Source organism: Lolium rigidum, chromosome 3, assembly GCF_022539505.1.
Source record: "Lolium rigidum isolate FL_2022 chromosome 3, APGP_CSIRO_Lrig_0.1, whole genome shotgun sequence".
NCBI classification, from domain to species: Eukaryota; Viridiplantae; Streptophyta; class Magnoliopsida; order Poales; family Poaceae; genus Lolium; species Lolium rigidum.
In genome coordinates, this window is record NC_061510.1 from 354,089,544 (window position 1) to 354,161,632 (window position 72,089).

The window sequence follows — 72,089 nt, forward strand, 5'->3', positions numbered from 1 at the left end:
TAGTTATGTTTTACTAATAGAATATGGCTCTCACCTTCAAGATTAAAGGTTGATTTGAACAAGTAGGATTTAATACTACTCTAGTATTCTCTAGGATAGACATGGATATGATTAGCATCTATAATATCTCTCACTTCTAAATGACTTTGAAAAATCCTAAGGTCCTACTCAAGAGATGATGATATGATCCTCTAAATATATGGTTTGCCTAGGAATTCTACCTTGGTATCTTATGTAGCTTGTTCTTCCGGAAATCTGATAAACCCGCATCTTGTGGTATGCCTCCACCTCCTAGCTTCTTCATCTTGATCCTAGCTAATTCATATGGAGTGGTCTCAAGGTGTTTGGTTTCCTTGTATCATGGTGCTAGATGATCAAATGGATGAAGGGTGTGGCTCCTTTTATAGGCTTGGGCAAGCTCTAGTGTCATGACACATAGGTGGGTGACTCTTGTGTTGGTTTGATGAGTAAGGTGCTTGGGTGTCATGCCCTCATCCATAGCAATCCTTTGAGCATGAGGTGGCATAGTCTTGGAATGAAAGTCATGGAGATATTTTCATCCTATGTGGCATGATCCTTATCCTCTCATATGATTTATCTTTAGATAGCCAAGTGGCATTTGTTACTAAATATCTTGTGGATAGTTTTATTATTGTGGATGAGTCACTATATCATATTTGATTGGATTTATATTATAATATTGGTCAAAAAGTCAAGGTTGAAGGTTATTCCTCAATTTTGAATAGTTGGTGTTTGATTGCACCAAGGCATGATCATATGAGTTTCAAAATACTCATGAGTAGTTTTATTCAAATAGTTTGAACTATAATTTGTAATGTAAATGGATTCAGTTTTATGATATTCCATATATTTAATAAGTTATGATTTAAATAAGAATGTGTGGCCTTTATGCACTTTAGACCCTGTGATATACCTTATTTATTAATAAGTTTAGAATTGAATTATATTACACACAAAGGTAGTTGCTAACTTTTAAGTGTTAATAAGTTAGGGTTTAATTCTTAAAGAATGTGTTGTTGTAAGGAATGTCATGTTGAGATCTTTTATAAGATCTTATAGTTGACCCTTACTTAAGATGTTATTTGTTGTAAAACTAATTCTATTTGATCTAGCCCATAGATCTAAATCATCTCTACCCAAAACAGGGTTTTAGCAAAGATCACAATGAAGTTTATAGCGCTTGACTTGATGATCTACTTCAATTCCAGCAAGTCAAGTGAAACTTCGATTCATCGTGGTAAGTTTTATTTGGAAGCGCGAAAATTCCCCGGATTTTCTATGCATGAATGCAATGCACACTTTGGTGTTCTCTCATTTTATAGCCTCTAAACCTGGGATATTACAGCCTCTCCCTCTTAAACTGAACTTCGTCCCGAAGTTCGAACGCTCTCATGTTTCGGAATGTGGAACTGACTTGAACAGATCACAATCCTTTCAAACGCCATGGTGATCTCATTAGATATAATTGGATATATCCCTTGTCCAGATCCTTCCTGAAGTCTTCTGATGTCTGGCACTGATACTTTCTTCAATTCCATGATTTCTTCCAACACTCTAAGCTTATAGGCTTACTCTCCAAAGATTCTTGGATTAGGACATCTTCTTATGCTAATGGACTTTACTAATGGTTGTGGTGACATCTTCCTATTTGGGTACTCAAAGCTTGGTTCTACCAGCTGCGGTAATCCAGCTGCGGTGCCCAAACCTTAAGTCTAAAGGATTGGTTTAAAGTAAGGTATTGTTTTTCCCTTACTACCATAACGAATGTAATGGTACTTCGTAAGGTATTTATAATAGGCATGGTCCTGGTTGTTTAGTCCTACGAATGGATTAGACTCATTTAGTCCATCCAATCATGGCTTCTAGTTCATACTAGTTATCTTCCTTTTGGTTTCTTTAGGTTCCATGAAAGGAATCTTTCTAGTAATCATTAGTTTTGGTATGGTCAAACCCTTCGGTCTTTTGTTTTCTTAGACTTTGATTGTCCTCCGACATCTTCTTCATCCAACTTCATTAGCTTAGACTTACTTGAGCTCTTCTGCTTCTGAGTAATTATCAATTACCCACTCAAGTTAAGGTCTAACCCTTACTTCCTCGAGATATGAACCTCGGCTTCTGGTCTGACAACCTCCTGAGAGTACTATTATATGGATACTTCCCAACAACCTTATACAAATAAGATTGAACTTCCTCTCAGTTCAGACTTTCTTCTTCATCTTTCATACTCAAAATCATATCATAATACTTCTCCTTCAGCCTTCCTCTCCCCCTTGGAGTTTACTAATGATCTTTAAGCTCCTATTCTTCTAATCATTAAACTCCAAGGTAGAAGATTGGTTTAAGTCTGGTTTATATTTTGTACTTTTTTCAAGAGTCTCACGAAGAATTCTTTACGGTGTATCCACACAGTTGTGGGTATCCGATGTGAATCCTCCGACTAAATATTTATTAGCTACGGAATACCAGCTACGGAATCCCTCTTTCCTTTAGAGTGAAAGAACGATTGAGCTGTGGACTATTGGTTACCAGCTGCAGACTATCTAACACAAGATGTGGCTTATTGGATACCAGCTGTGGCTATGTTATGGTTCTAGTCAACATCTACCTACCAGTTGTGGCTACTTTTATAGTTTTAGTTAAGATATACCTCACTTCACATACTTTCTCTTTATGATTATCCTATATCAGCTGCGGTCTTATTATACCAGCTGCGACTTCACTTGTCTATTTTCCTTTTTCCAGGGTTTGTTTTGCAACAAAACCACTTGTTGACACTATGAAAATAGTATCTTAAGTGACTTCATAGCATTCCCTTCTTCCATAATGAATATGGCTCCACTTCTACTGCTCCATATTCACTATTTTTCTCACTTCCATAGTACTTCCATGTTGAAGTACTCCTCAATTGAGGATAAAAGTGAGTTTTGTTTAGTCCTTCCTTCAGAGTATTGTGGTTACTTCCCACAATTTTACTTCCTTCATCTAGTGAACCTTCATCTTGTCTTCAAAATCTTCAGAATTCGTCACTTCCTTACACGAATACCTTTACCCTCTAGACCTATAACATCAAGTAAGAGCTTGATATTGCAACATGCATTTGCATATCAAAGTCAAACTTCATGTATGGATCTAGTCAAACAATAAAAATCCAATAATATCCAAGAAAATCCAGCTTTGTGCTTATAATACACACCCTTATATGCCCGAATATAAAAATTTGGTAAGACATCCCTAAACATCAGGCTCAGATGTGTAGTATATAACACCACATAAGATAGGTTTAGGTTGTGATACTTAGCACATATATATGGATTTCTACTATTTGTCTCAATATTTACCTCGATTGCTCACTTGCAATCAAATAAAATTGAGCAAATTGGTCCAGAATAGTTGTGGTTGACCTAATTTCCTTGGAAAGTGCTAACTTACCTTCTATTTAATTGAAAACTAACCTCACATGATATCTCGAGGCTATTATACTACCTATGACTCCAGGATTTCTCTATGTGGTATGCTCTAAATAAGCCTTCTTTAAACTAAGGACTATGGTTCTAGCATACTTAGTACCGTTATTAGGATTTTAAGGCCTAAGCTTTCGAACTATTCCTTAAATCCTACTCCTTATCATACTTCTGTTATCGTATTTATGATGTTCTACTCCATCACATCATGACTCTCAAGTGAATCATATATGATTACCAACTCTACCATGAAAAGTAGACTTGTATAACTCCTATCACTCTTCCTTACCTCCTATGATTGACTCATCATAGGTATATACTACCTCATATTACTTATCTACATTACTTAACACCAGTCATTTAACATTTAAATGACTCCTACTGAACCATAACTTGCATTGGTATACTTCTTCCAATAGGATATCTTCCTTGTGGTTGTATCCTCTCTTTGGACTACCATGTATTGTATACCAACTGTGGTCTACTACCACCCAATTATCTTAAGCTCCAGTGGTGTTCTAGTTAGTTGGGAATGAAGCAAGATAACTCACTAACTCTACTTAAGAAATATAGATAAGAAAGATTGACTCAAGTGTGTCAGGATTATTCTCAAGTGAATACCCATCTCAAGTCAAAAGAATAGTTGGCTTAGCATAGTTGACTTAGCTAAGGCTACTTCCTATAGACACTACCAAACCTATAGGTCTCCTTTAAAGGGTTTTAATCCTAGGGTCAAAGCATTTGCTCTGATACCAGCTGTGGTGACCCAGCGTACCACTGCATGGTGTAGTACACAAGTCGTTGACATAACATAAGTGAAACACCGTTCCACTCATATTACATCCCTCAGAGTGGTACAACAGAAACATATGCGAGTCCAAGGTATGTCTATAGAAGGATACACAAGCTGTTTACAGAAGATCAACACAGCCTCCTACTTTACAGTGAGGTAAAACTTCAAATAAAGCTCTAAAAGAACGACTCGTAGTCTAACTTATTGTTATCACTATCTCCAGAGATACTAGGCTTGCTATAGAATTCTAACTACTTAGGTGCTAAGATTAGGGAAAGGCTCCCTTCTATTACTAGTCTAAGTTTCCACTTAAGTTGCCGCAGCAGTTGACTTCATTGACTTCTTTGCTTGGATTCTCCATCTTGTTGCAGTTGACTCCTTTGTCTTCGAGTTCCACGGTAGTTCATCCTCCGGTGCCTCCATAGCTAAGCGGGGATTTAAGAGTGGGATGAGTACGAGCGTACTCGAGCAAGTTCATATTAGGGAAATAGGTGTATCATGCACTAGCTACAGCCACGGACCGGAAAGTCATAGGCAATGCAAGTTTTCATAAACATTTCTTCAAAAGGTTTATTTTATTCGAAAACTATGCCCGTCGGTCTTCACGGAGTTGACTAGAACTTCATGGAGTTCCTTTCTCGCCGCGTTCGCAGTTCCCTTCCCGGAACAGGGAGTGACAGTCACAATTCTTGATACCCTCTGCAGAGGTGCGTTACTTTTCCCATAAGAGAACTTATCCTTGTTGCCAACCAGGTGTGCACTTTCCCGTCCACACTTCCTTGGTGTGAGGCCAGGTGTAAGATCCAAGCCAATCACTGCCTTCTCCGCGACCCCGCAGACCCACCCTTTTGTAAGTCTGTCCTCTCCTATATCTATGGGTAGACTAACACGGGCACTTGTTCTCTCCTATATCTAATGGTAGACGTGCGGGACCACATGTCCCCACCTTTACCAAAGATAGACCGATCCGAACAACTTATGTGCCCTGTTCTATACACCATAGATAGACCGATCCGGACAACCCTTACAATCCTTCATAGACCGATAATAAGTCTACCCTCTCCTATATCTAATGGTAGACTGTGCGGGACCACATGTCCCCACCTTTACCAAAGATAGACCGATACGGGCAACCCTTATTACCGGTCCGTTGGCATGCGAGAGGGAAAGATACAGCTGACTTCCCCAGAGCCATTATAGATCTTATGGTTAACGCGATATGTACGGCGCTAGAATCATCTGGACGGCATTGGTACTTAATCCTAGATGAATAGTACCCGTGCAATGGAACCTCCACCAATCAACACATACCATGGTTCCATTGCCCACCACATAGTCATATTCATAATTGTAAAATATTATTTGTCTTTCAATGCAAGAGTGATAAGTATAGTACTTTGCATATAATTTGATAAAAATAATCAAATGACATGAGCAAGCGATGAACTTGCCTTTCTTGACTGCAAGATTATGCGAGGCAAAAGCTTCGATACGTGAGAACTCCAAATTCTGAAATACCATCATTGTCCGGTAAGGACAATGTTTAAAGAATTGGCAAAGATGCTATAATGCATAATATGAGATGCAATCGTCCCAAGTGTAACCTAACCTCGATGATTTAGGATGGATGAGTTATAAAGATTTCTTTAGGGTGTGTTGCACTTTTAGGATGGTTCTCAAGCAAGGTTCTTATTAGGGTTGGTGATATTAATAGCATAAACAAGTTATATAATGCATCATAACAATCATACACATAAAGAATAGTGGTGGAACAATATGTAAAGAACAGTTGTCAATTTTAAGTTTTACGGGACATGGTTGATGATTACTTCTACTATACTTCAAAAGAATAACTTTTGAAGAACATGTTGTTTAAGAAATATTTAGTATTTCAAAGAAGGATTAGGGCTTCTAAGATTTGATTGACATCCGTACTTCAAAAGAATAACTTTTGAAGAACGAGGTTAAATAAGGATATGAACTACTATACATAAGAGCTCAGTAACTCTAGGGTTTACTATTGGGTTCATTCAATTTCACTAATAGGAACTAGTTGGTTCTTAACTTGGATGGATCTATATACAACAAGTATGGGTAGATTTGTTACTAAGATTGATCATAGGTATTATATCAAAGGAATGATGGTCAAGGTGTTGCTATGAGTTCGGGTTTACTATTGGCTTCACACTTGCTTCACTAAGTAATCACTAATGGTTTCTAAGCTAGATGGTTTATTATTTCTAGCTAAGGTTTAGTTGAATAGGAGCATGTGTTGTGAATTGTTACACAAGGTTGGTACCAGAGTTTATCTTATGGTTCTACTAGGGTTTGATGGTTGAGGTTGATCCTAATGGTGTGGTATTCAGGAGTGGTGATCAATGGTACTAATCCAATTGACAAGTTAGGGTTTGCTCCTAAGTGACACTAGGGAATCATATAGGTTTTAATTAAGAATAGGGACATGAAATGATAATCTCATGTGACTTGGTTTTATGATAGTGGATCATAAGCATGCATTCATTTGTTTCTTACTAGGGTTTTATAGGTATAGGTGAAGCTTATATAATCACATGGGCTAAACCCCTAGGGTTTTTAGGATTAGAACTAGTTTAGGGTGAACATATAAAATAATGGGGTCAAGGTCTGTACTTATACTAGAACTAGGTTTTTTGGATGATGATACAACGCATAACTAATAATTGAAACTAAAGGTGTGGTCACTAATTACTTTGAAACAAAATTGATAATGGTTTTAACATTTTATTAACTTTCCCAAGAGTTAATAATTAGGGTAACTCCCATTTAGGTTTAATTCAGAAATAGGGTTTAATAATTGTTCTTAGGTTTTAAAATAATTAAATTGTTAACTAAAGATGTTTAAGTAAACAGGTTTTTGAGTTACCAAAATAATATTAGCCATTAGTATTTTCTTGATTTATTATCATTTAAAGAAATAGTAAATGGGAATTTGCACGTTAGGGTTTATGAATTACCACTAATATTTAAGTTAATGCAAATATGGTAAATAAAATTAATCTTAACATTTTACTTAGTTACTAAATAGTTAAAATTTAAGTTTGGAACTTAATTATTTATTGAATTCAATTTGCATTTTAAATAAATGAAAAGGCATAATTAATAGAAGTTAAAAATAAATGAATTTTTATTTTGACACACATTTTTGTTTTATATTTTATTTGAATAGAGTTTATTTTTGTGAACATTTTGATATATTATTCATAATTTTCTGAGTTGATATGAATTTTCTAGAATTTTGCCAAGTCTCGGCAATTTCTTGGATTTAAAATTAAATCGAAAACACTAAAGCTACCTGGTCCGGTGCTACCCTAGTGACCGACGAGTGGGGTCAAAGCCATGTCGAGCTGCCACGTTGGCGAGTTGATCAGTCAAGATCGAGACGTGGCAACGGAGCTCACTCGCCGGCGGGAAATCGACGACGGCGCCGGCGACTCGGGCCCTCCCGGACGATTGGGGACTACCGGTTGGCTTCGGCCACACGATAAGGAAGCGATTGATACTAGCGCCGCTACCTAAAGGTCATCGGAGCATGGTCGACGGCGAGGTGAAGCGGCGGTGCTCACGGGCTCACGGTGCGGCGATGATCCGGGATGCAATTGAGGCTGGCCGAGGACACTAGGTGGAAGAGAAGCTCACCCCGAGCACGGAGCGCTTGACGGCGTAGCTCGAGGTGGTCGCAATTGCCGGCGACGACGGTGGCCGGTGTCGGAGAAGAGGGCTCGGTGAAGACGCTCCAGAGATCTTCGGATCGATTCCTCGCGCGAGCTGAGCAAGTAGATGTCGGGGAAGACAATGGCGTCCACGGCGTGGCTCGGGAGTGCCTCCATCGACGGCGAGATGAGTTGGCCGGCGAGCTAGGGTTTCGGTCTGAGAAGCAAATCGGAGACGAAAGGAAGAAATGGGGAACTAGGGTTCGTCCTGGGGTATTTATAGGCTTCAGGAATGCGCCTCGTCACACGGCCGATCAAGGAGGGATCGACAGCAGCGAGGAGAAGGAGCTCACGGCGTCGTGCTGTCGAGCGCGTGTGAGAAGAAGAGGATGAGGACGAGCTCCTCGTTGATCTTTTCGGATGAAAGGGGTAAGTTGGGCTGGGCTACTGGTGGGCTTCATCGTTGGGCTCAGATGCTGGCTTCGGGCTGGTTTGGTGGGCTGCTTTGGTCCACCAGGTAAGCTAGGTAAGCCTCCTCTCTTTTTCTCTCTTTTCTATTTTCTGTTTTATTTCCTGATTTGAATTTACTATTTGAATTCAAATTTGAATTCTGTTTTGTTTTGCAGGTTCTAAATTATTTGAAAATCAATACAATTTGATAGTGATGCTCACTGCACAGTTTTGTTGTTTTAAACAAATAGTTAGTTTAGGATTTAATTGATATCTTATGAGGCTTGAGTAAAATAGAAATTGTTTAGGTATTTATTTAAATTCCCTTTTTAATTTAGGAACCAAATCTATTTAAATGGTTTGAAATTTAGAACATGTGCATAGTGAAAATATTATTAGGTTTAACTAGTGTGCTTAACAAAATATTGATTGTTCATATCTATTTTAATTATGGCTAGAGTTTTAAATTAAATGGTAATGAGAATGGGATGGATTCATCATTTTATGTGAAGGATTATTTCTTAGGGTTTAAGAAAATGGTTGGATTCACTCTATGTTAAATAATCTTGCTTAGCAACTTCTAGCTTAAATTATCAGAGATAGATCCTATGCTCATCATGGTTAACTCAACCACTTATATGATGATTATATTTTATAAAATACTATTTTATTTTGTTCACTAAGAAATTTCTTTGGGAGCAAAAATAGAATTGGATAATGGTTCATTCTACTCACCAAATGGTATTTAGTCCTAAGTATCTATGGCTTGGTTTATACTTGTGATCCATGATACACAAGTCAGGACATAATATTTTATGTGGGGTGAATTCTACTTGAAAGGTTTAGGGTTTTGCATACTCTTCACTAAATTGAATGTAAATAGGCAGGAGGCATGGCAGGGTTCTACTTATAATTGAAAGTAATCCATGGATTGGAATTCAGATGTGGTCTAGGGTTTTAGTTATGTTTTACTAATAGAATATGGCTCTCACCTTCAAGATTAAAGGTTGATTTGAACAAGTAGGATTTAATACTACTCTAGTATTCTCTAGGATAGACATGGATATGATTAGCATCTATAATATCTCTCACTTCTAAATGACTTTGAAAAATCCTAAGGTCTTACTCAAGAGATGATGATATGCTCCTCTAAATATATGGTTTGCCTAGGAATTCTACCTTGGTATCTTATGTAGCTTGTTCTTCTGGAAATCTGATAAACCTGCATCTTGTGGTATGCCTCCACCTCCTAGCTTCTTCATCTTGATCCTAGCTAATGTATGGGTGGTCTCAAGGTTTTGGTTTCCTTGTATCATGGTGCTAGATGATCAAATGGATGAAGGGTGTGGCTCCTTTTATAGGCTTGGGCAAGCTCTAGTGTCATGACACATAGGTGGGTGACTCTTGTTTTGGTTTGATGAGTAAGGTGCTTGGTTGTCATGCCCTCATCCATAGCAATCCTTTGAGCATGAGGTGGCAAGTCTTGGAATGAAAGTCATGGAGATATTTTCATCCCATGTGGCATGATCCTTATCCTCTCATATGATTTATCTTTGGATAGCCAAGTGGCATTTGTTACTAAATATCTTGTGGATAGTTTTATTATTATGGATGAGTCACTATATCATATTTGATTGGATTTACATTATAATATTGGTCAAAAAGTCAAGGTTGAAGGTTATTCCTCAATTTTGAATAGTTGGTGTTTGATTGCACCAAGGCATGATCATATGAGTTTCAAAATACTCATGAGTAGTTTTATTCAAATAGTTTGAACTATAATTTGTAATGTAAATGGATTCAGTTTTATGATATTCCATATATTTAATAAGTTATGATTTAAATAAGAATGTGTGGCCTTTATGCACTTTAGACCCTGTGATATACCTTATTTATTAATAAGTTTAGAATTGAATTATATTACACACAAAGGTAGTTGCTAACTTTTAAGTGTTAATAAGTTAGGGTTTAATTCTTAAAGAATGTGTTGTTGTAAGGAATGTCATGTTGAGATCTTTTATAAGATCTTATAGTTGACCCTTACTTAAGATGTTATTTGTTGTAAAACTAATTATATTTGATCTAGCCCATAGATCTAATCATCTCTACCCAAAATAGGGTTTTAGCAAAGATCACAATGAAGTTTATAGCGCTTGACTTGATGATCTACTTCAATTCCAGCAAGTCAAGTGAAACTTCAGTTACTGTGGTAAGTTTTATTTGGAAGCGCAAAAATTCCCCGGATTTTCTATGCATGAATGCAATGCACACTTTGGTGTTCTCTCATTTTATAGCCTCTAAACCTGGGATATTACAAGGAGGCGTGGTCTTCCTGGTCCCATTCTTCTGGGGCGCGGATGTCCTCCGGCGTCTCGCGGGAGGAGGAAGACCCGTAGGAAAGATCGGAGGAGGAGGAGGAAGAAGACATGGTGGCGCAGGAGGGTTTTTTGGGTGCTAATGCGAGGAGGATGAAGGAGGAGCAAACTGTTTAGAACGGTTAAATAAAAGGGATATGAGGGAGATTCAGTGCCACAGCAGTTTCCGAGGAGATGATGCCCAACAGAAAAATTTCGCAGGCCACGTGGAGAAGTGGAAAGGGCAAGACATCATGATGAAGGATTCTGCGGCGGGTTCTGCTTCTGCCACGACATGACCCGACGAAAGAAAGCGTAATGATTTTGGAAATGTCATTTCCAAAACCAGGGGGGCATGTGTTATCACCAGAATTTGACCGGATCAGAGGTGGGCCGCGATCAAGATGGGCTTGAAGAATATATATAGGAGAAATACGTGAATCGGCCTTACATGCAAAGTTTGGGCTAGTTTGCCCGTGTATCTGTACCATAGTAGGATACGTGTCGGTTAGGAATTAGAGTTTTACCCGTGCACGGTTAGGTGCACGCTTGAATTAGAAAGTCCCCTGGACTATAAATATGTATCTAGGGTTTATGGAATAAACAACAACCAACGTTCAACACAATCAATCTCGGCGCATCGCCAACTCCTTCGTCTCGAGGGTTTCTCCTGGTAAGCACCATGCTGCCTATCTAGGCAGCACAAGCTTATTACGTTGTTCATGCGTTGCTTGTACTGAAGCCTTTTTGATGGCGAGCAACGTAGTTATCTTAGATGTGTTAGGGTTAGCATTGCTCTTCGTATCATATGCTGTCGTAGTGCAACCCTTATACATCTAGCCGCCCTTACACCTATCTTAGGTGTAGGGGCGGCACCCCGCTTGATCATTGTTTAGTAGATCCGATCCGTTACGGTTGCTCCTTGATTCTTCAAGGATTAGTTTAATATCCGCAATAGTTAGGCCTTACAAAGGGTTGGAGGATCCAGCGGCGTGTAGGGTGTAGTTTGCTAGCCCTAGACGAGGATGTTCGGGGATCAACCTCGTGTTGGTTTTTAGGCCCTGTCTAGGATCGGCTTACGATCACCGTACGCGAGCGCGAGGCCCAATCGTGAGTAGGATGATCCGATTATGCGGTGAAAACCCTAAATCGTCGTAGATCGCTTTAGCTTTATCTTGATCAAGCAGGACCACCATATATTCGTACACCTCGTACGAATCATGGGTGGATCGGCTCTTTGAGCCGATTCACGAGACAACCTCGAGAGCCGATCGAGGCTCGTATTTAACGTTTACGTGTATGCCGAGCAGGAAACTAAGCGAGGCATCATCCAACACCTTCCCGACCAGGTATAGGTCAGGTGGCACGCCCTTGCGACAGCATCGGACGTGTGACCAGAAGGCTTTGCGGGCCGTCGCTCTGAGGGTCTGGGGCCAGCCACAGCCCTAGTTGTTCCCGGCTCTACGGTGTTGCCAGTCGCTGCCCACCGGTGGGTTTCTGACCGCAACACATACCTTGAGCCAGGTTTACTATGGAGAAGAATTGGTGGGCGCGAGGCTCCCGAACTGTTCATGAGCAAGAGCATCTCTAGTCGCGTCCCTCAAAAAATATCTGGCGCGACGATTTGGGACGCCTTTTGGAGAGAGCGCCAGATAAAAAGAAACAAAAAAATCTGGACAAAAAAGAAGGCAGAAGTGTCATCGCAGCAAAGGTTCAACCCAAGCTTGCCAATGCCCAGAAGAAGGCGCACATGAAGGGGATCATGAAATGGCTCTCTTACATGTCCACCTTCTTTGTGAACAAGAAGTGTGAGATCGTCAAAAACAGAGTGCACACTGAGAAGGGTTTCAAAGTGATCCACCTCAATGTATGCGCCAAGGCCTTGTTCGAGCATTGCGGCGCCGAGGTATTTGGAACTCAGGTGTACAACCACTTGAGAAAATGGAGGGTGCGTTCGATCAACATTAGCAAGATGAGATACCTAAGTGGTTACCAATGGGATGACGAAACCTACACGATCGTCCTGTCCCAAGAGCACTACCAAGGCCATGTCGCGGTTAGCTCCGTGCCTACATAATCTCACTTGATCAAAAGTAATTGTGCCTTCAAGTCTAACACACTCTCTATTGCAATCGTAGGCACACCGAAAGGACGCTGAATTCCTGAACAAACCCATCAACAACTATGTGCAGATGCATACCATCTTCTCGTATGGTCTTGTCACCGGTAGGTATGCCATGGGGTCAGGTGATCCCCTTGGTACTCCTGTTGCACCTGAGGATGCTGATACCCAAGACTCGAAGACCATCGTCCTTGATGGTCGCGACAAGCACCCTAATGGTCCTCCGCCGCCACACGGTGCCAATGGCAAGAGGAAGAGGGGCGCCCTCTTGCCGACGACGAGTTCCAGGACTTCACCAGCATGACCAACGCCATCAAGGACGTCGCTCATGCCATTAGGGAGAACAAGCACATTGACATGCACCCCGACCTATACATGGCTGTGATGGACCTTGTTGGTTTCACATAGGTGGACCTCATGGAGGCGCTGAGCCACCTCGTCGACCACAAGGCTCAAGGCACGAGTTTTGTGGGCATGAGGGAGCCTCACATGATCCTCTTGCTGAGGACCTTCCTCTGCAAGTACCACAACTAGGCTGGCTTCGGCCATGGGGTTCGGGAGGAATGCATGGGGGTGAAGTTGATGTTGATCGATGATGATGATGACTTGATGTATGTTTTGGTGGTAGCTAGGGCTTACAAACTTCTAATGAACGGTACTATATATGATGAGGTGGTATATACTAACCCCTCATGTGACGGTGAACTGGCGGTGTTAGGACGACACCCACTTTTGTTGTCGTGCTAGGTTGACACCATAGTAGTGTAGGATGAACCCGTGATTCACTTCTGGCAATGATAATGCATGCTCTTGTTAGTTTTACGATCTTGTGTAGTAGTGAACTTGTGATGCTTACTTGTTTCATGGTTTTGATAACGTACCTTACTTGTTTCTATCGAGCAGTGTTTGGGTGGACACTACCCAACTGGACCAAGATTTTGCTGCGGGCTAGCAGACGCGTGATAGAATGCAGTTTCGCTGCGCGATTTCTCCGGGTCGCTCAAGCTATGAAGGGTTTGCTCCTTCGTCACAGTACAAAGTACGTGTGGCCGAATGATATGTGCTCGTGATACAGAAGCATGCCGCTTGACCGGCGAAATCCAATTGTGAGCGCGTGTCAGGCCAATAATTTGGCCAAGGACAGAACGCCTCGTCAGGCTCAGCTAGTCGCGGGCCTCACATGGAACCGCCAATGCCATGGCGCCACGCCACCCCCTACTCTGCTCCCTACTCTGCAACGGCCAGCTCCTACCCCCTCTACTCTATCGCCATCGCCGGGCTGTCACGACAGTGTCACCGCAGAAATACTTTTACCACGACCTCCACTGTCCACGCCCCACCAGTCAGCCGGCCTCACGTGTAACTGTAGTACCCGTGCGGGCCCGGCATGTCATCGAGACTGGGTACGTTCAGCCGGTACACAAATTACCCACGGTCAAAACGAACGTGTCGGGAATGTCACGGTCTCGCAGATCGTGTGGCTGGAAACCTGCCACCAGCAGGGGCCCCACCCGTCAGCGCACCGCTCACGGCATTTTTCTGGAACTCCGGGCACCACAAAATTACGGGAACGCCCCTGCCGCCGAGGAGCAGCCACCCCAAACCCCCAAAACCCTGAAGCAGAGAGAGAGAGAGAGACCAGACCAGCAAGCAGAGGGCAATGCCGTCCATCCGCGCGCTCAAGCGGCTCGCCGACTCGCGCCCGCCGCCGGCGCCGGCGGCGGAGGAGGAGGAGAGCCCGCCGCAGCACTCCTTCTCCTCCTGCTCCTCCTCCTCGCCGCCGTGGCCCGCCCCGTCGCCGGCCTACCCGCTGCGGGACTTCCCCGGGAGGGAGGCCGCCGCGCTCTGCGGCGCGTTCCGGGACAACGTCCGCTGGCTGCTCACCCGGTGGGGCCCCGTCCCCGCCCCCGCCCCCGATGCCGCCGCCGCCGCCCCGGCGCGGCGGGCCTTCCTCGCCGACGACCGCGCCCGCGCCGTCGTCCCCATCGTCGCCGTCGAGGTGCTCGCCGCCTCCTCGCCCGCCCCGCTCTGCGAGCTCTGCCGCTGCGCCGGTGAGTCCCGCGCGCCTCGCTCGCCCCCAATTTCTGCTAGCTACCTCCTCGCGTGTTTGGCTCGCGCCGCCGAGGGCGATGGCCGGATTAGGTTCTTAGCCCCCATGGTTTCTTGGTCGCGGTTGATTCGGGCCTGCGAATCATTTCCCCCCTTCGTGAATCGTGGTCTGACGAAGAAGCGCGGTTCTGATTGAGGAGGATTTTGTGTGTGAATCATTTCAACTTTCTTGCAATTTGTTAATTTCCGCATTCCAGGCAGTTCGAAGCCGCGTCCCTAATTTGGGGAATGGATCATAGCATCTGCATCTGCTTCATGTTCTTGCATTCACACTTGCAGTACCTGGACCGGATTCCACGGGCTCCATCTAGCCCGTTTCAAATTGTTTTGAATCCGTTTCCCAAAATGGCAATGCTGGCTGCAATGATGGCCTCTGGCCTCGTAAAGTTTTTTTCCCCATCCTGGAAAAGTGGTAGTTTGCACATTCATGGGCTGGTTCCTGCTGCTGCTAGTATTTCTCTGACCGTAATAATCCCTACTATCATCAGTCAGTAAATAACAAGGACACGGCGAACAATTTCAGGTTGGAGCCACCACTGGGTGTCAAAGCGGAGGTACCATTTCATCATCCCAGCGGATGCAAACTGGGACCAGCATTTTGGGACAGATGTGCTCCTTGGACGCGACGACCACCTGCTCCATGGCCTCATCCACAGCAATGGCTTCGGTCACCTTGTCGCTCTCCGTGGTCGCGAAGGCGGATCGACCTCCCTCTCTGGCCGTGACTTGATGGATATCTGGGATCGCCTTTGCTCTGCTCTCCGTGTTAGGTAACAAGATTTACCAGTTCTTCTTATGTTCAGACATTCCCTGCATATGCACTTGTTTATGAAATACCATAACTGCTCAACTGAAACTGATTAATCACTGTTCTAGTTCAACACACTTTTGAATATGCAAATAGTAGAACTTTTTGCATGTGTGCATGATGATTCTGACCTATAAACTTGTAATGGAGATCTCTGCTTCACTTGTCTTCTGACCTCTGAGGGCCTTCTGTGCAGGGCCGTTTCTTTGGTGGATCTCTCCAGGAAGCACTCTCTGGACCTCCGCCTCCTGCTCGGTGTGGTGAACGGTGAGACATGGTTCACCCGCTGGGGATATTGCCTTGCCAGAGGCAGCTTCAACGTGTCCCCTGCCACATATGCTGCTGCTTTGGAAGCTCTGGCTTTCCTGCATGTTGACCATCTCCGCAGCCGACATGTTCGTCGTGTGGTCACCGTCTACCGCCGCTTATCCAACAAGCCGCTGACCAGTGTCCGTGAGTTCCTCCGTTGCCTACTTGACTGGAAGCACCATGAACCACCCCTTTCACCGCCTCCTGCAAAGTCACTCCCCTGGTTGCCATTCCTGCTGCCAAAGCCATGTCCAATGAAGAGGGAGGTGCAGCCGAGGCAGGGGCAGCAGTGCAAGCGCTTTGAGGATGCGGTTGACCTCGCCCATTGTCGGTTTTCCAAGAGCCGTCTTCTACATGCTGCAGAGGTGGTTGTTGCCAAGCTGCTTGAGCATGGAAATGGTGCAGAGATGACACGCCAGGCACTGCGAGATGCTTCGAGGGGTGACATCGGCGATACTGGCCTCCTTGACTTCGTCATCAAGTCTGTTGGTGACACCATTGTTGGCAACCATGTTGTGCGCCGACTGCCCAATGCCACGACACGTATTCTCCAGTTCAGCCTGGAGGAGTGTGAAGAGCCAGTGCAAATGGATGTTGAGGTAGAACACCCCAGTCCTGAAGCACGGTGGGCGGGGGGCTCAGTTGATGTTGAGCGGGATCTGCGTGCTGTCTACCGAGCAATGGTGAAGGCGCTCAGTGAGGCAGCACAGGCTGTGCTGGACTGCAAGCACTGGGTGAAGTGCTGGGGCCTTGGGGACGAGTCTGATGATCAGCTAAGGTTCCTGGCCGAGTGGCAACCGCAACCTTGGGAAGCTGATGATCTTACACGGCCAATGCCAGCGGGGGAGATTGTTGTGGTGCCACTGCATACATCGATAGGGGAGCTTCTCGTCGAGGCAGAGCATGCGCTGAGGGACACATACTGCTTCTTTGAGGAGTTCCATGCTGAGAAGCTTGATGGTATTACTGGGGAGAAGTGGGATCCAGTGGTGCTTGGTGGGGCAGAGTCTGGGGACACGATCGGCGTCCATGGCCATGGGGCAGACATGGAAACTGGGCTGCGGTGCGAGGGCGGGCTTGATGCGTGGGAGGTGAGGTGTGTGTGTGGTGCTCAGGATTACGACGGCGAGCGCATGGTGGTGTGTGACATGTGTGGTGTCTGGCACCACACCCGATGTGTCGGCATCGAGGACAGCGTGTCTGTTCCGCCATTGTTCCTGTGCATACTCTGCGGCGGCGAGCTCATGGGCCCGATTCTGAAGGACGCACTGGTAACGTAGTGACTATTCTTCTTCTGCCTTCCAAGTTCCCTTGGGTCCACAATGCTCCATGATGTTAGGCTGACGAGATAAAACCAGTTCTGAAATCTTTTTTCTGTAAATTGGGTTGTTGTGGTATATGTTTAGTTTAACTCCGAAACTATATATAGAAGTTAGCAGAGGATATGGGGATCAGTAGACAGCAGTAGATGGGGCGGAAGTCCCATCCTATCCATGCCGGTTGCACAATCCGGCTGGAAATTTTGTAATACCTGATACATCACAGAAGATGGTATAGCTAGCTAGATGTAAATACATGTTCTGTGGTTGTATCTTGTGCTGTCTCTGAATCCTTCCAAGTGGTGAATCTATTATACAGACAAATCAAGTGTTTATACTGGTTTGGTGTTTGTCTTGTCTTGTTGGTGCGTCCAAGGTTTTCCCACTTGTTTGTTAGCTTCTGTGACATTTGCTTCCAGTGCAGATCAGGTTCTGTAATCTGTGGTATTGCATCCAATTCTTGACAACCTTCTAGCTACGATATTCCTGTGTTTTTGTGTGAGAACGGAACCAACAAACTCAGGCAATTAATTTTCTTAGGAGCAGAGCGATCATTGTCATTCTATTGATTTAAACATCAGTGCAGCGATTGCCAACATCGCCCTGCTCGCTGTGTCTGGATGTGCTCTCCATTAATCAGTTACCTGGGCCTGCTAGATGTCCCATTGTCCCTAAAGGTTGATGAGAGTTAATCTCCCAGCTTAGGCTTGCAGTTTACCTCTCCAGCCAGCAATACATTTGAGGATTTTGTCTACTAAAGGTCTAAATGTGACCATCTCTGCATAGTTTGTCATAATGAAGTGGAATCCCTAGTTAGTAGTTACTTATTGGGAGAGGATCCTACATTACAACCAGAAATTTCTATAAATTGTTGTACTTCACCATCTTCCATTCGTATAGCCGTATAGGAACGAGCTCACTTTCACCATCTTCTAAGAAGCCTGCTCAAAACATGTAAACAACCACTTGAGGTTTCTATTTTGTTCTGGGTTACTCTCTACTAAAAGAATAGAGAGTATCATTTTCTGTTCTCCATTGTGCGAGCCACAGAACATAAAATCTCCAAGGAGTCCGTTCGTACAATCACACGCTTTGTCAGACCATTGCAGTCTGCAATGACATAGGCTGTTTACTCTTAATAGTGTCCCTATCATCCTATTGGATTTGCATCAGTGAAGTCAAATAGCTCACGACACACCAGATTTTTTTCAGCTAGCCGTTTTCACTTGATGTGTACCAGTCATAATGGACGATGTAACAGTTTAATAAAGCTGACCTACCCGTGAAAGCTGACCCTGGTCCATACATTAGAGAACAAAGAAAACACTCCATCCGTTTAAAAATAGGTGTCTCAATTTTTTTTTTAGATATGGATATATCTATAACTAAAGTATGTCTAGATACATACTAAGACATTTATTTTTGGACGGAGGTACTACATAAAATGAAAAACAAAGCGAAAAGGGCAAAAGGAGAGGGCAAAATTCGTCTTCCCACGGTACACATCATGTTCAGTTGATTTTCCTAAATGCTTCACTAAACTAACGAGTGTCGATATGAGGTTGTTTCAGGAGTTGTTAAAATTGTTGACAATTTTTTGCGAGAAGGTATAGAAATATTGTTAGGGCCTCTTTGATTCACATTTGATCCAAAAACATAGGAAATAGGAAAAGGGCATGAATATTATAGGATTCCGTGTGCAAAATATAGGATTGTGAAAACATAGGAATTTCGCGAAAGTGGGTATTTGATTTGAATGGATAGGAAAAACACATGTATCCTAAGAAGCATGATCAAATCAAGATTAAAACAAATGCCCCCACAAAAAAGATTGAAACAAATACAAAGGTGAGATTAGGTCTATAAACATAACTTATGGTGTTTTCCTTGTTCTTTATGTATAGGAATGTAAGGAAGAGGTTTGAGTCAATTGTAAAAATTCTTTGTTTCGTTCCTTTGGAATCTAAACCAAAGGAAAAAATTCCTCTATTTTTTTTGTCTATGCTCTGAATCAAATGGACGAGGGCATGTTTGGTTCGAAGGATTTACAGAACGTAGAAATGAAAAAAATGTAGAAACAAAATGTCATGCCAGCTCAATCCTACAAGAATTGAAAACACAAGAATTTGTATTGCATGTTGTTTGGTTGCGCCACAGAAAACATGAAATTGTTGTGAAGAATCATGTGTTTTCCATAACTTTCATAAAAAAACAAAGGAAATTTTCCATGATATTGGATCTAAGGGAAAAATTCCTATGAAATTGCATGCAAAGGACTATAGGAAAAAAATATCCAAGGATTTAAATCCTATAAACCAAACAAGTTCTATAGAAAAAGTTCCTAAGAAATTGAATCCTCCAAAAGTCCTTTAAATCAAATAAGCCCCCTGAATAGTGCCACCTAAGAAAATTCCCTATTTTAAAGTTTTCCTCCACCGTTCTTATGAATCAAAGAGGCCCCTCGACAATGGTGATTCGTACTCTCGGCTCTCCATCGATGATGACAAAGCTAGTCGGTTATTATTCCCTGACATACTGGTGTTGGTACTCTTGCCGATGTTGTATGACTACTTTAATGGTTGCGTGCGTGCACGCAGCCTTGGCATTGCGGCTCAAAAAATTATGGGAGAACTTTCATTGATATCTACAGGTCTATGGTTCGTTATATATCTTTGGCTGCCTTCAGAAGAGTACAAGATTGTGTTCCGGAAGAAGAAAGAAATTGAAGACCTCGAAAATATGTTACAGTACTATCTTTTAGACTTTATTTTGTAATCGTTGGAGTCAGTTCATATATCTCTACCATGTACTATTTATTGCTATGAATATATGTGGTATTGATTGTCAAAAAAAAAGAGAGGCCCCTTAACTCATTTGTCCCGTGGAAAAGTAAATATCATGAAAATAAGACTGCTGCAAAAGTAAGTAAGAATATATATGGACTTTTGTCGGGCACATGGCGGCCGCGTTTTGAACCTCTGAAAATTTAAATTCAGATTGTTTTCAAAAAAATACAAGGATCAGAACTAAATATGTTGTATTCTAGGCTAAGCAAAAATGACAAGTGGGTGAAGGGTAATGAACAATACACTGATATCTCGATTTTGCCATTTAATGATATTTTAATATTTTTATTAATGGACAAATACAATATTTTCGTTCTGAAAATTTAAACATTGATAAAATACAATATTGTCTATTTTTAAAAGAAATTAATAGTTTTGAAGTTTCAAAAAGAAAAGAAAAAAGCGCACATGTAGTCGGGATACACTTGGGGGTTCCGTATATATACACGACGGAGTAGCAGAGAATATGTACCACGTGTATTCGTGCAAATACGTATCCGACGGGGGACCGTATACTCCCGTCCTCTACCTCGACTCCTCTGGCCAACGTCCTACTACGATCTCGCCTGTCCGATTCGACCCCAACCTCCCACCGTCCTCCTTCCCCCACACGACGACGACCGCCGCGGCCACCGCCTCGCGCCGCCGGGGAGGGCCCGCCCGATCGCGCCGGCCATGGTGCACAGCGCGTACGACGCCGTGGAGCTGGTCTCCGGCGTGCCGGGCCGCATCGAGGCCGTCGCCTCCCACGCCGGGAAGCTCCTCGTCGCGGCCTCCGACTGCTCCCTCCGCATCTACTCCCCGCCGGCCCCCGCCGACGGCGAGATCCGGAGGGACGGGCCCTACGCGCTCGAGCGCCAGGAGCAGCGCCTCTGGCGCCGCGCGCCCTCCGCCATGGAGGCCAGCGCCACCCGCGACCTCCTGCTCTCGCTCTCCGACTGGGTCGCCCTCCACCGCCTCCCCGGGCTCGAGACCGTCGCCGTCGTCTCCAAGACCAAGGGCGCCAACGTCTTCGCCTGGGATGACCGCCGGGGCCTGCTTGCCGCCGGCCGCCAGAAGCGCCTCACCATCTTCCGCCTCGACGGTGAGAATTCAGTCGATTGCCTTTGTTATACTCTTGAATTTTATTTTTGTTTTCCATTAGTTTTGGCTGTTTGATCGATTGGGGTCTCGGTCGAGCTAGAAATCGCCCGCTGGTACTTGGTAGCCTCAATTTGGAGAATTGCGCTACTCTGAGCGTCCACAGTGATCTAAAAGATTCAGACAATTCACAACTTAGGAGGGGGTCGAATTGGTGCCCAGAGTTGGTAACTGTAAAAGCATTGGCACTTCAATTTAGATTGCAATTCCTGGTCCCTAATTTGGATCATTCACGGGATATCTCGTAAAGGGTACATTCCGATAAAGCTTTACAACTTGGGAGTACTACCACCCCAATGCTTAATAATTCTGCGTAATACATTGCTGGTTTAGTAAAGGGATATAATTCAGTGAATAGCAGAAAATTTAATAATTAAAGCTGTTGAACTCAGAAGCCTTCAGTGAAGAGTTTAAACTTTTGATTGATCCATCGCTATTTGCTCGTTAGATTTTCCATGGTAGGAAAATGCACATCTTTTATGTTCTTTAGTTTTTGCATGCTAAGCACATTTAGATATTTGAATCAGCACAGCCTCATAATTTTTTATATTAAGGATCGAGATTTCTTGATGTAATTCTGACATACTATAACTGCTAACTTTGCTAGATGATTTAATATGCTAATGATACGGTATCTCCTTAACCTTTAATACTGTATTCCCTTTTTAAATTTATGTTATAATAATCTCGAGACATCAAAATCAGACGTTCCATGAAACTTTGTTCTCTATTTTAAAATGGTTGTAAATTTTTGTTGGCAAGGGAGAATTTGCAAATGTGACCATGTTTGAAATTCGGAAAAGCTTATGAAGTACTAGTTTCTTCGTTGAAAATGCAATAAAAAGTGACTCATAGTGTTGAAAGACCAATGTAAAGAGGACTAACTGTGTTTAGTACTTAGCAGTATCTAGTACCTTATGTACTAGTAGAGGTCTCCACATGCCTTCAGATGTTAATTTTCCTGTGGTACATGTTTGATAGATTTGTGAAAGCTTCTACGGGAATCTGGAAATATGTCAAATGGTTAAAATTGTTCTGAACAGGTAAGGCAACTTAATTTCTGTTTGTCAGGTAGGCGAGAATTTGTTGAGGTGAAGGAATTTGGTGTTCCTGATATGGTGAAATCAATGGCCTGGTGTGGTGACAACATATGTATTGGGATTAGGAGGGACTATATGATCATAAATAGCGTGACCGGAGCATTAACTGAAGTGTTTTCTGCTGGGAGGATTGCTCCTCCATTAGTTGTGCCTCTTCCTACCGGTGAGCTCCTCCTTGGAAAGGTATAGTACTTCTTTATGAGTTTCTAGTTGTTTTTTTCATCACATGATGTTGTTTGGCAGTTTGATCGTAGCATTTTGTGGTGTTGTTTGGTTCAAATAACTATTTGACAACTTGATATGCTTTACAATAAGAATGAGCTGTTCTAAGCGCGTTGAGTTTATTCTCGTTATCTTTCCACTGATTCATAAGCAATAACTAATCAATAACTAAGTTGAATGCCACTTTTTGTCGAATTGCATCCACAATTTGAGGAAAATACAATCTTGTCTTGTGAATGTTTCGACCACAGTTGATGTGAAACCTTTAGTTTAGATGCACTATGACACAATGCTAGGAACCAGTTAGAATACGTTCAAACTTTATAATTTGGCTATCAGAAAGGACTGGCTTGATTCAGATTCCTGAGCATGCTTGATGTGACATGAAAAGTGTATGGGAAGCTGACACGAGTTTGATGTCACTGAGACTCATAACAAGTACAGTACAAAGTATCTCATTTATCTTTTTTTAAAACCTTTTTCCAGGATAACATTGGAGTATTTGTTGATCAAAACGGGAAACTTATTCAAGATGGCCGGATAATTTGGTCAGATACTCCTGCTTCTGTTGTTATACATAAGCCGTATGCCGTGGCACGTCTGCCACGACATGTTGAGGCAAGTTCCTTTCTCTTCTATATTCAGCGCTGAAGAAAACATTGGAAATCATAAGTTTCATTCCCAACCTAATCTACTAAGTATTACTTCAGATACGGTCTCTTAGAGCTCCCAGTGCATTGGTTCAGACGGTTGTCCTCCGTGATGTTCAGAAGCTTGTTCAAACTGACAACTGTATACTTGCTGCACTTTCCAACTCGGTCTATGGTTTGCTGCCTGTTCCTATTGGTGCCCAGGTATGGTGTTTAGTTTATTAATATTGATTGGTGTATCGATGTCAATATTTACATATTTTCCATTTTAGGTAGCACTAATCACAACATTGCTGTTTCACTATGTTTCGCCTTTTATCATAGGTTAAATATCATCTGAGAAATCTTGGTGAATTTAGTGCCTATCACATAGTTGCATAGGTTGAATATGCAGCAGAAAATTAGCAAAATTAAATGTTTGACCTAGTGATCCCTCTTTTGAGAAAACAGACCAACCGGATTATGTATTAGGCTGTAGACAAGGATCTATGTTTTATATTCTTCTTATGTCACCAGTTGCAGTGTAGATTCTTTCTAATAGTTACAACTTACAATGTGAAGCCTTTTACATTTTTACTTGAGTGTTAATTTTTTGAAATGTCAATTTAACATTAAATCATTTTTCAAGAACCTTGAAAGTCGTTAGGCATGATTTATTCCAGTTCCTTACATATAAATCTTTTGGTCTGTAGATAGTGCAATTGACTGCCTCTGGAGAATTTGAAGACGCGCTGGCATTGTGTAAGTTACTTCCTCCAGAGGATTCAAACCTACGAGCTGCAAAGGAAAGCTCAATACACATGAGGTATGTTCAGATTGCTCGGTCAGATGGCCGCAATAGTATTCATTTTGCACTTTCCAAGTCAGTTGATATTTATATGTCATTGCATGACATGATTGGGTAGATGCTATTCTACTTTATTCAAGGTATTTCAATCACTAAAGCCCATCACTGTACTTTTGTGTTGAACCTGTCATCAGGGAAACATATGAGAAAACCCTTATATGCTACTGGAACTTGGGGTTTCATGATACACAGAATACACTCTTATTTGAATTGCATATCCTCCACTGGGCCTGCGCGTTAACATGACCCTTTTCTCAGTTCAAGAATTCAAGAATTCCCTTATGGGCCTGTCCTTTATCACTGCCCCCCCCCCCCCCCCTGCTTTTCTCCATGACCGTGAGGTGAGAAGAAGATGGCCTGATGGCACGACTTTGGCCACCGCTCACTGCATCAGTTGTGGCAAGGGCAGCGTCTGCTGGTAGTGAGGTTGAGGCAGCGGAAAGGACCCGCCCGCATCTCTAGGGAGACCTGAGTACATTGCTAACAAGATGCTACGGTTTCACAGCCCTCAGGCCAGGCAGTTCTGATAGTCGGCTGCAGCCCTGTCCACACCATCATTGCAGGCGGCGTAGCTGGCAGATCTGACCTCTTTGACTCTTGTTAGAAATAGGTGGGGTTGTGTCCAATGATCTCGCTCTGGCACCAGCATGTTTGTGGATGTTCTCAGAGTTATCACTGATGGGTGATGGCTAATGTTTGTGGATGTTCACATGTACCCCTTTTTGTAGACTATAATCAATCAAGTTGAACAGTGAAAATTTAAAAAGCGAACTCGTCAAACATAGGAACTGTGAACATCCGTGGTAGATTTTTATTGGGTTCTGTTTTAGTCTACAGTCAAAGCAGATGAACATCCAACTAATGATTTTCATGTTTTCTTATAATATCGCAATTTGGGTCCTTGCATATATATAACCAACTAATGTCTATCCTTTTTGTTCATGAACCAGATATGGGCACTTCTTATTTGATAATGGGAGCTATGAGGAAGCAATGGAACAATTTTCGGATTCGCATGTGGATATTACATATGTGTTCTCTCTATACCCATCTCTTGTTCTGCCTCAAACACACATTATAGGTGAACATGACAAGCTCCACGACCTGCCAGAATTAGCAAGAGAATCATCTGATGTGACAGATGAAATGGAATCATACTCTTTGCAACTTCATGACTCTGATGATAAATCTCCACTGGAGAACAAGAAAATGAGTCATAATTCTCTAATAGCCCTTGTGAAGTACTTACAGAAGAAAAGAAATGGGATTATTGATAGAGCGACGTCTGAAGTAACAGAGGAGGTGGTCTCTGGAGCTGTGCACCATAGCTTAATCTTATCTGAGCCATATAAGGCAAAGAAGTCAAATAAGGTAATAACTGTTGAAGTGCCTGTCTTGTTGCAAATGTTGTACTCCCTCCGATTCATATTACTTGACACTAGTATAGATGTATCTCGAACGGCAACTAATATGGATCTAGATACATCTATACTAGTGTCAAGTAATATGAATCGGAGGGAGTAACTATTTGTGATAGATGTGGAGTTATTGCAGAAAGCAGGGTTTTAGTATAGAATAAGTAAATGAGGCATTAATTTGTCCCAGATATTTAGAGTTGCGGAGTCAAAACTACAAATACAAACATACACACTCAAGGGTCTAAGGTTTCATAAGAATCAAACTCCTAGACGTCCATGATATTCTCGTTCCAGTGAACATGATGTAAATGCAATTCCCTGGTGTGACAGGAACATTCTGGTGTAGAACAACAGTTGCCTTAAATTTCTTGTCAGAACAGCATGCTATGATCCTATCCAAAGTTCTTGGGCCTTGTGTATGTGGGTCTGTAGTGTCTATTGTACATATAACTGCAAATCAAGGTATTTATTTGTTAATAACTACAAAGGAAAGCTCATTCAGTGATTCTACTTGTTTTTATTGTCAGAAACGACCCCAGACGCTTAGAAGTTCTGTTGCTAGAGAATTGGCGACTGTACTGGACACATCTCTTCTTCAAGCTCTTATTCTTACAAGACAGTCATCAGGAGCTGTTGAATTATTGAAAGGACTCAACTATTGTGATTTGAAGATATGCGAGGAGTTTCTGAAGGAAAGGAGCGATTATATGGTGTTAATTGAGCTCTATAGGAGCAATGACATGCACCGTGAAGCTCTCCAATTACTCAATCAGTTGGTTGAAAAATCAAAGTCTGAGATGGCAAATACTGATTCTATTAAAAAAATTAACCCGCAAATGATCATTGAATATCTCAGGGTATTGTTCTTTCTCCTTTATTATCAAATATAACAGATACTGCTCTACACTCTCATGTATACATACTCAAAACAATATAAAAAAAAGCAAACAGTTGCTGGGTTGCTGCTGGTTGCATCGTGTTTTCTTTGTCTAAAATGATCTTTGTAAAGTTTGACAAGCGAATGTCTTAATGTGCACTTATATTTCATAAATGTGGAAGCATCATCAAAATATTGAATTCAAGATGCGCTTCATTGTTCAGAATTGCATTTCTTAACATATCCTGTGCATAAATATTATTGCATGATTACTTCTAGATTATTAGACTTTTAGTCCTAGTTTATATGCTTGCTGTTGGTGGGATCATATTATATTTGGTTTTTGCGAATATGAACTGGCTTCCTGGAATCACGTACTGGCATTAGAGAAATTTGTTGGCAGCAGTAATATTTTCAATTTTATCATTTGGTGTGTGTTTAAGGTTATCGTTTGGACATTGCCCTACATATTAGGGAGTCAATACCCTTGTCACATTCTTCTATTGTTTTTAAAGCTGATGTGAGATTTTGTGGTGTTTTGTGCAGCCCCTTTGTAGATCTGACCCAATGCTGGTTTTGGAGTCTTCTTTGTATGTTCTTGAACGCAACCCGTCAGACACTATTGAGCTCTTTTTGTCTGAAAACGTTCCAGCAGATTTGGTAAATTCATATCTGAAACAGCATGCTCCAAATTTGCAGTCAACTTACTTAGAGCTAATGCTCTCAATGAGTGAAACGGGGATCAACCCTAATCTACAAAATGAGCTGGTATGTTATCTTTGTATTGTCACTTTGTAATTAAGTAGCATGTTATTTTATGTTATTGAGGCAATCTTACATCCATAAGCTGTACTTACAAAGTTTGCCATATATGAATTTTTTCTAATCTTCTCATATTCGAACTTTCTGGCCTGAAGGTGCAACTCTACCTTTCTGAAGTTCTTGACTGGTACAAGATTCTGAAGGATGAGGGAAATTGGACTGATAAAACGTATTCCCCAACGCGGAACAAGTTGATATCTACATTAGAGAGTAATTCAGGTTACAATACAGACACACTTCTTAAACGTCTTCCCCAGGATGCTCTTTTCGAAGAGCGTGCTATAATGTACGGGAAAATGAATCAACATCTCCGTGCATTATCTCTGTATGTTCATAAGGTAACTGCTCTGATGATGTGCTTCTGGTATCTGCTGGTACAATTGGTTAATGAATGGATTAGTTTGAACTTTCAAAGGTTACTCAGAATAACCTATGCACTACTTTGCAGCTCCACATGCCAGAGCGCGCAGTTGCATACTGTGATCGTGTTTACGAGGAAGGAGCGCAGCAGCCTTCCAAGTCCAATATTTATTTTAATCTTCTCCAAATTTATCTAAACCCAAGAAAAGCTGAAAAAGAAATTGAGCAGAAAATTATTCCAGTGGCATCACAGTACCCGGGAATTCAGAGGGTTAGCTCTACTACTAAGGTCAGAGGAGGGCGTATGGGTAGAAAGGTTGTTGAGATCGAAGGGGCTGAAGACATACGCTTTAGTACTAGTGGAACAGATAATGGTCGAAGTGATGGCGACACGGATGATGTTAGTGATGGAGGCCCTATAATGTTGAATGAAGCACTTGAATTGTTAAGCCAAAGGTGGGACAGAATAAATGGTGCTCAGGCTCTTCGGTTGTTACCCAGAGACACAAAACTGCAGGTAATTATTGTATTTGTTCGGAAAATATGACAACTCCCGCTTTCATTGTGGCATTGTGTCAAAAGCAACAAAAAAAAAAGAGCTTCCATGTTAATGTAGTATTCACCTTCTCTTTGAATACATGACATATTACTGTTAGCTGCTGCGTTTTATGTTGTTCAGACTGTTGTAAGAGACAAAAAATTGCCCCTTAAAAAGATGATCACAGTTCTGCGGCTTCTGAGATTTTTGTGTTCCAAAATTTGTTGCTTCAGCTGTTTAGTTTCATCTTTCAACATGTCCAGTTGCTAAAGCTTCTGAAAAGTCAAATAATTTGGTGTGAATGCTTGCAGGATCTGGTGTCATTTCTTGAACCACTACTTCGGAACTCTAGTGAACATCGGCGCAATTATATGGTTATCAAAAACTTGATTCTCCGAGCAAACTTAGAGGTTAGCTTGTGTCATGTTTTCTTGTAGCTGTATTCCTGTGTTTGTCCTTGGGGGATGCAAGTATGTTTCCTACCAACTTTGTACTGAATCCCCGACACTTATTATGGATCGGAGGAAGCAATAGATTCAACTTTAGTGTTTCGTTTTACCAGGAAAGAGTTGGGGAGCCCCCTACGGTATTATTTTCTCTACTTAAAAACTGGTACATATGTACATGAAGCATGGGCAAAACCCCAAAAGATAGGACACACTCAACTTTAGACTAGGTCACTGTATGGGCAAATAAGAAATATACGCCAATTACAAGCTAAGAAGCCAGTCCCTAAGGGGCTGCCGACGGACATGCTTCGCTTAGTGAAGAAATAACCCAGTTTCCCATTCAAGAAGCACCTTTGAGAGAGAGATACAGAGATCTTGATTTTGGAAAATGAAAGCGTTTCTCGATTTCCAAATGCCACACCACTGCGGTAGCAATCTCCAGGAAACAGGGCCCTCACTGCAGCATGAAACAAAACTGACCGAGGGATCCCAAGACATGGAAACATCATCTCAGCATTTCTTAGCATACATACAGCCAAAGAAAAGTTGCAAACGATCTTCCGGTATTCCCTAGGAGCACAGAAGCAGTTTGGACCCAAATCAAGAGGCACTCCACGGAAATAAACTACGCACAAACTTTTAACTTAGGAGTAACCTTGCTCTTCCGTAACCAGTGGTATTGCAGCTGATCCAACACTTAGGAAAACAAGAACTGATAGTTATTTAACTAATGGTGTTGTGGCAGTAATAAATATAATTTAAGACCAGTAGATGCTACAGTATGTTTTCATATAAGAGAAGCCACAACACCATTAGTTAAATAATTATCAGTTCTTGTTTTCCTAAGTGTTGGATCAGCTGCAATAACACTGGTTACGGAAGAGCAAGGTTACTCCTAAGTTAAAAGTTTGTGCGTAGTTTATTTCCGTGGAGTGCCTCTTGATTTGGGTCCAAACTGTAGCTCTCAGCACTGGGTACGTCTCTACTATATCTAATAATCTGTGCACTGATAATTAGGAAATACCCATTAACTTTGGATTTTGGTAAACTACTATCATTGTGCTGATAAATATGCTATCTCATCATGCATGACATAGTCGTATTACTGGCCTGGTTAACAGTTTTATCAAATAGCTTTGTTGCAATAGTGGAATGAATGAACTTCTGTTCTCAAAGGTTGCATCTACATATCAGGTAAAAGAGGATCTGTACAAGCGACGTCAAGCTGTTGTGAAGATTGATGGAGATAGCATGTGTTCTCTTTGTCATAAACGCATTGCAAACAGTGCTTTTGCAATTTATCCAAATGGACAGACATTGGTGCATTTTGTATGCTTTAGAGAATCACAACAGATTAAGGCTGTTAGAGGATCAAACTCTGGGAAACGTAGATGATATGGCCATACACCAGGTATAGATTCAAACTCCATATTCATGTATTGCTGCTCAGCCTATTATAGGCACTAGTATGTCAGGTGGCCGACCAATGTTGGTTGTCAGGGTCTCTGCCCTCACTTGAATATAGCTGTTGTTTGCGGTAACTATTGTAAATTGTAATGGTCTGAAATATGAGGTGTCCCTTCCCATATTACCGCTATCCAGTTTCATTTTCCCAAGCTTCAACCCTTTGCTATTGCCATGAGAATTGAACATTCCCACTCCCCAGTTTCCTTAATATCTTGCTCATTAGTGATTGTTCATCTTGCAGATATCCTTTGTGTCTTGCAGATATCCTTTGTGTCTTTATTCTTAGAAATAAATCAAGAGTGTGTGCTAACTTGATTCCACTTTCATATATGTATTTGATAGATCAGATGTCAATCACCAAAACATTCAGTTCGAACACCAGGAGAGAATTGGCCAATAACCATGCAAAATTTGGGTCATGCTTGGAGAAAGTTTGTCTGAATTCCTGTTCCAGTTTGAGCTTTCAATCTATGGCTTTGCCCGGATGCTTTTGTTGGATGTCGGCTTATGGAAATGCTTTTGTTGGTCTTTACGGGATCTGAGTGGATTGCTTCAGAAAGCTTTTGACGGTGTGTTTTTGCTCTCTTGTGAGCCTTGTATTTAGAGTATATCTTGCATGCCAGAAAACTTATCTGAGTTTGTTGGAAGTGATCGTCATGATTACGTATAGTGTTCCAGCAGATACTCAAGCGTGATGTAAATACGTAATCGGCAATATCTTTCTGTTTGTATCAATCATAATACCACAAGAGTAAATATTGGCATTCACATTTTCTGAACATCGAGTAGATTTCTTAAAATTTCTGTAGTACTTTGTTCAAACTGTGGCCTAAAGGCATCTCCAACGGCGCGACGCATATTGGACGCCCAAAAATGGTCACAAACAGGTCCGTTTACGTGCCCTGCGGACATATTTTAATCGCGCGTCCGTTTGCGTCTGGGTGTGCTCCCCAGCGGGTGACCCATTTTTTGTTTGCAAAATATTTAAAAAGCATAATCTACTACGTAAAAACTATACATGACCACAAGTAGTTTAGGTTTCTACTACTTGCTGCCCGATGGCCCGGTCCTGTAGTTGCATCCCTCCCTCGTCTGCTTCTTCGCCACCTGCCGTGCGGCCGCTAGGGCTCGGTGCGCGTCCTCTATCATGCACCGCTGCAGTGTCTCGTTCTCGGCCTTCTTGAGCGTCTTGAAGGAGTCGATTAACGCCCTCTGTTCCGCCGCCTTCTCCTCTTGGGTAGGCGCATTAGGGTCATCAGAAGACCATGAGATGTCGGAGTCGTCGTTCTTTGCGGCCGCTACCCTGCGAAGTTCCATCTCGGCATCGAACGCCGCATGGGCCACCCGCTCCTCATCTGCTTCCTTCTCCGCGTCAGCCAGGAACTTGGCATCCCTAACCGGGTCGAGGAGGTCATCGGTGCTATCATCGTCGTCGAACTCCTCGTCAGAGCTCGAGGCTGGGGGAGGTGGAGGCGCGGCAACCTGGTCGCGGTCGGCGCTGCTCATGGTGGCACAGGTGGAGGTTGAGCGGCAGCGGCGCTACGGTGGAGGTTCTGTAGCGTCTAGGGTTTAGTATGGGATGAGATGAGATGCACGCCCCTAGTTATATAGGCCGGAGGCCGGCGACGACCGCGACACGCGTGGCATCACCATTACTTAGTGCACCACGCGCCACGTGAGGCATCACCATTACGCGGCCGCAGGCGGCAAAGCGACGCCTCGGCGCCAGTACTGGCGCCGCTGAGAAGACGCATCGAGTCTGGGTCACTGCCAAGCGGGCCGACGAAATGTCCGTCCAGACGCGAACGGACACTTTGCGCGTCCGTGCAGTGTCAGCAGAGATGCATTCGAGACACATATTTAGGCCAAGTTGCGGTGCTGCGGAAGGCCCAGTCACTATGCGTCGCTCCGCTGAACCGTGTCCCATACACATTTTCAGCCCAATCGGACGCAAACACACTCGCTTTGGATCACCCCGTTAGAGATGGCCTAAGAGCATCTCTAACAGACCCTGTAAAAACGCGAACTGAAAACTCGGAGTTCAGTTCACCGAACTCATGTTTACGGGTTGAAAAATCGCTGGCGCACAACAGACCCTGTAAAGCAAAACTGTAAAATTGAATATTCCCCAAATATGCCATTAAGGCCCACATGTCAGCTATTTTTCCTTTTTTCCCTATTTTTCATTCTTCTTCCTCGAGCTCCTCCCGAGATGTCCCGGCCGGCCCCCGTCGCCCCTGCCCTGCGCTGCCCCGCGCCGCCGCTCGCCCGCCTGGCTCCCCGCCGCCGCTCGCCCGCCTAGCTCCACGCCGACCCGCGCCCGCACGGCCCTGCCTGGCTCCGCGCCCGCCTGGCCCCGTGCCGCCGCGTGCCCGCCTGGCATCGCGCCGCCGCGCGCCCTCCAAGCCCCGCGTCGTCGCGCGCCCGCCCGTCCCTGCGCCGCCGCGCGCCCGCCTGGCCCCGACCCGCGCCGCCGTGCCCTTCCGGCGCCACCCATGCCATGGCCGCTCGAGCCCCGCCAGGGCAGTCCGCCGTTGCGCGATTAGCCACCAATTCCGGCGACCAGCAACCAATTCCAGCGAGGATGTGCTTCTCTCAGTAGCCTATTGTTCATCTCTGGCAGAAACTAGTCGAAATTTGGAGGAATTTGGTGAATTTGATAGTAGCCTCGTGGGCGGAAGGACCACAATGAAGAGCAACTGCATGAACTTTTAGCGCGCATAACGTTCGGTTTCGCTTTCAGTTCGGCATTTCACCCCCTACAAATAGGGGCCGAGTTGGGTCTTTCAGTTCGAAACTGAACTTTTTTTTCGGTTTTGACTCGCTTTCAGGCTCTGATCTGCGCCATTTTTCGAACCGAACCCGTAAACTGGCGGTTATTTTTCGATTTTGGCCTGTTTTCAAGCTCTGTTAGAGATGCTCTAAGTGTAGTAGACCTACACATTGCGAGGAAGTTTGATATTTCAACACACATCACAGGGCTGCAGTTGGAAATATGTACTTTCCGAAAAGACGGTGAATTATCTGTACACAGGGGCAGCTGATCTCGACTGTCGACCATCTCACTAAACGGTAGCCGTGACGAGCCGATCCATTTTATTTTTGGAACATGTAGAAACGGGAAGAGGCGGCGTTTTGGCTCATAGGAGCATTTGCATCCATTATATAAAATAATTAAAACATAATTTTAAAAATGTTGAAAACTTCTGACATAAAATTTATGACGTACATCGCGATATTTTATGTTTGTATACAAGTTTTTGTGAAAAATAATATTTTATGTGGCATGTATAAAAAAGACAAAAAAATGTCCTACGTAGATGTGTTGTAGCATCAAAATTTATCTTTTTTTTACAGACGACACAGAAAAATAGAAAAATTTCTGTAAACTTGTGTACAAACATAAAATATCTAGATGTACATGCAAAATTTTATTTCAAATTTTCATAATACTTCAAAATGTATTTTTACAGAACGGATTCAATACTCTTATGAGCCAAAGTGTTTTCCCTAGAAATGGGGCATATACACAGAGAATAGGCATGTGCTTCTGCCTGCAGACGGAGCCACGCAGCGACGCGTGGGCGTGGTCAGTATCGCAAGGTCACCGTGGTGTGGCAGTGAGGCCGGGGTTCTTTTGTTTACCACTGGGAAAGAGTGCCTCTATCACGTATCAGGTGTTCAGTCTAGGACATGGTATACTCCCGGTGCTCCAAAATTCGAAAACATCATCCTAAAAATGATGAAAATTCAAAAAGAAAAAAATATCGATATATACACAACATGCATCTACCATGTCCCACGGTTCCAAAAACAAATTCAAAACACACATATTTGTCTTTTTGGTTTCCGACATATACATTTGTCCCATTGAAACCATAATTTTGGCCCATCAGCATTCTTGACGTGAAATTTATGTATTTTGTTTGTCACACTACAAGCCGACCTAGAAGGCGCGAAGGCACCCTTCACGATGCCGCACAAGGCACCGACGCCAAAGATGAAGCAGAAATCATGGACCCAAGAAGCTTGCGAGGTAGACTGGTTGCGTCGCAAGTACGCGACTGCAGAGCGGAAAGGTTGGCGCACCGCGAAGGGTGTGAAGAAGTGGGTGGTCGCGAATACATCACACCTCACTATGCTGATCGCATACGCCAGCGCCGCTGAGTTAAGCCCATGGAGCGTGAGCGGCACCACGTACGTCCTGGGAAGCGCCTATCCGTCCACGCCTAGCTTCTTCAATGACAACGGCTTTGTGACGCTGAGGTTCTCGCCGCATTACGCCGACACCCTACCGCACGGCGGGTTCAACCCCAATGCCATGTTCTCCCTGACGTATGACGAGAGGCATCAACAAGCCCCAGGCGGCGACAACAATGTTCCCTTCACCTAGCGCCGGGTTCCGCTCGAGTTCGAGGCCAGTGCTGGTAACCCATTCGAAGGATGCCAACACACGGGGAGGAGGTGGAGGTGGAGGAGGAGGAGGAGGAGGAGGAGGAAGAGGATGACATCGAGGAAGAAGACGATGACGAGGGCGAGGAAGAGGATGGGGAAGATGGCGAGGAGTATCTTTGGCAAGATAGATGGTGGCGCTGAAAGGGCTGGCAAGAAGAAGAAGAAGGCAACAAGCGGCACAAGAGGCCCCAAGTGGAAGCTGCTAGAAGATTAGTATTTGTGCGACTCCTGGAAGACGGTTAGCATCGACGCGATCATCGACGCTAATTAAAAAATATTGCGCCTATTGGAAGAGTGTCAAGACCTAGTTCGACGAGCACAAGTACCTCGACAAGTAGTACACCATCATGCAAATGAAGATGATCCAAAAGGCTATGTTGACCCAATGGAGCATCATACAAGTAACAATGAACCTCTTCCTGCCTACCATGCTGACATTGAACAAAGGCCGGATAACGACACAAATGCGGTCAACCAAGTAAGTGAGCCGCCGTCCCTTCTTGAGTCTGTTTCGAACCGGTTATGCATTGATGTCTTTGCAATTTTTTGATTAGTTGGACAAGGCTCTTACCTTGTATCGGTCGAAGAACGATGGCAAACAATTCAACTTGTTGCATTCTATTGCCACACCAAGCTGAAGGAGTGTGAGAAGTGTAGTTTGATGCGCATCTAGTTGGCGAAAAGCTAAATATGGCATCATTGATCTGAAAGCGCCGCTCGCAACCTCGGCGGGCCTTCCTATCGGCGATGAAGGCGACCAAGACCTTTGCGCTTGAAACAACGTCAGCCGGCATTAATAAGATGATCAAGGTTTCCTTATCATGGACAACAACGTCATTAATAGTGAAGTCATGTCGAATAACGTGATGGACACACACCCAAAAGGTATTGCAATGTGGTTAAGTCACAAAATTCAGCATTGTGATGCCGATATAAAATGTTGTAACCTAATCCTTAGACCGTGACACCATATTTAATCATTGTCATCCGCGGCTACTTTTGACATTATCAACCGCTACACCGTAACAGGGTAGTTATAAAGGTGATGCTCAGATATTCCAATGGGATGGGTTGAGGTGTATGTGCCAATAACAGGATTTGTACATCTTGTGATGGATAGATACCGAAGGGTCTACTCGGTTATATTATATCAACACCGCTTGCTTTAGCGGTGTGGCTTTTGCATACGGAGGTCCCTGAACAAGGGACTAAGAGCGTAAGTTAGTTAATCAATGTTGTGGTTCTGAAGTTTGTAGGTTATGAACTGTTCTTCCACGACAGCTCTAACATCCATGTAAAACATGAAAAGACAAAAGTAGATGCGTCTAACTTTGTCTTGTAGAGGGCACATGTTATGATATTGTATGGTCGAGGTAAGTTTGTGAATTATTCGAAGATTACCGACGAGGAGGCACCATGGACCCTTGGCGCCATTCCGTAGCGCACGATGGAGATCATGGCGCGAAGAGGACCATATCATGTCACCATTTAATTTAATGTGATGTTATTAACTGTTTTTCTTATGATGCATGTATTAGATATCTGACATTAGCATTATAAGATGATCCCTCAATGAAATACTAACATTAGTGTTCTCCTGTCGAGGGTACTCCTCGGTAATGCCCTCCGATTGGGGCTTAGGGTTGATGGAATCCTTAGGTCGACACGAGACATCGGTTCACAGACAAGCGGGGAGAGCAATTTACCCAGGTTCGGGGCCCTCGATGAGGTAAAAACCTTACGTCCCGCCTGTCTGATCTTGATTATGAAAATATTGGGTTCCAATGGGGTGCCGAAGACTTCGGCCGTGTTCTCGTCGAGAGGCTAAGTGCTACGGCGACCTAGCTCTAGACTTCTGATGGCTAAGATTGCTATGATTGATCGTGTCCCTCGGTAGCCCCTATCCTGGCCTTTATATAGGAGGCCAGGTCTCAAGAGGTCTAACCGGGTACGACTAGGTTTACAGGAGTCCTAGCTCTAAACATTCCTTGTTCGGCTGCTCCTTTGTCTTGCCCGCCAAGGAATCTTCTGCTGCGCCATCCAAGTGGCCCGCCTTGCCATCGAGTACCTTCATGGGCCTCCAGTTAGATTGTATAGGATAGGGCAATGTCGGTTACCCGAAGGGTAATGCCCACATCAGTAGCCCCCGAGTGTCTAGCCGAAGATAGTTCAGGTAGAGACTAAAGCATGCCTCCACCTAATGTTCTTCTTTTCGATTGTCCTTGCCCATCTTGTATCATCATCTTCTTCTATTGGGTGCGCGTCCAGCGCTCCCGATGGGAGTAGCCCCGAGTCTAGGTACGGATGTTTGCAATCCGTGCGTAGACTCAAGTTGTACCACTCGAACGTTTTACTCTGCCGAAGTTTTGCTGCAAATCTTCATGGGTCATCCGATACATTTGTACCAAGGCTTGCTTTCTTCAATAAGTTTTCAACGCATAAGGGATAATGAGTAACGTGCCCAACTTTTCTTCGGTTAGCTGCCGATGGCAAAACAACGTCACCCTACGCGAGAATCAAGTCCCCGGGCATGATCCTGGAGTGCAAAAAGTTCTATCGGGTGCGCGTCCGAGCTCCCGATGGGAGTAGCCCCCGAGTCTGGGCACGGGCGCTTGTAACCGGGCGCAGACTCGAGTTGATCATTCCATCCTTTTCTTCAAATGTTTCTTCACACGAATATCTTCGAAACCTCAGATTATCGGGTGTGCGTCCAGCGCTCCCGATGGGAGTAGCCCCCGAGTCTAGGTGCGGATGCTCGCAATCCGTACGTAGACTCAAGTCCACCACCCGATATCTTTTATATTTCTTCGAATGCTTCGAGCGATCTTCACGGCGTCACTGATGACGTTATTCACGATTTGATTTTGGTCGACAAGACGCGACCCGTTGGGCCCATCTTACCTCTTCTCGGCTCTGTTTTTAAGTAATATCCTCCTTTCTCGTACGGTTACCAAGGCGCCTCCTAGATTTCCGTGACCAACGATGAAGAGAGGGTCCCTTTAATGAACTAGAAGCAATGACACGTGTCCACACAATCCTCAAGTTCTCCCCTACTTAAAATCTTTTAGAACAAAATCCTTAGCATTTCCTCATATCATCGTAGCATCCTTCTGTTCTTCTTCCACCTTCCTCTTTCATAACCGCTGCGCCGCCACCATCGTTTTTAGATCTTCTCCAGATCTCGCGATGGTGAAGAAGAAGAACCTTGCTACCGCCGCCAGTTCTGCGAGTGGTGGCGCCGCCGCCAATGCCTCCTCGAATCTTGCGAAGAGGAGCGCTCCAGATGCTCCTCCCCCACCTCCGGCGCCGCCAGCACCGCCAAGCTCGGTAGCCGCAGCCAAACCCGGAGATTGGCTAGCGTCCTCCATCACGAAGCGTGATGAAAAGAGGGCCCGAAGCCTTGGTCTAGTCTCCTCCGACGAGGGGAATGTGATTCTCCCCAGTTGCGATCTCTCGGCCCAATCCTCCCGCTGGTTTTACCGTGATGTTCTTGTCGTTCTTGTATCGGGGTCTCTCGCTTCCTGCTCACGAGTTCCTTCATCGCCTTCTACGGACTTACGAAATCCAACTGTGGCAACTTACCCCCAACTCAATTCTTCACGTTGATGTGTTCATCACCCTTTGCAAGGCGTTCTTGGGCATCGAGCCTCACTTTGGGTTGTGGAAGAAAATCTTCTTCGTAAAGAGATACAGCAGTAGCAATGGACCCTTCGTCATTGGGGGAGTGGGGTTCGTTGTCCGTTCAGAGGTCAACTATTTCAGTTTTCCAATGAGATAATCCATGCAAGGATGGAGACTGAAATGGTTTTATGTTAAGGATTCCTCAACAATCGAGTCCCAGCTTCCTTGCTTTGTCGACGTCCTTGAAGCCAAACCTAAGCATTCTTGGAAAAACAACCTTTCTCCCGACGAAAGGACATCAGCCGATGAGTTATTTGCCAAATTTCTTCGGATCAAAGAAACCGATGGCCAAACCATGATCGGCACAGAGGTGGCTGCGGTGTTCTTAAAACATCGAGTCCAGCCAGTCATGGACAGAGTTCGTCCGATGTGGTTGTATTCGGGTCCGAAGGATGAGACCAGGATAAACATTGTTGAACTATCGGAAAAAGAGCTGCTTGACGAAGTTTGACGCCTCACTCTCTTTAGTCAGGAAGACTCCATCCCGTTGATATCTTCTTATTCACCTCTTGGTGTCGATCATCCGCTGGCAAAGGTAAATTTTCCTTTTCACACTCTTGTTACCCTGTTCCACTTGGTCGACACGACTATTACTGTTCTTATTTGTTCTTTCCTTCGGCAGATCCCCATAGTTCCAGAAAACTTGCATGATCTACCAAATGACACTTCCGAGGGAAGAGGTTCCTCAGCCCCTGTTGATTTTCATACTGCCGAGTACATGAGCTCAAAAAATGAACACGATGATCCAATAGAGTCTGAAGCTGTCTTCACCGATCTTCCTCCCCCAGCCAACGATACTTGCGACACAGCGGGATCAGTGCGTGATGACGATGCTGATCATGATGCCTTTGTTAATGCAGCTGTGGAGGATGCCAGAGCTTCGCCTGCGAAGAGATCGACCGGCGGCTTTGCCGATGAAGACGATCTCTTTGACCTGTAAGTGCCTTTTTCCTAAAATTCGTATTTTGCTTTCATCATTCACATTTCTTTCATAACTCTTGCCAACCATTCCCTTTCGTAGTGACGAAGGTTTCATCGAGCCTCCGCCTAAGAAGGCCAAATCTGACGCCGTTCTGCCAGACATCGCAGCTTCCGAAGCTTCGGCTCCTACTGCAGCCCTCGCGGCCCAAGTATCGACTGCTTCCTCCCTTTCTCGGGGGAAGGATATTCCTTCGACTGCCGCCGCCACGACCCCTCCTTCAGGAAAACCTGTAAGTCTTCCTCGATCGTAACGCAAACTTTCCTGAATGTGCCTTGATTAATGATTCTTCGTTAAACATCTGTTTCCCCTTTCCTTAAGGATCTGCGGGGCGTTATATCTTCTTTGGAGGCCTTCGCCTCCCAATTCACTTCCCTAGAAGCAGACAAGGTTCGGCTGCAGAAGGAAGTTAAATCTTCTTCCTCGAAATTGGAAGGTGCAACCAAAATAGCCGCCGAAGCTCGTCAAGAAGTTGACTCCCTAAAGGAGGAACTTGGCGAGGCTAAAGGAAAAAGCGAAGGAGGAGGAAGCGTCTAGGCTAGGCTCGCTGAAGCTTGGGCGGCGAAAAAGATGATCTTCTTCGCCAGTCTTCTTTGGCTTTGCTTGGTAATTCCGTTTATGCTTCTCTGTCGATTATTACTTTGCGAATGAGATCCTTTGTCGGTAATCTTTCCTATTTCATTATCTTGTAGAGGCCGCTGACATCCCTGTCGATGCCTTGGATAAAATTCCAAACAACTCTCCGGCAAACGGTGTGTCAATGACTCTTGCCTCACACCAGCTTACACGGGAGCTCCTTGAAAGGGGCAAAGGTGCCATGGCGCGGATGCACTCGATGATCTTCCCCAAAATTAGTCAAGACAGGACTCTGGGGCAGCTGATCGATGCCTTCGCAGTCGACACCAAGGAGGTTATCGAGGTATTCAAACGTACTTCGCGTACCTACGGTGCCCTCCTAGCCTTCCAACTTATGATGGGTCATGGCTTCAAGGCCGATATTGAGGAGATGTCTAGGGAGCTACCGAAGGATCAAGATGGGCAGTTCATTGATTTAAGCATCTTCAAAACGTCAGCTCTTAAGTGTGCACGCCAGCTCCTTGAGCTGGTTTCATCAAAGAAATCGTCGGTTGGCCCAAGTTTATCGATCCAGACCCAAGCCCCTTGATTTTTGTAGCAATCTTCTTTTTGAATTGATGTGAAACGATGTTCTGTCGCAAAATTTATGGTTGTCATAAATTCCGTGCTAGCAATGTTGCTAGTACACTCTTGTCGTGGCATTTCTACTTGCACTCTCCCGATGGGAGTTACTTTTAATGCTGAAGCGATACGATCTGTCATACCCTTGACGCTGTTTTTGCAGGTTTTCCCAGTGCCTGCGTTTGTCGATGACTCTTCGGGTGCTCTTTCTGGAGATGATCGAATCCAACGTATGAAGGATCGGATCGCGCAGATGGAAAAGGATCTACGCAATAACTATGCCTTAGCTGCCATTATCAAGAAGAAGAGCGAGATTGCAGCCGACGTAGAGCGCTACGCTCTTACTGAACTGCATAAGGCCACCGAAAGTTTGAACTGTAAGTTCCCTGGTCCTTGCGCTCATTACTCTTTGTCAAAAATGCATTTTCTGATCTTCTATTGATTCCTCTGCTAGTCATAGCTCTGAACCGTGCTGAAGAGAACAAGCGGATTCACGAGCGCGTGAACGCATTAACCCAGCTGTCATCAGCCGATGAGATTTTCTGGAGGGAGCACTCGAAAGCTTCGGCTGTCGCTCAGTTCCAAGATCGGGTCCAGCAAGTCCACCACTTCTTCGACAAGTGCTACAAGGGACTGAGAGTAATATGGAAGACGATGTTTCCTTTGAACGCAGTTCCTCCCACGCTGTTGACTTTAATGTCAGAATTCAGCAATGCCAAGAAGATCCGGAACTTGGTACGAGCTCAAGTGTTTGCGGGAGCTAGGTTTACGCTTGCCCTTGTCCTTGCGCGTTATCCTTCGGCAGACTTGCTATCCATTGCCAATGCAGTGGGCGATTTGGAGTTTCTGTACCCGAAGGTTATACTGCCGTCCAATGTAATTGTCGACAGGCTGGAAAAGGACTCGAAGGTACCTGAAGAAAAAGACACTTCGCAAGAGTAATTCAGGGTCACGTTCTTATTGTAAATAGGTAATTTGGCTACTTCATCCAAGCATTTGGATTGCGTAGTTGAAACTTATTTTTCGGTAGGTACATGTATATGTATTTGTACCGTGTCAATGCCGTTGGCAAATTTTGAAGGAGCAAATCTTAATTGCTCGTTTAAGCGCATGTGTATTCGTTGGTCAGCAAATTGTTTGAGTGATCAGCTCATGTTGCAGGTCTTGCTAAACCCGTTGTATGTGCAACTTTGCTTTCGACCGATGTATGTTGCGACAGCAGCTCCTGAATGTATCGGAAGCACTAACTCTGCCGATGAGCCCGTTGTTCTTTGATATTTCCATAAGTAAAATATCGAACGTGGGTTGTTTTATACGCGTTTTCAGACTCTTGCTATTTACTGCGCTCGTAGAGGCATCACGTAGCGAGAGGAAAGGTCAGCGTCCTTTTTTGTTTTGCATCCTTTAGCGCTCGTAGTTTCAGAGGCTTTTTTGGAGCACAATCTTTTGCCGCGTACTTCATTGCACCATCGTTCGCCGAGGGGTGTAGGCAAGGTTTGTGGTCATGCTATTTGAGTGCTCCGAATTACTGCAATGCTTTTCGATGAATCAAAACTTAAGTTCTCATTAATAAAGTAAGCACGGGACTAAGGGGCGAAAAAAGGAGGGCCCTGTTTGAAAATAAAGGAAAAATTAAACAGTATTCATCTGCTTAAGTGAGGAAAGGGTTCTTCTTATCTTCCTGCTTGTCCACTGATGTCTACGTTCCCCCTCCTTTCCTGTAGACAGTGTTGGGCCCCCAAGAGCAGAGGTTTGTAGAACAACAGCAAGTTTCCCTTAAGTGGATACCCAAGGTTTATCGAACTCAGGGAGGAAGAGGTCAAAGATATCCCTCTCATGCAACCCTGCAACCACAAAGCAAGAAGTCTCTTGTGTCCCCAACACACCTAATAGGTGCACTAGTTCGGCGAAGAGATAGTGAAATACGAGGTGGTATAAATAAGTATGAGCAGTAGCAACGGTGCCGAGAAAATAGCTTGTCTGGCGTGTAGTTGATGGTGGTAGTATTGCGGCGATAGTAACGCAGTAAAACAGTAAACAAGCAGTAGTAACTCAGCGGTATTTAGGAACAAGGCCTAGGGATTACACTTTCACTAGTGGACACTCTCAACATCGATCACATAACAGAATAGATAAATGCATACTCTACACTTTTGTTGGATGATGAACACATTGCGTAGGATTACACGAACCCTCAATGCCGGAGTTAACAAGCTCCACAATAATGCTCATATTTTAGTAACCTTTAGTGTAAGATAGATCAACACGACTAAACCAAGTACTAACATAGCATGCACACTTGTCACCTTCACGCCAAGTAGGAGGAATAGATCATATCAATACAATCATAGCAATAGTTAACTTCACAATCTACAAGAGATCGTGATCATAGCATACGCCAAGTACTAACACGGATGCACACACTCGTCACCATTACACCGTGCGGGAGGAATAAACTACTTTAATAACACATCACTAGAGTAGCACATAGATAAATTGTGATACAAAACACATTGCAATCATAAAGAGATATAAATAAGCACTTCACTACGCCATTCATAACGAGTGAGTAAGTATTCGTGAAATATAGCCTAAGAGACCCACACGGTGCACACATTGTCACCTTTACACACGTGGGACAAGGAGTCTCCGGAGATCACATAAGTAAAACTCTCTTGACTAGCATAGTGACATCTAGATTACAAGCATCATCATATGAATCTCAATCATGTAAGGCAGCTCATGAGATTATTGTATTGAAGTACATAGGAGAGAGATGAACCACATAGCTACCGGTACAGCCCCGAGCCTCGATGGAGAACTACTCCCTCCTCATGGGAGCAGCAGCGGTGATGAACATGGCGGTGGAGATGGCAGCGGTGGAGATGGAGAAGCCTTCCGGGGGCACTTCCCCGCTCCGGCAGGGTGCCGGAACGAGACTCCTGTCCCCGGCATCTTGGCTTCGCGATGGCGGCGGCTCCGGAAGGTTTTCCGTATCGTGGTTCTTCGCCTCGGGGTTTTCGATCCGGGGGCTTTATATAGGCGAAGAGGCGGCGCGAGGAGGGCTGACGGGGGGCCGGACTATAGGGCGGCGCGGCCCCCCTCGGCCGCGCCGGCCTGTAGTTTGGTGGGCTGTGGCCCCCTCCGGTCCTTCTCGGGTGTTCGGATGCTTCCGGTGAAAATAGGAACCCGGGTCTTCGATTTCGTCCAATTCCGAGAATATTTTGTTACTAGGATTTCTGAAACCAAAAACAACGAAAAACGAGAACCGGCACTTCGGCATCTTGTTAATAGGTTAGTTCCAGTAAAATGCACGAATATGACATAAAGTGTGCATAAAACATGTAGGTATCATCAATAATATGGCATAGAACATAAGAAATTATCGATACGTCGGAGACGTATCAAGCATCCCCAAGCTTAGTTCTGCTCGTCCCGAGCAGGTAAAACGATAACAAAGATAATTTCTGAAGTGATATGCCATCATAACCTTGATCATACTATTTGTAAACATATGTAGTGAATGCAGCGATCAAAGCAATGGTAATGTCATGAGTAAACAAGTGAATCATAAAGCAAAGACTTTTCATGAATAGTACTTCAAGACAAGTATTAATAAGTCTTGCATAAGAGTTAACTCATAAAGCAATAAATCAAAGTAAAGGTATTGAAGCAACACAAAGGAAGATTAAGTTTCAGCGGTTGCTTTCAACTTGTAACATGTATATCTCATGGATAATTGTCAACATAGAGTAATATAACAAGTGCAATATGCAAGTATGTAGGAATCAATGCACAGTTCACACAAGTGTTTGCTTCTTGAGGTGGAGAGAGATAGGTGAACTGACTCAACATAAAAGTAAAAAGAATGGTCCTTCAAAGAGGAAAGCATCGATTGCTATATTTGTGCTAGAGCTTTTATTTTGAAAACATAAAGAGAGCATAAAAGTAAAGATTTTGAGAGGTGTTTGTTGTTGTCAACGAATGGTAGTGGGCACTCTAACTACCTCATCAACCAGACTTTCAAGAGCGGCTCCCATGAAGGACGTTATCTCTACCGACAAGGTAGATTATCCCTCTTCTCTTTTGTTTACACATGTACTTTAGTTTAGTTTGTCTTTATTTATGGATGACACTCCTCCCAACCTTTTGCTTACACAAGCCATGGCTAACCGAATCCTCGAGTGCCTTCCAACAATCACATACCATGAAGGAGTGTCTATTTGCAAAATTAAGTTGCTTACGATGAATCGAGCAAAACATGTGAAGAGAATTATTAATGCAAGTTAATTAATCGGGGCTAGGAACCCCATTGCCGACTCTTTTTGCAAAATTATTGGATAAGCGGATGTGCCACTAGTCCATTGTGAAAGTCTGCGAAGTAAATGACAAGATCGAAAGATAAAACACCACATACTTCCTCATGAGCTATAAAACATTGACACAAATCAGAGGTGATAAATTTTGAATCATTTAAAGGTAGCACTCAAGCAATTTACTTTGGAATGGCGGAGAAATACCATGTAGTAGGTAGGTATGGTGGACACAAATGGCATAGTGGTTGGCTCAAGTATTTTGGATGCATGAGAAGTATTCCCTCTCGATACAAGGCTTAGGCTAGCAAGGTTATTTGAAACAAACACAAGGATGAACCGGTGCAGCAAAACTCACATAAAAGACATATTGTAAACATTATAAGACTCTACACCGTCTTCCTTGTTGTTCAAAACTCAATACTAGAAATTATCTAGACCTTAGAGAGACCAATTATGCAAACCAAATTTTAGCATGCTCTATGTATTTCTTCATTAATAGGTACAAAGTATATGATGCAAGAGCTTAAACATGAGCACAACAATTGCCAAGTATCACATTATCCAAGACATTATAGCAATTTACTACATGTATCATTTTCCAATTTCAACCATATAGCAAATTAACGAAGAGGAAACTTCGCCATGAATATTATGAGCTAAGAACACATGTGTTCATACGAACCAGCGGAGCGTGTCTCTCTCCCACACAAGCATGATGTAATCCAATTTATTCAAACACAAACAAAAATAGAAACAAACAAACAGACGCTCCAAGTAAAGTACATAAGATGTGACCGAATAAAAATATAGTTTCAAGAGAAGGAACCTGATAATTTGTCGATGAAGAAGGGGATGCCTTGGGCATCCCCAAGCTTAGATGCTTGAGTCTTCTTGAAATATGCAGAGATGAACCATGGGGGCATCCCCAAGATTAGACTCTTCACTCTTCTTGATCATAGTATATCATCCTCCTCTCTTGACCCTTGAAAACTTCTTCCACACCAAACTTTAAGCAAACTCATTAGAGGGTTAGTGCATAATCAAAAACTCACATGTTCAGAGGTGACACAATCATTCTTAACACTTCTGGTCATTGCTCAAAGCTACTGGAAGGTAATGGAACAAAGAAATCCACCCAACACAGCGAAAAAAGCAATGCGAAATAAAAGGCAGAATCTGTCAAAAACAGAACAGTCCGTAAAGACGAATTTTAAAATGGCACCAGACTTGCTCAAATGGAAAAACTCAGAACTAATCAAAATTGCGTACATATCTGAGGATCACTCACGTAAATTGGCATAATTTTCTGAGTTACCTACAGAGAATTAGACCCAGATTCGTGACAGACAGCAATGCTGTTTCTGCGCAGCAATCCAAATCTAGCATCAACTTTACCATAGAGACTTTACTTGGCACAACAAAACATAAAACTAAGATAAGGAGAGGTTGCTACAGTAGTAAACAACTTCCAAGACACAAATATAAAACAAAGTACTGTAGCAAAATAACACATGGGTTATCTCCCAAGAAGTTCTTTCTTTTTAGCCGTTAAGATGGGCTCAGCAGTTTTAATGATGCACTCGCAAGAAATAGTATTTGAAGCAAAAGAGAGCATCAAGAGGCAAATTCAAAACACATTTAAGCCTAACATGCTTCCTATGCATAGGAATCTTGTAAATAAACAAGTTCATGAAGAGCAAAGTAACAAGCATAGGAAGATAAAACAAGTGTAGCTTAAAAATTTCAGCACATAGAGAGGTGTTTTAGTAACATGAAAATTTCTACAACCATATTTTCCTCTCTCATAATAACTTTCAGTAGCAACATGAGCAAACTCAACAATATAACTATCACATAAAGCATTCTTATCATGAGTCTCATGCATAAAATTATTACTCTCCACATAGGCATAGTCAATTTTATTAGTAATAGTGGGAGCAAATTCAACGAAGTAGCTATCATTATTATTCTCATCAAGTGTAGGAGGCATAGTATAATCACAACAAAATTTACTCTCCGCAGTAAGTGGCACCAAAAGACCACTATCATTATAATCAGAAATAGGAGGCAAAGTATCATCAAAGAAAATTTTCTCCTTAATGCTTGGGGGACTAAAAAGATCATGAAAACCAGACTTCCCCAAGCTTAGAACTTTCTATATTATTATCAACAATGGTGTTCAAAGCGTTCATACTAATATTACTACCGAGCATGCAAAGAAGATTTCATAGGTTTTTTAATTTTCGCATCAAACAATCCATGTTTTAAATCAGGAAATAGAATAAGAAGCTCATTGTTGTCCATTATGCCAAACTAGTGTAAACAAGAAACAAAAAGATGCAATTGCAGGATCTAAAGGAAATAGCTTCGAGCACACACACGACGGTAACAGAAAAATACTTTACCTGGGACCGTAGTATGAGAGCCTTTTACCTTTCCTCCCCGGCAACGGCGCCAGAAAATAGCTTGATGTCTACGTTCCCCCTCCTTTCCTGTAGACAGTGTTGGGCCCCCAAGAGCAGAGGTTTGTAGAACAGCAGCAAGTTTCCCTTAAGTGGATACCCAAGGTTTATCGAACTCAGGGAGGAAGAGGTCAAAGATATCCCTCTCATGCAACCCTGCAACCACAAAGCAAGAAGTCTCTTGTGTCCCCAACACACCTTATAGGTGCACTAGTTCGGCGAAGAGATAGTGAAATACAAGTGGTATAAATAAGTATGAGCAGTAGCAACGGTGCCAGAAAATAGCTTGTCGGCGTGTAGTTGATGGTGGTAGTATTGCAGCAGTAGTAACGCAGTAAAACAGTAAACAAGCAGTAGTAACTCAGCAGTATTTAGGAACAAGGCCTAGGGATTACACTTTCACTAGTGGACACTCTCAACATCGATCACATAACAGAATAGATAAATGCATACTCTACACTTTTGTTGGATGATGAACACATTGCGTAGGATTACACGAACCCTCAATGTCGGAGTTAACAAGCTCCACAATAATGCTCATATTTTAGTAACCTTTAGTGTAAGATAGATCAACACGACTAAACCAAGTACTAACATAGCATGCACACTTGTCACCTTCACGCCAAGTAGGAGGAATAGATCATATCAATACAATCATAGCAATAGTTAACTTCACAATCTACAAGAGATCGTGATCATAGCATACGCCAAGTACTAACACGGATGCACACACTGTCACCATTACACCGTGCGGGAGGAATAAACTACTTTAATAACACATCACTAGAGTAGCACATAGATAAATTGTGATACAAAACACATTGCAATCATAAAGAGATATAAATAAGCACTTCACTACGCCATTCATAACAGTGAGTAAGTATTCGTGAAATATAGCCTAAGAGACCCACACGGTGCACACACTCGTCACCTTTACATACGTGGGACAAGGAGTCTCCGGAGATCACATAAGTAAAACTCTCTTGACTAGCATAGTGACATCTAGATTACAAGCATCATCATATGAATCTCAATCATGTAAGGCAGCTCATGAGATTATTGTATTGAAGTACATAGGAGAGAGATGAACCACATAGCTACCGGTACAGCCCCGAGCCTCGATGGAGAACTACTCCCTCCTCATGGGAGCAGCGAGCGGTGATGAAGATGGCGGTGGAGATGGCAGCGGTGTCGATGGAGAAGCCTTCCGGGCGGCTTCCCGCTCCGGCGAGGGTGCCGGAACGAGACTCCTGTCCCCCGGATCTTGGCTTCGCGATGGCGGCGGCTCTGGAAGGTTTTCCGTATCGTGGTTCTTCGCCTCGGGGTTTTCGATCCAGGGGCTTTATATAGGCGAAGAGGCGGCGCGGGAGGGCCGACGGGGGGCCGGACTATAGGGCGGCGCGGCCCCCTCTCGGCCGCGCCGGCCTGTAGTTTGGTGGGCTCGTGGCCCCCTCCGGTCCTTCCCGGGTGTTCCGGATGCTTCCGGTGAAAATAGGAACCCGGGTCTTCGTTTCGTCCAATTCCGAGAATATTTTGTTACTAGGATTTCGAAACCAAAAACAGCGGAAAACAGGAACCGGCACTTCGGCATCTTGTTAATAGGTTAGTTCCAGAAAATGCACGAATATGACATAAAGTGTGCATAAAACATGTAGGTATCATCAATAATATGGCATAGAACATAAGAAATTATCGATACGTCGGAGACGTATCATCCACCACGTTAGCGGTTTTCGAATCGTCGTTGATTTCACTAGGGGTCTCAACGACGATTGGCAGTGTCTTGCTTTCTCCTATGACTGTTGTGCCATCAACTGCCGACGCTTTTTCTACCGAAACTACGGGGCAAGGTCGGCTGGCTTCTTCTTCATTTCCACGACGTGTTGTTCTTCCTTATTATCGCGTGGTAATGACTTGGAAGGGAGATCGGTGATTTCTGTTTTATCCCAAACTTTGCGGCAATCCTACGAAAGTCGCGATCACAGTTGTCTGAGCGTGAGAAACTTCCATAGACTGTGTGTTTGTCCCGTTGCTCCCAGGCATTTTCAGCTTGAGGTATGCGTAGTGCGGTACAGCCATGAACTTGGCATAAGCTGGTCTTCCGAGTATAGCGTGGTACTGTGATTCCCAATTCACGACTTCAAACTCGATCTTTTCCTTCCTGAAGTTATCGGGTTTGCCAAAGACGACGTTCAGGTAAACTTTGCCAAGGGAGTACGCCGGTGAGGTGGGGAGAATCCCATGAAAACAGGTGTCAGTATCCTCTAGCATTCTCATGGTGATCCCCATACTTTTGATTGTGTCGACGAATATCAGGTTTAGTCCGCTTCCACCATCCATGAAGACTTTGCTCATCTTGAACCCCCGATTTGCGCCTCGACTACTAAGGCAGCGTGTCCTGGTTTTGGTATGGTCATCGGGTGATCTGCTCGGCTGAACGTAATGTTCTGAGACGACCATTCGACATACTCAGGGATGTTCGCCATGATACTTTCTGCCAGATTGATTTCTCGGGTGAGCTTCTTCATTTCTCTTCTTGAAACACCTGTCCTGTGGATCATGCTCATCTGCCCACGTGGTGGTGGAAACGCCTCATTCGATTGGTGAGGCTGAGCCTGCTGGACCTGGTGCTGTGGTGGGGGTGGTGGTGGCTGTGGCTGCTGCTGGATGAGTTTCTGCATTTCAATGAACTGCCTACAATCTCTGAGCAGGTGGCTTGACTTTGTTTTGTTGTCCTTAGAGTCGACGTGCGAATGCAAGTAGCAAGGAGCGTTTATCTGTTCGGCGAAGGGTAGCTCGGGAGTCCTCTATGGTCGTGGTTTGTAGTTGCCACGGTTTCCAGAGTTGTTCCGATTGCCGTCCTGCCGATCGTCTCGTCTGTCGTCGTACCGATCGTCCTGCCGATCAGAGTATCCTGCGGCTACCAGGTTACCGTCGTCATAACTGCGGTTTTTTCTTTTCTTATGGCGATCCCTTCGTCCACCCGAGTCGTGCTTCGGCTGGTCGTCATCTTCGTCGTCACTGCGCTGTCGCGGCCTTCGTACGTTGTCCTCGCCATCAGCCCAGTCGTTGGCGATTTCCATTAACTTGGTTATAGTTTTTGGCTTTTTGCGCCCGAGTTCCTCTATGTAGGTTTCACGTCGGATGCCGTCGCTGAAAGCGTCGATTGCTCTGTCGACTGAGACGTCTTCGGCAGCGTTTAAGAGCGTGGTGAATCTTCCGATGTATGCACGCATCGATTCCTTCTGCTTTTGCTGGCAATGCCGTAACTCCTCAATCCCGACGGGCCTTTTGTACGTTGCTTGGAAATTGGCACCGAAAGCGTCTACTACGTCATCCCATGATTTGATGGAACCCTTCGGCAGGCCTCTTAGCCAAGCTCGTGCTGAATCCTTCAGGTAAAGCTGCAAGCATTGCATTACTGCTATCTGATTTCCCTTGTGCAGAATCACGATCCGTAAGTAGTCGTCTATCCGGGACCTCGGCTCCTGCTTGTCCGTCGTATTTGGCGGCGTCAGTAGGGGTAGGCTTGAACTTTTTGGGTGGCATCGCTTCGCGGATTTTGTAGCTTAAGCAATCGGCCCCCCTTAACTCGCCGTCGTTCTCCTGGCTTTCATCCGAAGAATCACTGTCATATTCATCCCTAGCGGCACGTCGGCATCTTGCTTTGTCAATTCTACTCTGAGTGATCTCATCTCGAGCATCTCTCGCGCGACGCTTTGAGCCGCTGGCCTCTACCGTGGTTCTTTCCTTCCGCGGGACCAGGTTGTCTCCTAATATTGCGAGACTTTCTAGGGCACCCCGATGGGCTTGGGCCATAGAACCTTCGGGCGCTGATTGATGAGGTATCTTTGCGAGATTAGCGGTTGCTCCCGCGACGGTTTTTGGCCGTGGCATGCCCGCGGTGTACGTGGTCATGAAGTACTTGGTCAGATTCGACGTTATTTCTCTGGCGTCATCTTCCGAAAGTCTGGATAACCTTGATCGGTGCTTGCCTGCTCCTTGGGTGCTTCGAGAGGCGCTTCCTCGCGAGCCCCTCCGTTGTTCACTAGATTGGTCTGCGGCGGATAGGCGTCTCTTGAGGTTGGCTTGCTCTTTCGATAGGCGCTCCCGGTTTTTCTCCAATATAGAGCGATAAGCGTTGAGGGTTCCAACCGAGGTTCCTGCGGGGAGCGGTGTGTTGTTAAGCACGGCTGCCCTGGCTGCTTCCCACTCTTCCTCTGCGATGGTGTAATCGCTGTTGTTGTTACTGGCGCTGTTTCCAAAACTTGCTCGTCTGCTGGAGCGGGGGGTGTGATCTCCGTCTCCCTTGTTCCTTGTGTTTCCTGTGTTATTGGCGGCATAAACCTGGTGGTGTGCCGTTTTCCGGGTGGCACCTTGGACAATGCTGTCGACACTATCCTCTCCCGATGAATACTGGGCGTTGCAGATGAACGGTGTGTCGCTTGATCCTAGCCCGTGCCTGGTATCGCAGTTCAAGCAGTAGTACGAAGTCATCTCCGAAGATGCGGGATTATCGGATCCGACTGACATTGAAGACGTTGAACGAGGGCTTGACGAAGGCGAGTTTGTTGAGTCCGTCAGACCAGCTTAAAGGTCGACTGATGACGACATGCCTGGACTTGCCGATCTGGAGGCAAGTGGTTCTAGCAGTCGAAGGACTCCTTCCGAGTTGACGTTGTAGTGGACGCTTGATACGTCTCGGACGTATCGATAATTTCTTATGTTCTATGCCATATTATTGATGATACCTACATGTTTTATGCACACTTTATGTCATATTCGTGCATTTTCTGGAACTAACCTATTAACAAGATGCCGAAGTGCCGGTTCCGTTTTCTCGCTGTTTTTGGTTTCGTGAAATCCTAGTAACGAAATATTCTCGGAATTGGACGAAACGAAGACCCGAGGTTCCTATTTTCACCGGAAGCATCCAGAACACCCGGGAAGGACCGGAGGGGGCACCTGGGCCCCCGGACCATAGAACGGCGCGGCCCGGGCCCCGGCCGCGCCGCCATATGGTGTGGCCACCCCTTCGACCCTCCTGCGCCGCCTCTTCGCCTATATAAAGCCTCCGTCGCGAAAACCCCGATGCGAAGAACCACGATACGGAAAACCTTCCGGAGCCGCCGCCATCGCGAAGCCAAGATCCGGGGACAGGAGTCTCGTTCCGGCACCCTGCCGGAGCGGGGAAGTGCCCCGGAAGGCTTCTCCATCGACACCGCTGCCATCTCCACCACCATCTTCATCACCGCTGCTGCTCCCATGAGGAGGGAGTAGTTCTCCATCGAGGCTCGGGGCTGTACCGGTAGCTATGTGGTTCATCTCTCTCCTATGTGCTTCAATACAATAATCTCATGAGCTGCCTTACATGATTGAGATTCATATGATGATGCTTGTAATCTAGATGTCATTATGCTAGTCAAGTGAGTTTTACTTATGTGATCTCCGGAGACTCCTTGTCCCACGTGTGTAAAGGTGACAGTGTGTGCACCGTGTGGGTCTCTTAGGCTATATTTCACAGAATACTTATTCACTGTTGAATGGCATAGTGAGGTGCTTATTTATATCTCTTTATGATTGCAATGTGTTTGTATCACAATTTATCTATGTGCTACTCTAGCAATGTTATTAAAGTAGTTTTATTCCTCCTGCACGTGTGCAAAGGTGACAGTGTGTGCACCTGTGTTAGTACTTGGTTTATGCTATGATCATGATCTCTTGTAGATTGCGAAGTTAACTATTGCTATGATAATATTAATGTGATCTATTCCTCCTACATATGCATGAAGGTAACAGTGTGCATGCTATGCTAGTACTTGGTTTAGTCTTTTGATCTATCTTACACTAAAGGTTACTAAAATATGAGCATTATTGTGGAGCTTGTTAACTCCGGCATTGAGGGTTCGTGTAATCCTACGCAATGTGTTCATCATCCAACAAAAGTGTAGAGTATGCATTTATCTATTCTTTTATGTGATCAATGTTGAGAGTGTCCACTAGTGAAAGTCTAATCCCTAGGCCTTGTTCCTAAATACTGCTATCGCTGCTTGTTTACTTGTTTCTCTGCGTTACTATCTGCTGCGTTACTACTGCTTGTTTACTTGTCCCGGGCAAAGCACTTTTCACGGTGCCGTTGCTACTACTTATTCATACCACCTGTATTTCACTATCTCTTCGCCGAACTAGTGCACCTATTAGGTGTGTTGGGGACACAAGAGACTTCTTGCTTTGTGGTTGCGGGGTTGCATTAGAGGGATATCTTTGACCTCTTCCTCCCCGAGTTCGATAAACCTTGGGTGATCCACTTAAGGGAAACTTGCTCGCCGTTCTACAAACCTCTGCTCTTGGAGGCCCAACAACTGTCTACAAGAATAGAAGCTCCCGTAGACATCAAGCACTTTTACCGGCGCCGTTGCCGGGGAGGAAAGGTAAAAAGGCACTCATACTCCGGTCTCAGGTAAAGTACTTTTCTGGCACCATTGTGTGTGTGCTCGAAGCTATTTCCTTTAGATCCTGCAATTGCATCTTTTTGTTTCTTGTTTACACTAGTTTGGCATAATGGACAACAATGAGCTTCTTATTCTATTTCCTGATTTAAAACATGGATTGTTTGATGCGAAAATTTAAAAACCTATGGAATCTTATTTGCATGCTGGTAGTAATATTAGTATGAACGCCTTGAACACCATTGTTGATAATGATATAGAAAGTTCTAAGCTTGGGGAAGCTGGTTTTCATGATCTTTTTAGTCCCCCAAGCATTGAGGAGAAAATTTTCTTTGATGATACTCTGCCTCCTATTTATGATGATTATAATGATAGTGGTCTTTTGGTACCACCTACTATGGAGAGTAAATTTTGTTGTGATTATACTATGCCTCCTACACTTGATGAGAATAATAATGATAGCTACTTTGTTGAATTTGCTCCCACTACAACTAATAAAATTGATTATGCTTATGTGGAGAGTAATAATTTTATGCATGAGACTCATGATAAGAATGCTTTATGTGATAGTTATATTGTTGAGTTTGCTCATGTTGCTACTGAAAGTTATTATGAGAGAGGAAAATATGGTTGTAGAAATTTTCATGTTACTAAAATGCCTCTCTATGTGCTGAAATTTTTGAAGCTACACTTGTTCTATCTTCCTATGCTTGTTACTTTGCTCTTCATGAATTTGTTTATTTACAAGATTCCTATGCATAGGAAGCATGTTAGACTTAAATATGTTTTGAATTTGCCTCTTGATGCTCTTTTTTGCTTCATACTCTATTTTTTATGCGAGTGCATCATTAAAACTGCTGAGCCCATCTTAATGGCTATAAAGAAAGAACTTCTTGGGATATAACCCATGTGTTATTTTGCTACAGTACTTTGTTTTATATTTGTGTCTTGGAAGTTGTTTACTACTGTAGCAACCTCTCCTTTTCTTAGTTTTATGTTTTGTTGTGCCAAGTAAAGTCTTTGATAGTAAAGTAAGTACTAGATTTGGATTACTCGCGCAGTTCCAGATTTCTTTGCTGTCACGAATCTGGGTCTACCTCCCTGTAGGTAGCTCAGAAAATTAAGCCAATTTACATGCATGATCCTCAGATATGTACGCAACTTTCATTCAATTTGAGCATTTTCATTTGAGCAAGTCTGGTGGCCTAATAAAATCCATCTTTACGGACTGTTCTGTTTTGACAGATTCTGCCTTTTATTTCGCATTGCCTCTTTTGCTATGTTGGATGAATTTCTTTGATCCATTAATGTCCAGTAGCTTTATGCAATGTCCAGAAGTGTTAAGAATGATTGTGTCACCTCTGAACATGTTAATTTTTATTGTCCACTAACCCTCTAATGAGTTGTTTCGAGTTTGGTGTGGAGGAAGTTTTCAAGGATCAAGAGAGGAGTATGATGCAATATGATCAAGGAGAGTGAAAGTTCTAAGCTTGGGGATGCCCCGGTGGTTCACCCCTGCATATTCTAAGAAGACTCAAGCGTCTAAGCTTGGGTATGCCCAAGGCATCCCCTTCTTCATCGACAACATTATCGGAGTTCCTCCCCGAAACTATATTTTTATTCCATCACATCTTATGCACTTTGCTTGGAGCGTCGGTTTGTTTTTGTTTTTTGTTTTGTTTGAATAAAATGGATCCTAGCATTCACTTTATGGGAGAGAGACACGCTCCGCTGTAGCATATGGACAAATATGTCCTTAGGCTCTACTCATAGTATTCATGGCGAAGTTTCTTCTTCGTTAAATTGTTATATGGTTGGAATTGGAAAATGCTACATGTAGTAACTCTAAAATGTCTTGGATAATTTGATACTTGGCAATTGTTGTGCTCATGTTTAAGCTCTTGCATCATATACTTTGCACCCATTAATGAAGAAATACTTAGAGCTTGCTAATTTGGTTTGCATATTTGGTTTCTCTAGAGTCTAGATAACATCTAGTATTGAGTTTTGAACAACAAGGAAGACGGTATGGAGTCTTATAATGTTTACCATATGTCTTTTATGTGAGTTTTGCTGTACCGTTCATCCTTGTGTTTGTTTCAAATAACCTTGCTAGCCTAAACCTTGTATCGAGAGGGAATACTTCTCATGCATCCAAAATACTTGAGCCAACCACTATGCCATTTGTGTCCACCATACCTACCTACTACATGGTATTTATCCGCCATTCCAAAGTAAATTGATTGAGTGCTACCTTTAAATTTCCATTATTCACCTTTGCAATATATAGCTCATGGGACAAATAGCTTAAAAACTATTGTGGTATTGAATATGTACTTATGCACTTTATCTCTTATTAAGTTGCTTGTTGAGCGATAATCATGTTTCTGGGGACGCCATCAACTATTCTTTGTTGAATATCATGTGAGTTGCTATGCATGTCCGTCTTGTCTGAAGTAAGAGAGATCTACCACCTTTATGGTTGGAGCATGCATATTGTTAGAGAAGAGCATTGGGCCGCTAACTAAAGCCATGATTCATGGTGGAAGTTTCGAGTTTTGGACATATATCCTCAATCTCATATGAGAATAATAATTGTTGCCACATGCTTATGCATTAAAGAGGAGTCCATTATCTGTTGTCCATGTTGTCCCGGTATGGATGTCTAAGTTGAGAATAATCAAAAGCGAGAAATCCAAAATGCGAGCTTTCTCCTTAGACCTTTGTACGAGCGGCATGGAGGTACCCCATTGTGACACTTGGTCAAAACATGTGCATTGCAAAGATCCGGTAGTCCAAGTTAATTAGGACAAGGTGCGGGCACTATTAGTATACTATGCATGAGACTTGCAACTTGTAAGATATAATTTACATAACTCATATGCTTTATTACTACCGTTGACAAAATTGTTTCATGTTTTCAAAATAAAAGCTCTAGCACAAATATAGCAATCGATGCTTTCCTCTTTGAAGGACCATTCTTTTACTTTTATGTTGAGTCAGTTCACCTATCTCTCTCCACCTCAAGAAGCAAACACTTGTGATTAAGCTGTGCATTGATTCTTACATATTTGCATATTGCACTTGTTATATTACTCTATGTTGACAATTATCCATGAGATATACATGTTACAAGTTGAAAGCAACCGCTGAAACTTAATCTTCCTTTGTGTTGCTTCAATGCCTTTACTTTGATTTATTGCTTTATGAGTTAACTCTTATGCAAGACTTATTAATACTTGTCTTGAAGTACTATTCATGAAAAGTCTTTGCTTTATGATTCACTTGTTTACTCATGACATTACCATTGTTTTGATCGCTGCATCCACTACATATGTTTACAAATAGTATGATCAAGGTTATGATGGCATATCACTTCGAAATTATCTTTGTTATCGTTTTACCTCGCTCGGGACGAGCGTAACTAAGCTTGGGGATGCTTGATACGTCTCCGACGTATCGATAATTTCTTATGTTCTATGCCATATTATTGATGATACCTACATGTTTTATGCACACTTTATGTCATATTCGTGCATTTTCCGGAACTAACCTATTAACAAGATGCCGAAGTGCCGGTTCTCGTTTTCTGCTTGTTTTTGGTTTCAGAAATCCTAGTAACGAAATATTCTCGGAATTGGACGAAACGAAGACTCGGGTTCCTATTTTCACCGGAAGCATCCGGAACACCCGGGAAGGACCGAGAGGGGGCACTCGGGCCCCCGGACCATAGGCCGGCGCGGCCCGGGCCCCGGCCGCGCCGCCATATGGTGTGGCCACCCCTTCGACCCTCCTCGCGCCGCCTCTTCGCCTATATAAAGCCTCCGTCGCGAAAACCCCGATGCGAAGAACCACGATACGGAAAACCTTCCGGAGCCGCCGCCATCGCGAAGCCAAGATCCGGGGACAGGAGTCTCCGTTCCGGCACCCTGCCGGAGCGGGGAAGTGCCCCGGAAGGCTTCTCCATCAACACCGCTGCCATCTCCACCGCCATCTTCATCACCGCTGCTGCTCCCATGAGGAGGGAGTAGTTCTCCATCGAGGCTCGGGGCTGTACCGGTAGCTATGTGGTTCATCTCTCTCCTATGTGCTTCAATACAATAATCTCATGAGCTGCCTTACATGATTGAGATTCATATGATGATGCTTGTAATCTAGATGTCATTATGCTAGTCAAGTGAGTTTTACTTATGTGATCTCCGGAGACTCCTTGTCCCACGTGTGTAAAGGTGACGAGTGTGTGCACCGTGTGGGTCTCTTAGGCTATATTTCACAGAATACTTATTCACTCGTTGAATGGCATAGTGAGGTGCTTATTTATATCTCTTTATGATTGCAATGTGTTTGTATCACAATTTATCTATGTGCTACTCTAGCAATGTTATTAAAGTAGTTTTATTCCTCCTGCACGTGTGCAAAGGTGACAGTGTGTGCACTGTGTTAGTACTTGGTTTATGCTTGATCATGATCTCTTGTAGATTGCGAAGTTAACTATTGCTATGATAATATTAATGTGATCTATTCCTCCTACATATGCATGAAGGTGACAGTGTGCATGCTATGCTAGTACTTGGTTTAGTCTTTTGATCTATCTTACACTAAAGGTTACTAAAATATGAGCATTATTGTGGAGCTTGTTAACTCCGGCATTGAGGGTTCGTGTAATCCTACGCAATGTGTTCATCATCCAACAAAAGTGTAGAGTATGCATTTATCTATTCTCGTTATGTGATCAATGTTGAGAGTGTCCACTAGTGAAAGTCTAATCCCTAGGCCTTGTTCCTAAATATCGCTATCGCTTCTTGTTTACTTGTTTCTTGCTATCGCGTTACTACTGCTTGTTTACCGTCCCGGGCAAAGCACTTTTCTGGTGCCGTTGCTACTACTTATTCATACCACCTGTATTTCACTATCTCTTCGCCGAACTAGTGCACCTATTAGGTGTGTTGGGGACACAAGAGACTTCTTGCTTTGTGGTTGCAGGGTTGCATGAGAGGGATATCTTTGACCTCTTCCTCCCTGAGTTCGATAAACCTTGGGTGATCCACTTAAGGGAAACTTGCTGCTGTTCTACAAACCTCTGCTCTTGGAGGCCCAACACTGTCTACAAGAATAGAAGCTCCCGTAGACATCAACGCTGCCGAAGGTCATCTCCATGTTTCCTTGTAGATCGGAAAAGGTCGAGCGAGAAGAGTCGCTGTGCGGGGTGAATACATAGGAGCCGAATCGAATCGGGCTTCCTAGACTTGGCGATGACGGCGTCGATGAAGCTGCTGATGACATCACTGGATCTGCCGATGACCAATCTTGTGCCGACAGGATTCCCACAGACGGCGCCAATTGTCGAGGGTACTCCTCGGCAATGCCCTCCGATTGGGGCTTAGGGTTGATGGAATCCTGTGAGGCCGACACGAGACATCGGTTCACAGACAAGCGGGGAGAGCAATTTACCCAGGTTCGGGGCCCTCGATGAGGTAAAACCCTTACGTCCTGCCTGTCTGATCTTGATTATGAAAATATTGGGTTACAATGGGGTGCCGAAGACTTCGGTTGTGTTCTCGTCGAGAGGCTAAGTGCTACAGCGACCTAGCTCTAGACTTCTGATGGCTAAGATTGCTATGATTGATCGTGTCCCTCGGCAGCCCCTCTCCTGGCCTTTATATAGGAGGCCAGGCCTCAAGAGGTCTAACCGGGTACGACTAGGTTTACATGAGTCCTAGCTCTAAACATTCCTTGTTCGGCTGCTCCTTTGTCTTGCCCGCCAAGGAATCTTCTGTTGCGCCATCCAAGTGGCCCGCCTTGCCATCGAGTTCCTTCATGGGCCTCCAATTAGATTGTATAGGATAGGGCAATGTCGGTTACCCGAAGGGTAATGCCCACGTCATCTCCCTTAGTGTGCACCACCAAGAAATCTCATCATTATGAAGCAGGCCATGATGATCGGGTGCTACACATATTGACAGTCACATACCGTGGGTGTAAGCCATGTTGCACTTCATAAACACTAAATTTACTTTGGCGAGTATAGCATGTGCAAACACGGGCTCGGAACACAAGTGACTGAAAGGTTAAGCATGAATCGTATAGATGATATGATTGATATATCAATGTCTACCTTTGAAGCTATGCATCGGTCGTGAAGATCGGGGGTGGTGTAGTGAATTTTGATCATGTAATCACTCAAACAACAACGATGAATGTTTGTTTTATTGGGAGTTCTTTTAGCTTTAAATATGAATTGAAACATGAACTCATATATTATGAACATAGTCTTGACGTATTTTGCAAATGCCATTGTAGATGTCTCACCCCACCTTCAACCTAGGCCAATTCCTCGAGAAAGAGAAATCTAAAACTGATGGGTCAAACTTCACCACCTGGTACCGCACCTTCAGGATTCTCCTCGCTTCCACAAGATAAGATAGGTACTAGAGGCTGTGCTAGGTGATAAACCCAACGATCTGCCTCTCCGGACGAAAAGTGCGTCTACCAATCCAAGGCGGACGACTCTTCATTTGTTCAGAGTGGCATGCTCTATACCATGGAAGCTGAGCTGCAAAAACACTATGAGAACATGGGTGCATTCGAGAATCTGTGGACCAAGGATGGCCACGGAGAGTGTTCTTCTTTTGCGAGAGTAGTCCACTAGGGAGTGGGTGTGTGTGTGCGTCGTGGCTAGTGTTGTTTGCAACACTCCGTCTATCTTGCAAATTTGTTTTCTGCCTTCTATAAAGTTAAGGTACGTAATTGCGTACTCTCAAAAAAAAAGATTGACAAAGTCACCACTTTTAATGAGACACCAAAATGTAAAATCTTGAATTTAAATTCTGGTGGGCTAGGGTGCCACTACCCTCCTAAACATAGAACCACAAATTAATTATGGTGACTGATACGTCTCTGACGTATCGATAATTTCTTATGTTCCATGCCACATTATTGATGATATCTACATGTTTTATGCACATTATATGTCATATTTATGCGTTTTCCGGAACTAACCTATTGACGAGATGCCGAAGGGCCGGTCCTCGTTTTCTGCTGTTTTTGGTTTCGAAATCCTAGTAACGAAATATTCTCGGAATCGGACGAAATCAAGACCCGGGTCCCTATTTTTCCCGGAGCCTTCCAGAACACCCGAGAGCCGCCGGAGGGAAGCCCCGGGGGCCCCACACCACACCCGGCGCGGCCAAAGGGGGCCGCGCCGCCCTATGGTGTGGGCCCCCGAGCCACCTCCGAGGCTGCCCTTCCGCCTATTTAAAGCCTCCGTCGCGAAAACCCTGATGCGAAGAACCACGATACGGAAAACCTTTCGCAGCCGCCGCCATCACGAAGCCAAGATCCGGGGGACAGGAGTCTCTGTTCCGGCACCCTGCCGGAGCGGGGAAGTGCCCCGGAAGGCTTCTCCATCGACACCGCTGCCATCTCCACCGCCATCTTCATCACCGCCGCTCGCTCCCATGAGGAGGGAGTAGTTCTCCATCGAGGCTCGGGGCTGTACCGGTAGCTATGTGGTTAATCTCTCTCCTATGTACTTCAATACAATAATCTCATGAGCTGCCTTACATGATTGAGATTCATATGATGATGCTTGTAATCTAGATGTCACTATGCTAGTCAAGTGAGTTTTACTTATGTGATCTCCGGAGACTCCTTGTCCCACGTGTGTAAAGGTGACAAGTGTGTGCACCTCGTGGGTCTCTTAGGCTATATTTCACGGAATACTTACTCACCGTTATGAATGGCGTAGTGAAGTGCTTATTTATATCTCTTTATGATTGCAATGTGTTTTGTATCACAATTTATCTATGTGCTACTCTAGTGATGTTATTAAAGTAGTTTATTCCTCCCGCACGGTGTAATGGTGACAAGTGTGTGCATCCGTGTTAGTACTTGGCATATGCTATGATCACGATCTCTTGTAGATTGTGGAGTTAATTATCATTATGATAGTATTGATGTGATCTATTCCTCCTACATAGTGTGAAGGTGACGAGTGTGCATGCTCGTGTTAGTACTTGGTTTAGTCGAATTGATCTTTCTTGCACTCTAAGGTTATTTAAATATGAACATTGAATTGTGGAGCTTGTTAACTCCGGCATTGAGGGTTCGTGTAATCCTACGCAATGTGTTCATCATCCAACAAGACGAGTGTAGAGTATGCATTTATCTATTCCGTTATGTGATCAATGTTGAGAGTGTCCACTAGTGAAAGTCTAATCCCTAGGCCTTGTTCCTAAATATCGCTATCGCTGCTTGTTTACTGTTTCTATCGCGTTACTCATCGTTGCGTTACTACTGTGCGTTACTACTGCTTGTTTACTGTCCTGGGCAAAGCACTTTTCTGGTGCCGTTGCTACTACTTATTCATATCACCTGTATTTCACTATCTCTTCGCCGAACTAGTGCACCTATTAGGTGTGTTGGGGACACAAGAGACTTCTTGCTTTTTGGTTGCAGGGTTGCATGAGAGGGATATCTTTGACCTCTTCCTCCCTGAGTTCGATAAACCTTGGGTGATCCACTTAAGGGAAACTTGCTGCTGTTCTACAAACCTCTGCTCTTGGAGGCCCAACACTGTCTACAAGAATAGAAGCACCCGTAGACATCAAGCACTTTTCCGGCGCCGTTGCCGGGGAGGAAAGGTAAAAGGCACTCATACTCCGGTCCTGTGTAACAAGTACTTTTCCGGCGCCATTGTGTTTGTGCTCGAAGCTATTTCCTTTAGATCCTGCAATTGCATCTTTTTGTTTCTTGTTTACACTAGTTTGGCATAATGGACAACAATGAGCTTCTTATTCTATTTCCTGATTTAAAACATGGATTGTTTGATGCGAAAATTAAAAAACCTATGGAATCTTATTTGCATGCTCGGTAGTAATATTAGTATGAACGCTTTGAACACCATTGTTGATAATAATGTAGAAAGTTCTAAGCTTGGGGAAGCTGGTTTTCATGATCTTTTTAGTCCCCCAAGCCTTGAGGAGAAAATTTACTTTGATGATACTTTGCCTCCTATTTATGATGATTATAATAGTGGTCTTTTGGTACAACCTACTATGGAGAGTAAATTTTATTGTGATTATACTATGCCTCCTACACTTGATGAGAATAATAATGATAGCTACTTTGTTGAATTTGCTCCCACTATTACCAATAAAATTGATTATGCCTATGTGGAGAGTAATAATTTTATGCATGAGACTCATGATAAGAATGCTTTATGTGATAGTTATATTGTTGAGTTTGCTCATGTTGCTACTGAAAGTTATTATGAGAGAGGAAAATATGGTTGTAGAAATTTTCATGTTACTAAAACACCTCTCTATGTGCTGAAATTTTTGAAGCTATACTTATTTTATCTTCCTATGCTTGTTACTTTGCTCTTCATGAACTTGTTTATTTACAAGATTCCTATGCATAGGAAGCATGTTAGACTTAAATATGTTTTGAATTTGCCTCTTGATGCTCTCTTTTGCTTCAACTACTATTTCTTGCGAGTGCATCATTAAAACCGCTCGAGCCCATCTTAACGGCTATAAAGAAAGAACTTCTTGGGAGATAACCCATGTGTTTATTTTGCTACAGTACTTTGTTTTACATTTGTGTCTTGGAAGTTTTTTACTACTGTAGCAACCTCTCCTTATCTTAGTTTTTGTGTTTTGTTGTGCCAAGTAAAGTCTTTGATAGTAAAGTAAGTACTAGATTTGGATTACTGCGCAGTTCCAGATTTCTTTGCTGTCACTAATCTGGGTCTACCTCCCTGTAGGTAGCTCAGAAAATTAAGCCAATTTACGTGCATGATCCTCAGATATGTACGCAACTTTCATTAAATTTGGGCATTTTCATTTGAGCAAGTCTGGTGGCCTAATAAAATCCATCTTTACGGACTGTTCTGTTTTGACAGATTCTGCCTTTTATTTCGCATTGCCTCTTTCGCTATGTTGGATGAATTTCTTTGATCCATTAATGTCCAGTAGCTTTATGCAATGTCCAGAAGTGTTAAGAATGATTGTGTCACCTCTGAACATGTGAATTTTTATTATGCACTAACCCTCTGATGAGTTGTTTCGAGTTTGGTGTGGAGGAAGTTTTCAAGGATCAAGAGAGGAGTATGATGCAATATGATCAAGGAGAGTGAAATCTCTAAGCTTGGGGATGCCCCGGTGGTTCACCCCTGCATATTTTAAGAAGACTTAAGCGTCTAAGCTTGGGGATGCCCAAGGCATCCCCTTCTTCATCGACAACATTATCAGGTTCCTCCCCTGAAACTATATTTTTATTCCATCACATCTTATGCACTTTGCTTGGAGCGTCGGTTTGTTTTTGTTTTTGTTTTGTTTGAATAAAATGGATCCTAGCATTCACTTCATGGGAGAGAGACACGCTCCGCTGTAGCATATGGACAAGTATGTCCTTAGGCTCTACTCATAGTATTCATGGCGAAGTTTCTTCTTCGTTAATTTGTTATATGGTTGGAATTGGAAAATGCTACATGTAGTAACTCTAAAATGTCTTGGATAATTTGATACTTGGCAATTGTTGTGCTCATGTTTAAGCTCTTGCATCATATACTTTGCACCCATTAATGAAGAAATACTTAGAGCTTGCTAATTTGGTTTGCATATTTGGTTTCTCTAGAGTCTAGATAATATCTAGTATTGAGTTTTGAACAACAAGGAAGACGGTGTGGAGTCTTATAATGTTTACAATATGTCTTTTATGTGAGTTTTGCTGCACCGTTCATCCTTGTGTTTGTTTCAAATAACCTTGCTAGCCTAAACCTTGTATCGAGAGGGAATACTTCTCATGCATCCAAAATCCTTGAGCCAACCACTATGCCATTTGTGTCCACCATACCTACCTACTACATGGTATTTATCCGCCATTCCAAAGTAAATTGCTTGAGTGCTACCTTTAAAATTCCATCATTCACCTTTGCAATATATAGCTCATGGGACAAATAGCTTAAAAACTATTGTGGTATTGAATATGTACTTATGCACTTTATCTCTTATTAAGTTGCTTGTTGTGCGATAACCATGTTTCTGGGGACGCCATCAACTATTCTTTGTTGAATATCATGTGAGTTGCTATGCTTGTCCGTCTTGTCTGAAGTAAGAGAGATCTACCACCTTAATGGTTGGAGCATGCATATTGTTAGAGAAGAACATTCGGCCGCTAACTAAAGCCATGATTCATGGTGGAAGTTTCATTTTGGACATATATCCTCAATCTCATATGAGAATAATAATTGTTGCCACATGCTTATGCATTAAAGAGGAGTCCATTATCTGTTGTCCATGTTGTCCCGGTATGGATGTCTAAGTTGAGAATAATCAAAAGCGAGAAATCCAAAATGCGAGCTTTCTCCTTAGACCTTTGTACGAGCGGCATGGAGGTACCCCATTGTGACACTTGGTTAAAACATGTGCATTGCAAAGATCCGGTAGTCCAAGCTAATTAGGACAAGGTGCGGGCACTATTAGTATACTATGCATGAGACTTGCAACTTGTAAGATATAACTTTCATAACTCATATGCTTTATTACTACCGTTGACAAAATTGTTTCATGTTTTCAAAATAAAAGCTCTAGCACAAATATAGCAATCGGTGCTTTCCTCTTTGAAGGACCATTCTTTTTACTTTTATGTTGAGTCAGTTCACCTATCTCTCTCCACCTCAAGAAGCAAACACTTGTGTGAACTGTGCATTGATTCCTACATACTTGCATATTGCACTTGTTATATTACTCTATGTTGACAATTATCCATGAGATATACATGTTACAAGTTGAAAGCAACCGCTGAAACTTAATCTTCCTTTGTGTTGCTTCAATACCTTTACTTTGATTTATTGCTTTATGAGTTAACTCTTATGCAAGACTTATTGATGCTTGTCTTGAAGTACTATTCATGAAAAGTCTTTGCTTTATGATTCACTTGTTTACTCATGTCATTACCATTGTTTTGATCGCTGCATCCACTACATATGTTTACAAATAGTATGATCAAGGTTATGATGGCATGTCACTTCAGAAATTATCTTTGTTATCGTTTTACCCGCTCGGGACGAGCGGAACTAAGCTTGGGGATGCTGATACGTCTCCGACGTATCGATAATTTCTTATGTTCCATGCCACATTATTGATGATATCTACATGTTTTATGCACATTATATGTCATATTTATGCGTTTTCCGGAACTAACCTATTGACGAGATGCCGAAGGGCCAGTTCCTGTTTTCTGCTGTTTTTGGTTTCAGAAATCCTAGTAACGAAATATTCTCGGAATCGGACGAAATCAAGACCCAGGTCCCTATTTTTCCCGGAGCCTTCCAGAACACCCGAGAGCCGCCAGAGGGAAGCCCTAGGGGCCCCACACCACACCCTGGCGCGGCCAGAGGGGGGGCCGCGCCGCCCTATGGTGTGGGCCCCCCAGGCCCCCTCCGAGGCTGCCCTTCCGCCTATTTAAAGCCTCCGTCGCGAAAACCCTGATGCGAAGAACCACGATACGGAAAACCTTCCAGAGCCGCCGCCATCACGAAGCCAAGATCTGGGGGACAGGAGTCTCTGTTCCGGCACCCTGCCGGAGCGGGGAAGTGCCCCCGGAAGGCTTCTCCATCGACACCGCTGCCATCTCCACCGCCATCTTCATCACCGCTGCTGCTCCCATGAGGAGGGAGTAGTTCTCCATCGAGGCTCGGGGCTGTACCGGTAGCTATGTGGTTAATCTCTCTCCTATGTACTTCAATACAATAATCTCATGAGCTGCCTTACATGATTGAGATTCATATGATGATGCTTGTAATCTAGATGTCACTATGCTAGTCAAGTGAGTTTTACATATGTGATCTCCGGAGACTCCTTGTCCCACGTGTGTAAAGGTGACAGTGTGTGCACCGTGTGGGTCTCTTAGGCTATATTTCACAGAATACTTACTCACTATTATGAATGGCGTAGTGAAGTGCTTATTTATATCTCTTTATGATTGCAATGTGTTTTGTATCACAATTTATCTATGTGCTACTCTAGTGATGTTATTAAAGTAGTTTATTCCTCCTGCACGGTGTAATGGTGACAGTGTGTGCATCCATGTTAGTACTTGGCATATGCTATGATCACGATCTCTTGTAGATTGTGGAGTTAATTATCATTATGATAGTATTGATGTGATCTATTCCTCCTACATAGTGTGAAGGTGACAGTGTGCATGCTGTGTTAGTACTTGGTTTAGTCGAATTGATCTTTCTTGCACTCTAAGGTTATGTAAATATGAACATTGAATTGTGGAGCTTGTTAACTCCGGCATTGAGGGTTCGTGTAATCCTACGCAATGTGTTCATCATCCAACAAGAGAGTGTAGAGTATGCATTTATCTATTCTGTTATGTGATCAATGTTGAGAGTGTCCACTAGTGAAAGTCTAATCCCTAGGCCTTGTTCCTAAATATCGCTATCGCTGCTTGTTTACTTGTTTCATTGCGTTACTACTCGTCTGCGTTACTACTGCTTGTTTCTCGTCCCGGGCAAAGCACTTTTCCGGTGCCGTTGCTACTACTTATTCATATCACCCGTATTTCACTATCTCTTCGCCGAACTAGTGCACCTAATAGGTGTGTTGGGGACACAAGAGACTTCTTGCTTTGTGGTTGCGGGGTTGCATGAGAGGGATATCTTTGACCTCTTCCTCCCCGAGTTCGATAAACCTTGGGTGATCCACTTAAGGGAAACTTGTCTGCTGTTCTACAAACCTCTGCTCTTGGAGGCCCAACACCGTCTACAAGAATAGAAGCACCCGTAGACATCGGTGACCCGGCATACCACCTGCATGGTGTAGTATGCAAGTCCGATATAACACCAATGAAACACCGTTCCACTAGTATTATATCGCTCGAGTGGTACAACGAAACATATGTGGGTCCAAGGCATGTCTATAGAATTACAACACCGACTCTGTTACATAAGATCATCACGGCCTCCTACTTTACAATGAGGTAAAGCCGCAAATAAACTCCAGAAGAACGACTCGTAGTCTAATCCTATCACGAACTCTATTTGTAGAGTATTTGACTAGCTATAGGGGCTATGAATAGATTCTAGCTAAATAGGAGCTAGGTTTAGGGAGCTAGTTCCTTCCTATTGCTAATCTAGGTTTTCTCCTTGCTGGATGTGGTATCTGACTCCTCTGGCAGGGTCCTGTCCCTTGAAGTAGTTATTGACTCCTCGGCCTTCGAGTTGCATTGTAGATCCTCCTTTGATGCCTCCATATCTAAGCAGGGGATTTAAGAGTGGTATGAGTACGAGCGTACTCAACAAGTTCATTATAGGAAAGAGGTGTTTAATGCTCTAGCTACGACGATTAGACCAGAAAGTCTAATACCAATGCAGGTTTTCATAACCATTTCTTCAAAAGGTTGCTTTTATTTAGAAGAACTATGTCCGTCAGCCTTCACCGGTTTACTAGAACTTCATGGAGTTCCTTGATACGTCTCAAACGTATCTATAATTTCTTATGTTCCATGCTACTTTTATGATGATACTCACATGTTTTATACACATTATATGTCATTATTATGCGTTTTCCGGAACTAACCTATTGACGAGATGCCGAAGGGCCGTTCTGTCGTTTTCTGCTGTTTTTGGTTCCGAAATCCTAGTAAGGAAATATTCTCGGAATCGGACGAAATCAATGCCCAAGCATCCTATTTTTCCACGAAGCTTCCAGAACACACGAGAGCCACCAGAGGGGAGCCCTGGTGGGCCCAGATGATAGGGTGGCGCGGCCAGGGCCTGGGCCGCGCCCCCCTAGTGTGTGGGCCCACCAGGCCCCCTCCGAGGCTGCCCTTCCGCCTACTTAAGGTCTCCGTCGCGAAAACCCTACCCCGTTCGACGAAACCAGAGAAAACCTTCCGCGAGCCGCCGCCATCGCGAAACTCCAATTCGGGGGACGAAGTCTCGTTCCGGCACCCGCCGGGACGGGGAATTGCCCCCGAGTCATCTCCACCGCCGTCTCCACCGCCATCTTCACCGCCATCGCTGTCTCCATGATGAGAAGGGAGTAATTCACCCCGGGGCTGAGGGCTCCGCCGTAGCTATGTGGTTCATCTCTCTCTTTATGTGATCTAGTTGAATATCATCTATGTGCTACTCTAGTGATGTTATTAAAGTACTCTATTCCTCCTCCACGGTGTAATGGTGACAGTGTGTGCATCGTGTAGTACTTGGCGTAGGTTATGATTGTAATCTCTTGTAGATTATGAAGTTAATTATTGCTATGATAGTATTGATGTGATCTATGCCTCCTTCATAGTGTGATGGTGACGAGTGTGCATGCTATGTTAGTTCTCGGTGTAATTGTGTTGATATATCTTGCACTCTAAGGTTATTTAAACATGAATATCGAATATTGTGGAGCTTGTTAACTCCGGCATTGAGGGTTCGTGTAATCCTACACAATTAGTGGTGTTCATCATCCAACAACAGAGTGTAGAGTGGTTCTATTATGTGATCGTAGTTGAGAGTGTCCACTAGTGAAAGCAGGATACCTAGGCCTTGCTTCCAAGCATCGAATCTCCGTTTGTTTTGTTCATGTTTACTCGCTGCCATATTTTATTCAGATTGTTATTACCACTCATATACATCCATATTACTTGTATTTCACTATCTCTTCGCCGAACTAGTGCACCTATACATCTGGCAAGTGTATTATGTGTGTTGGGGACACAAGAGACTTCTTGTATCGTGATTGCAGGGTTGCTTGAGAGGGATATCTTTGACCTCTTCCTCCCTGAGTTCGATAAACCTTGGGTGATCCACTTAAGGGAAACTTGCTGCTGTTCTACAAACCTCTGCTCTTGGAGGCCCAACACTGTCTACAAGAATATAAGCACCCGTAGACATCATTCCTTTCCGGCAGCGTTCGCAGTTCCATATCCCGAAACAGGGAGTGACAGGTCACGTTTCATTACACTCTGCAGAGGTGTGTTGCTTTACCCATAAGAGATCTTAACCTTGGTGCCACCCGGGCAATTTCCCCGTCCACACTTCCTTTGGTGTGATGCCCGGTATAAGGTCTAGCCAATCATGTTCCTCCGCTACCTCGAACACCCACCCTTTGTTGCAAACTCCGACCCTGGGTCCACGCCGGTTCACTTACACCATTTAAGGATGGGCCCCGACCATGATGACAATGCAGGGCTCTACCATACATTCCTACGTCGGCAGCTGCAACCCATCATAGACCGCAATACCGTGGGGACTTAGGACTCCCCAGCCTCACCGCTTGCTCCTTTGGGCGACAAGCTTACTACGGACAATGCCGTGGGGACTTAGGACTCCCCAGCCTCACCGCTTGCCCCCTTGGATTACAAGTGTACTACGGTAAAGCGCATTCATTGATGAACGAGAGGTGGAAACACTTTTGACTACTCCATCCCACTCCGGATCTTATGGTTAACAAGGGTATTACGGCACAAGAATCACTGGACGACATTTGTTGTCTAATTCTAGATGGATATAAACCCTTGCAATGGAACCTCCACCATATCAACACAATCCATAGTTCCATTGCCAACCACATAGTCATATTCATAGTTATGAAAATAGTGGTTTTGGTTTTTATGCAATAATGATAATCATAGTACTTTGCAAGTAATTTTATAAAGATACTCAAATTACATGAGCAAGTGATGAACTTGCCTTTCTTGACTGCAAGAGCAGGCAAGGTCTTCGATACGCAATAACTCCAGATTCTGAAATAGCATCATCGTCCGGTAAGGACGATGTTTAAAAGATTGGTAAGGATGCAATAATGCATAAGTATGAGATGCACTCGCTCAAAGCGTGACCTAACCCCGATGATTTAGGATCAGTGAGTTGTAGTGATTGGTTTAGGATGTGTTGCACTTTTAGAGTGATTCTCATACAAGGTTCTTATTCAGGTGTGGTTACATGGTATCATGAACAGGTGCTGCAATATATAATAACAATAATATTAATAGCACACAACTATAACATTTGGTATAATCCTAACATGTAATGAATAGTGGTTGATTTTAGCACTATATGGCATGGTTAATGATTAATTATTATATACTTCAAAAGAATAACTTTTGAAGAACATGTTCTTTAATAAAGAACAAGTATGATAATTAGGGTTGTGGGGTTCTATGGTTTACTATGGTTTCCACTGCTTCTGGAGTAAGTAGTAGATGGATCCAAACAAGAGTGGATTCATCAACACCTAGGGCTTGTAAGGTTGAATTAAGCCTAAGCATCTTGATCCATTTATTATAAATAGTTGCTATCAAAGTTGGTTTTCCTTGTTGATGATAGTTGGATATTGGCTATAGGTTCTATTAGGCAGGATTGATGATGATTCTTTATTTACTTCAAAAGAATAACTTTTGAAGAACATACTTCTTAAATAATAAGAAGTATATTAATTAGGGTTGAGGTGGTCTAGGTTTTCTATTTAATTCCCTAAGTAAAGAATGATTGGTTCCTAAATAGGATGGTTCATAAGTATCCAACACTAGTAGGGTTTAGTGGAATATGGTTAGGTAATGCTCAAGATTTGGCATAGTTGCCCCTAAGGTTCATCACATTGTTGTGATGCTAAATAGGAATGAATAAGGATGATGGATTTGGGTAATAGGATCTAGGGTTTACACTTGGTTGACCCTATTTCATTATTTAGGTCTGATGAAGATGAATATATGGGATACCCATATATTAGTGATAGGTCTTCTACATTTTATGAGACCAAGACAAGTATCTAGGTTCTGAATGGTTCTATGTTTTGAAATGAAGGTATCATGATCATATGTTCTAACCTAGGGTTTAGGTTAGAGCCAATTTAGGGTTCACATGTAATAATGGAACTAGGTTTCTAGTTGAATTAGGGTTTTGGGTTTACACATGAAATGATGAGTTCCTAGTTTTCTTCCTTATGGAACTAGGGTTGCATAATTACTCTTTAGTTCATAAGTTAATAACTTCATTAATAAAGTTGAAGTTATTAATAACTTCGAAATAATAATATTGGATTTGGTATTTTATTAATTTTCAAGAATTAATAATTAGGACAATTATTAATTAGGGTTTAAATTCCAACATTAAGGATTAAATAAGTTACAAATAAATAAAATTAGTGTTAATGTTTTCTTTAATTACTTTATTGGTTTTTATTTATTTTGGAAAGTTTTACTGATTATTGAATTTAATTGCATTTAGAATTAAATGAAAAGACTTAATTAATAATGATTAAACAATTAAATTTTTATTAAGAATAAAAATTTCATATTATATTTTTATTGGATAGATTTTATTTTCAGGAACATTTTTGATATCTCATTTATATTTTTCTAAGTTAAAATGAAT

General features: G+C 43.5%; 2 protein-coding genes across 2 annotated transcripts; both read left to right on the top strand.

Moving 5' to 3' along the window:
- Positions 1-14,550: 14,550 nt before the first annotated feature.
- Positions 14,551-17,744, top strand: LOC124697242 (PHD finger protein MALE MEIOCYTE DEATH 1-like). The gene is made up of 3 exons (XM_047229865.1): positions 14,551-14,941; positions 15,523-15,769; positions 16,004-17,744. Exons 1-3 carry the CDS (start codon positions 14,551-14,553, stop codon positions 17,394-17,396), a joined length of 2,031 nt encoding a protein of 676 aa, XP_047085821.1. The 3' UTR covers positions 17,397-17,744.
- Positions 17,745-20,942: 3,198 nt separating this feature from the next.
- Positions 20,943-30,952, top strand: LOC124704088 (vacuolar sorting protein 39-like). Its single transcript, XM_047236333.1, has 13 exons — positions 20,943-21,365; positions 22,493-22,704; positions 23,230-23,361; positions 23,454-23,597; positions 24,086-24,198; positions 25,191-25,611; positions 26,186-26,515; positions 27,082-27,303; positions 27,453-27,695; positions 27,806-28,234; positions 28,567-28,665; positions 29,899-30,115; positions 30,514-30,952. The coding sequence occupies exons 1-12, from the start codon at positions 20,957-20,959 to the stop codon at positions 30,097-30,099; spliced, it is 2,955 nt and encodes a 984-aa protein (XP_047092289.1). The 5' UTR covers positions 20,943-20,956; the 3' UTR covers positions 30,100-30,115; positions 30,514-30,952.
- Positions 30,953-72,089: the final 41,137 nt, after the last annotated feature.

Bases quoted from the DNA above. Each gene is read 5' to 3' on its own strand.
- LOC124697242 (XM_047229865.1), top strand. From the start codon at position 14,551: ATGCCGTCCATCCGCGCGCTCAAGCGGCTCGCCGACTCGCGCCCGCCG. The intron at 14,942-15,522 runs GTGAGTCCCGCG...GAACAATTTCAG, and splicing joins CGAGCTCTGCCGCTGCGCCG to GTTGGAGCCACCACTGGGTG. The intron at 15,770-16,003 runs GTAACAAGATTT...CCTTCTGTGCAG, and splicing joins TGCTCTGCTCTCCGTGTTAG to GGCCGTTTCTTTGGTGGATC.
- LOC124704088 (XM_047236333.1), top strand. From the start codon at position 20,957: ATGGTGCACAGCGCGTACGACGCCGTGGAGCTGGTCTCCGGCGTGCCG. The intron at 25,612-26,185 runs GTAATAACTGTT...TTTTATTGTCAG, and splicing joins AGGCAAAGAAGTCAAATAAG to AAACGACCCCAGACGCTTAG. The intron at 27,696-27,805 runs GTAACTGCTCTG...ACTACTTTGCAG, and splicing joins TATCTCTGTATGTTCATAAG to CTCCACATGCCAGAGCGCGC.